The sequence below is a fragment of the Carcharodon carcharias genome, chromosome 14 (genome assembly GCF_017639515.1).
Source record: "Carcharodon carcharias isolate sCarCar2 chromosome 14, sCarCar2.pri, whole genome shotgun sequence".
NCBI classification, from domain to species: domain Eukaryota; kingdom Metazoa; phylum Chordata; class Chondrichthyes; order Lamniformes; family Lamnidae; genus Carcharodon; species Carcharodon carcharias.
Window position 1 is genome coordinate 141,902,615 of NC_054480.1, and position 72,089 is coordinate 141,974,703.

Genomic DNA, 72,089 nt, shown 5'->3' on the forward strand with positions numbered 1-72,089 from the left:
TGCCTTAATTAGTTTTTAACAGGCCTTAATAGGCCTTTGACAGGTCGGCGGGTGCACAGCCCGCCCATCTGAAAATGCAAATGACGCGCGGTGAGGGCGGGACACACGCCCCCACATCATACGCCCCGGCGAGTGCCCCCCCCCACCCCCATCCCACCGCTTGCCAATGGAAAAGTGCTGCCTAAGGGGTTGCCCGTCTAGGACTGAGAGGGATCTCTTCACTCCTCTACTCCAGAGAGCCGAGGATGCTCATTTGTTCATTACGTTCAAAGTCAGAGATAGATAGGGTTTTAAATAATAAGGCAGTAAAAGTTATGGATATAATGGGGATGATGGAACTGGGGTAAAAGATCAGCCCACGATCTTATTGAATGCGGGTATGGGGCCAAATGGCCTAATCCTGCTCCTATTTCTTAGTTTCTTATATTCATATCATCATTAAGAGATCAGTTTTTTTAATTCCTTATATAAATTTAAGCCACTCATTAGAGGTCTTCTCTTAAGACCCCTTAACTGCCATGTGGCTGTTGGAAAGCACACCCCCTTTTCAAACCCAAAACAACGCACAAGAAGTTCATTAACATCACCTCTCTCCCGCTGGGTGTAAGACTCCTACCTGAAATGAGTTTAGGCATGCTCAGCTCAAGCTGTCCACAAATAGGTGATACACAATGTAAAACTGCCTGCAAACAGCATTCAGTACAAATTCACCAGGGCAATGATTATAGTTCCCCACAACGTTCTGCTAATCCAGTTTGAAATGCAGGGCAGTTTACGAAAACACACGCTCCACTGTAGTTTCAACGTAACAACACACCATAACCTCAGCTGTGGAGCTTTTGAGTTGTCAGCCTTTTTGGGACTATCAGCCGTTTTCTTAAGTTGATACGGACGAATATAACGGCAACCGAAAGGAGTCTCACGATTAGCATTTGTTTAAAGCAACTAATCAAAAATTAACTTCAACAATCTTATTTTTCTGTCCTCGCGTTTGTGTCTCAAACTATTCATGTTGTAGATTTGAGACATTTTGCGGGGGGGGGGGCGATGGAGAGCGGGTGCAGTAAGAGGATATGGCGAAGAAGCTACATCTTCACCAGTGGTTGTGGGGGGGGGGGGTTAAATTTTGACTTTTGGGCGACCTGGCAGATCTGAAATGGCAGAGCTCAGCAGTCAACTGGCGATCCTGATCGTGTAGAAGGAGGCCGCAATTTTCAAGCCTTGGCTTCTTTTAATCAAAGGAGCGAGCTGTGGCGCCTCGATGTGGCCTGTTGGACACAGCATGGACAGCCTGGGCCACTGGCATCAACGTAAGTCAGGAAAGGGGGCCAGAGGAAGAGCACGAACATGGAATATGTGGGTATGGCCTGAGCCCAGGTTATTTATATGGCGCCCAAAGGAGCAATCCTGCTTCTTTCTGGCCTCACAAAAAAACCGTTGAAAACTTATGTGGTTGGTGGGGCGGGTAGCTCAGTTGGTTAGGCTGCTAGCATGTGGTTCAGAATAACACCAAGGTTCCATCCCTGTCCCAGCTGAGGTGGACTTGGGCCCTGCCTCCTCACCTTGCTCCATAGTAAAATCATGGCAGAAGCCTTGGTCACCCTCAAATAATTTTAATGCATTTAACACCAATTAACAACCATTTCAGAAAGTCAATGGACCCCATTAGCACAAAAGTTTAAACATCTTGTGATTTTAGATACACTTGTTAGTTCAGCCTCCTTGCGCTGTCAGCCAAAATGTCTCTTAAAAGTCAGTTCTCGTAACAATGTCATCAATGCACCATTTGAAAATTTAGGGAAATGGGTTTAAATAGACTGAAAGAAATGATGTCAAATTTATTCACTGTTTTCACTTCTTGATTTTTAAAAACCTATAGCAAAGGAAGCCCGAACAAAATTGAAGCAAATGGAAATCAGGAGAAAACTCTCCACTGGTTGGAGTCATACCTAGCAGAAAACAAGGTGGTTGTGGTTATTTAAGGCCAATTATCTCAACTCCAAGCGTTCCTCAGGGCCCAACCACCTTCAGCTGCTTCATCAATGACCTTTGCTCTAACATAAGGTCAGAAGTGGGGATGTTGATTTGCATGACATGCAGTGCTGACATTTAAAATGAAGTTTATTGCGTGTGTCATAGGCATTTGCATGTGGCAGACTATTCAACCTTAGTGTATTGCAACCACGTGCATTCCTACACCTTTGTCCAACACCTTCTCCCACATTTTCAAGTAGGGAATGCTAACGATCCGGTCGAACACTGGCTGATTTTTTTTCGCTTCCTGAGCCCGGGGACACAGAAACCACCTGTGCTAATTCCAGTTCCTCCCACTCTACCTGAGATCAAATAACTCACCATGGGCCTACGCTCAAAGTTATGGCGATCTTGGTCAGTAGTGACCAGTACTGCATCGTACAATGCATTTTGACACTGAGCCACCGGGGAACTGCAACACAAAGTTTTAAAACCAGTGCAAGCACTAACTGAGCCCTTGTGCGAACCAAACAAATCCAATTGACCTGTATGACATCCCCTTTAGCGATTGAACTAAGGATTGTTAAGGACATTACTGGTTTCAGCAAAGCCTACAAGCCCCGACAAAATCGCAGCTGTAGCACTAATGACTTTTGTACCAGAATTTGCCACACCCGAGCCAAACTGTTCCTGTACAGCTACATTATTGGCATGTACTCAACAAAGTGGAAAATTCCTCAGTATGTCAAATCCACAAACTGCAGGACAAATCCAATCCAGCCTATTACTGTTCATCAACTTACTCTCAATCATCAGCAAAGCTGTCATCGACAGTGCTATCCACAGCACGCACTTACCAGCGACATTCAAATCAATTTGTCTGACATATTTGCACAGCTGTCTGTACAATGGTTCGCAAGTTCAACTGGAGAACCAATGGTTGTTATTTAAATATCGATATTCAGACATTGATATCACATACTAATAACAATTCGATAAACAATTTCGCATTTCTTCCTTGGTATTTGCTATGTCCTGAGGTCTCCAGCATCACAGATGCCAGTCTTTAGCCAATTCAATTCACTCCACATGATATATAGGAACAGCAAAGCCTATGGGCCCCAACAAAATGGTGGCTGTAGTAGCAACGACTTGTGCTGACACATAGGCCAGGATTTTCCGTTTGGCCATGGGGAGGGGGGGTGTGGGGGGGGTGTGAAGCGGAAGCGGGCAAGCAGGTGTGAACCAGATTTCCGCCCACGATCGGGTCCATGTCACCATTTTACGCAGGCGGGCCAATTAAGGCCTGCCAAGCATATTTCCCAACTCCCACGGAAAGCGGGAGTGGGCAGGCAGTGGCGGGCGTGCACAGACCACCAGGTCCAGTGGCGACCCGGAAGCCTCCTGTGGGCTGCTCACAATGGCCAGTTCCAGGCCACAGCAGAGGGGTTTGTGTGAGCAGGGCAGGCTGCAGGGTAGGCCAGAAGAGCAGGGCAGGCTGCAGGGCAGGCCAGAGGAGCAGGGCAGGCTGCAGGGTAGGCCAGAGGAGCAGGGCAGGCTGCAGGGTAGGCCAGAGGAGCAGGGCAGGCTGCAGGGTAGGCCAGAGGAGCAGGGCAGGCTGCAGGGTAGGCCAGAGGAGCAGGGCAGGCTGAAGGGCAGGCCAGAAGAGCAGGGCAGCTGCAGGCTAGGCCAGAGGAGCAGGGCAGGCTGCAGGGTAGGCCAGAGGAGCAGGGCAGGCTGCAGGGCAGGCCAGAGGAGCAGGGCAGGCTGCAGGGTAGGCCAGAGGAGCAGGGCAGGCTGCAGGGTAGGCCAGAGGAGCAGGGCAGGCTAGGCCAGAGGAGCAGGGCAGGCTGCAGGGTAGGCCATAGGAGCAGGGCAGGCTGCAGGGTAGGCCAGAGGAGCAGGGCAGCTGCAGGGTAGGCCAGAAGAGCAGTGTAGGCCAGAGGAGCAGGGCAGGCTGCAGGGTAGGCCAGAGGAGCAGGGCAGGCTGCAGGGTAGGCCAGAGGAGCAGGGCAGGCTGCAGGGCAGGCCAGAAGAGCAGGGCAGCTGCAGGCTAGGCCAGAGGAGCAGGGCAGGCTGCAGGGTAGGCCAGAAGAGCAGGGCAGCTGCAGGGTAGGCCAGAGGAGCAGGGCAGGCTGCAGGGTAGGCCAAAAGAGCAGGGCAGCTGCAGGGTAGGCCAGAGGAGCAGGGCATGCTGCAGAGTAGGCCAGAAGAGCAGGGCAGGCTGCAGGTAGGCCAGAGGAGCAGGGCAGGCTGCAGGGCAGGCCAGAGGAGCAGGGCAGGCTGCAGGTTAGGCCAGAAGAGCAGGGCAGGCTGCAGGGTAGGCCAGAGGAGCAGGGCAGGCTGCAGGGTAGGGCAGAAGAGCAGGGCAGGCTGCAGGGTAGGCCAGAGGAGCAGGGCAGGCTGCAGGGTAGGGCAGAAGAGCAGGGCAGGCTGCAGGGTAGGCCAGAGGAGCAGGGATGGCTGCAGAGTAGGGCAGAAGAGCAGGGTAGGCTGCAGGGTAGGCCAGAGGAGCAGGGCAGGCTGCAGGGTAGGCCAGAAGAGCAGGGCAGGCTGCAGGGCAGGCCCCAGAGCACCCTCGTTTTTCTGATGACTGCCTTGCTGCCTTCCTCGAGGAAGTGGCAGCATGTTGGGAGGTGTTGGTCCCCCAGGATGGGAAGAGGAGGAGGTCCCCCCCACATGACCAAATGTGCCTGGGAGGAGGTGGTGAGCTCCCGCGATGTGGTGTGGCGCACCTGGATCCGGTGTCGCAAGCGCTTCAGCGATTTGTTGCACTCTGGCAGGATGAGACAATGTTGGCACTGGGCATTTAAGCCAGCAGGTAGCCTTACAGCCTTACCCTCTACGGCCACCCCCAACGCATCCCTCCCCACCAACCCCCCTCCCCCCCCACAACCACCACTCCAAGTCTCAGTGTCATGACTGCATTGAATCATTGATGGCATTTTTCCTTTGCTGGGTGGGCCAGCAGATTGTGTCCATGCTGAGGTCAGCCTGAGTGGGTCATGAGGAGACGAGTTTTCCCCCACAGCAAGTGCTGATCTTAGTCCCACATGACTGGTTTGGGGGAAACCTGGAGGAGCTGCAGCTAGGCACATACTCAGATCTCCAGGACGTGTCCTAGTCAGAGTGATAAGATTGTGGAAGGGGAGCTTCAAGGTGGCGTGGCAACGAACCATCTGCTGCCCTCTATGCTGCACGTGCTTGCGCCTCTTTGCTGTGGGAGGAAATACCGCGTGGTTCCTAATGTGATGTTAGCAACATATGTCCAAGGGGGAGGGGCGTGGGGTGTGTTGGGAAGGGGGGGAGCAGGCTCATCATCTTGGTCTGAGTGATCAGCAGCAGCAGCGGAGGAGACACTGGAGACCTGATGTGCCCCACTCTGGTTGGGGTGGGCCGTGCGTGAACAGAGTCCATGTGCAATTTGCCCTAATCAACGCTCTTCTCTCTTTTTCAGGAGAAGAATGTACAGAATGTGGCCGAGTGTGTGAGGACTGGAGGTGGCCAGGCACAGATCTCCTTACTAAGCCGCTTCGAGCAGGAGGCCCTTGAGCTGGAGAGGCGCCATGCACCCAGGTATACTGGTGTCGGTGAGTCTGGGGTGGCGCGGCCAGGTATTTACGGCCAACAGTGAGGTCAGCATTGTCCTCCCAACAGCCAGAGCACTGGTGGTTGTTACATCAGTTATTGTTGGAACGTTGCTGGGCCATTGGTTCTGGAAGGTTGAGCACATAATGAGACGGGGGAACAGGGATGAAGTTTGTCAGGGTCTGCACACCAACTGATCCACTGTCCTTGATCTTCCTTTCAGCATCATCAGAGCAGGGCCGGGAGGAGGAGCAGCAGATGCCCCCTCTCACACCTGAGGGCCCTGAAGTCTCACCAGCGTCACACCATCTCTGCCAGGCAGGTACCAGCGCAGATACTAGCACCTCGGTGGGAATTCGAACATTGGCTAGTTCCTGGGGCACAGTGGTGAGGGCACTTCACACTCGCTGGAGGAGCTGGCAGGGACAGAGAGTGCCCATGGTGCCAGCAGTGGGAGGACTGCAGGGGACCAGGCACATGCTCAGTCGGTGCCTGATGATGTGTTTTTGGAGTCGTCCACGATGCAGCATCTGCAGGAAATGTGGCCGGGTGTGCGGAAGCATCTGGGAGAGATACATGATTGACTTGGTCTCCGTGGTGGAGGGGTCTACGTGGACGCTCGCCAAAGCAATGAGCCTCATGTCCGAGCGCCAAGCGTCCTCCATGGACAGAGTGGTGACTCTGGTGGAGAGGCTCCTCCAGGAGACCCATCAGGCCTTCCTGGGGATGTGCTCTGACCAGCAAGTACCTCACATCGACATTGATCTCAGCTGGTCAGTGCCAGTGTGGGAGATGGTCTGGGCATCAAGTGTCCCAGCTCGGTGCCCATCCATCCATGGGGAGCAGGGAGGTCTGAAGTGACCTTAAGTTTGTGCAGCAGCAGCCTGGTGTCTCTGGGGGCTCCTCTCAGGGCGCTCCAGATGAGGGCAGCAGCTTCCCCACCCCTCTCCCAGTGACCGCACCATCCGGTGAGGCTGCAATGACTGGGGAGGTGCCAGCTGTGGAACTGGCAGCTCCCTCCCAGGCGGGGCCAGCACAGGCTCCACGGGCCAGAGGACGACTGCCAAGGTCTTTGAGGCCAACAGGACAGCAGAGTCAGCAGCTGGCTCAGATACCACTCCCGAGGGGGCAGCACCAAGATGTAGCACCCGGAAACGTAAACATAAGGCACCTTAGGCACTCCACGGGTTTCTCACTGGTGCTTTTGTGTTGGCCCAAGATGAGGTCCTTATGATTTATTTTGGATTGTTTACACCAATGTTTAATATTTGTGATAACTTCTGATTCACACATTAAATGCCAGATGTGTGACTGTAGCTGAGGGTGCCTCGTTTCCTCTGCATGTGTATGATTAAGAAAAGTGTAATGGGTGATTTGTTGGACACTCAGCTTTATGTACAAGGCCCTTAGTTAGTGCTGATGACCTGTCAGATTTTGCACTGAGGTGTTGAGTGTCGAGGCGCCAGCCCAGGCTTGTCCTGGAGGTCCATCTGTGCTGTGCCAGCTGAAGGTTCATTGGATTAAAGCCTCCCGGATGTCCCTGCCTCCCTGGAGTATGCCCGGGTCATCATCTACCCCCTCAGTATTTCCCTGTGGGTGCTCATCCTCGGACTCACTGCTGGACTCATCGTGTGCAGCCGCAGACACTGCATCGACATCTTCATCGTCCACTGTGTCCCCCCTTTCCAGCGCAAGATTGTGGAGAGTGCAGCATGCAACCACTATCACCGAGACATGATCTGGGGGGTACTGGAGTGCGCCCCCTGAATGATCCAGGCATCAGAATCACATCTTGAGAAGACCAATGGTTCTCTTCACCACAGCCCTTGTGGAGCCGTGACTCCTATTGTACCGCTGCTCAGCTTCTGTTCTTGGATGGTGGAGAGGCGTCATGAGCCACCTTCTGAGGGGATAGCCCTTGTCACCCAGCAGCCATCCATCCAGCCGGGCTGGAGCACTGAAGAGCCCCGGCACCTGGGAGTGTCTGAGGATGTAGGTGTCGTGGGAGCTGCCTGGGTACCTTGCACAGACTTGTAGAATCTGCATCCTGTGATCACACACTATCTGCACGTTCATGAAGTGGAAGACCTTCCTGTTGACAAAGGCACCGGGCTCACCTGCTGGCGCCTTGATGGCCACATGTGTACAGTCTATAGCACCCTGGACACAGGAGAAGCCAGCGATGACCACGAAGCCTCTGGCTCGCTGTGTCTGGCTTGCCTGGCCCCTGGATGAATAGAGCATCTGTGACCTGCTTGACAGAAGTGTGGACAGCTGATTGGGAGACACCACAAAGATCACCCATCGAGCCCTGGAAGGAGCCAGAGGCATAGAAGTTGAGGGCAACAGTGACCTTCAGAGCCACTGGCATGGGGTGTCCACCCACACAGTTAGGGGAGATCTCAGGGTCAATCATCTGAAAGATATAAAAATAAAAATACCTGGAAAAACTCAGCAGGTCTGACAGTATCTGTGGAGAGGAATACAGTTAACGTTTCAAGTCCGTATGACTCTTCAACAGAACTAAGTAAAAATAGAAAAAAGGTAAAATATAAGCTGGTTTAAGGGAGGGGAGGTGGGACAGGTAGAGCTGGATAGAGGGCCAGTGATAGGTGGAGATAACCAAAAGATGTCACAGACAAAAGGACAAAGAGGTGTTGAAGGTGGTGATATTATCTAAGGAATGTGCTAATTAAGGGTAGAAAGCAGGACAAGCAAGGTACAGATAGCCCTAGTGGGGGTGGGGTGAAGGGAAGGGATCAAAATAGGCTAAAAGGTAGAGACAAAACAATGGATGGAAATACATTTAGAAATAATGGAAGTAGGTGGGAAAAGAAAAATCTATATAAATTGTTGGGAAAAAAAAGGGGGGATTGGAAAGGGGATGGGGATGGAGGAGAGAGTTCATGATCTAAAATTGTTGAACTCAATATTCAGTCCAGAAGGCTGTAAAGTGCCTAGTCGGAAGATGAGGTGCAGTTCCTCCAGTTTGCGTTGAGCTTCACTGGAACAATGCAGCAGGCCAAGGACGGACATGTGGGCATGAGAGCAGGGTGGAGTGTTGAAATGGCAAGCGACAGGGAGATTTGGGTCACTCTTGCGGACAGACCGAAGGTGTTCTGCAAAGCGGTCACCCAGTCTGCGTTTGGTCTCTCCAATGTAGAGAAACCACATTGGGAGCAATGAATACAGTAGACTAAGTTGAGGGAAGTGCAAGTGAAATGCTGCTTCACTTGAAAGGAGTGTTTGGGTCCTTGGACGGTGAGGAGAGGGGACGTAAAGGGGCAGGTGCAGTGGGAGGGGGTTGAGGAGTAGGGGGTAATGGAGGAGTGGACCAGGGTGTCCCGGAGGGAACAATCCCTACGGAATGCCACCGAGGGGGCGGGGGGGGGGGTGGGGGGGGTTTGCGGGAGGTGGCTGGTGAAGGGAAGATGTGTTTGGTGGTGGCATCATGCTGGAGTTGGCGGAAATGGCGGAGGATGATCCTTTGAATGCGGAGGCTGGTGGGGTAATGAGAGGACAAGCGAGACCCTATCATAGTTCTGGGAGGGAGAGGAAGGTGTGAGGGCAGATGATAGATATAGTTCACTGTCTCCCTTGAAAGTTGGAGCCTCCTTCGGCACTGCACCTCAGACATATTGAGGTAACTGCTTTACCGCCTGTGTACCCTGGCAGCAGGATAGTGGCATCTTCTGCAACCCCTTGGACTACCTCTTGGCCCAGCGCCTCTTGTGGCTGCGCCTGTCCTCCCAAAGGTGGCTCCCCTGGAGGCTGAATGGCCCCCTCCCCCTTCTAGCCCTCCCTTCCTCCTCAGAGGAGCTGCCTCCAGTGGACAGATCAGAACCCATTCCCAGGCTAAGGAAAGGCTTCCTGAAACCTACAGGCCCGGAAAAGATTCCTCACTGCAGAGTATTGACCTGAAGGTTAAGAGTCCAGGAGAAACAGCTGGGGTGTGTTCTGAAGTACTGCAGATCACACAGGCAAGTTTCAAAAACTTTCTCCAAAAAATACTTCACAGGGTAGATTGGCGACCCCACTGAGCCCTCTTATCCCGCCCGTGGATGAGGTTAATAGAAATGGTTCCTACCCACCTGCCCATTGCACTCGAGCACCAACCTGAGGATCGCACGGGTGCCAAAAAATCGGCATCACTTGAAGACTAAAGGGCCTTAAGTGGCCCGTTAATTAATGTCAGGTGTGCGTCGGACTTCATTGCGCCCCCACCCAGCGAAATATCGCGATGGGGCGCGGTGACGTTGGGACACTCACCCGATACCACCGCATGTCATTGTACCCACAGACATGTGGGGCCTGCACCCACCCACCCCCCCACCACGTCAAATGGAAAATTCTGCCCATAGCCAAGCTGTTCCTGGACAGATACAACATTGGCATCTACCCAACAAAGTAGAAAATTTCCTTGGTATGTCAAGGCTGCAAACTGCAGGAATAATTCAATCCAGCCAATTACCGCTCATCAACCAACTCTCAATCGTCAGCAAAGCTGCCATCGATACTGCTATCAAGCAGCACTTACTCACTAATGACATCCTCACCAAGGCTTTAGGTTGGTTTCACCAGGATCAATCTGTTCCAGACCTGATTACAGCCATGGCCCAAATTTAGACAAAAGCGCTGAATTTCAGAGATGAGGCGAAAGATACTACCCTTGACATAAAGTGTGGCATGAACTGAAGCCATTGGGAATCAGAGGAAAACTCTGCATTGGTTTGAGTCATACCTAGCACAAAGGAACATAGTTGTGGATTCAGCCTGGAGACATCACTGCAGGAGTGGTTTTTTTTTACTTATTCATTCATGGGATGAGGGTGTCGCTGGTTAGGCCAGCATTTATTGCCCATCCCTAATTGTCTTTGAGAAGGTGATGGTGAGCTGTTTTCTCGAACTCCTGTAGTCCATGTGGTGTAGGTACATCCATAGCACTGGTAGGAAGGGAGTTCCAGGATCTTTACCCAGCAACAGCAAAGGAATAACGTTATAGTTCCAAGTCAGGATGGTGAGTGGCTTGGAGGGGATCTTGCAGGTGGTGGTGTTCCCATGAATCTGCTGTCTTTGTCCTTCTAGGTGGCAGAGGTCACAGGTTTGGGAGATGCTGTCAAAGGAGCCATTGAAGTTACTACATCAGAAACATAAAATCTACCCTCAAGTGTGCAAATAAGAGGGTTATTCAAATGGCAGACTTCAATCAAACTGATACAAATTGGAAAACTCCAAATAGTTTAGAATCAGAGTTGGTAAATGTAATATGACTGCTTCATGGCTCAATGCATAGCGAATGAGACAGTATTCATCTTGTAGCAACTCATATAACAAATGGAAGCACCCCCGGGAAACAATGAACTCAGAATTATCAAGTTTACTGTGACCTGGAAATTATACCAGGTTTGTAACGTTAAAAAAACTAAACTGAAGGAATAGAGAGAATAAATGAGATCAATGAATTGGAGGTGGATGCTGATCATCTTTTCAGCTGAAAATAAATGGAATACCTTTAAACAAACATTGGTGAACATGCAGGAAAAAGACCCATAGAATAAACAAGTGTGAACCTAAATGGATCAGCAAACAAGTTAAAAGTGAAATACAGGGGAAAAATACTTTTACAAATTCTGTTTGAAAGAAGTGTCCATTGTGGACACTTAGAAATCTGAACCAAGATAAAAGCAAAAAACTGCTGATGCTGGAAATCCAAAACAAAAACAAAAATACCTGGAAAAACTCAGCAGGTCTGACAGCATCTGCGGAGAGGAACATAGTTAACGTTTCGAGTCTGTATGAATCTTCATCAGAAAAGCCCATGCTTCCCACCCCCAAGGAGCTGTGAACACACAATTGAATTGAAGTTAAATCAAGATAAAGGTAAGCAAAATTGCTGGACACTCGTCTCTGCAATTCCCTAATAATCAGAGATTTTCTTTGGTCCCCATTGAACACTGCTGACTATAGTTCCTGTTCTGAAATGGACTCCGAAAAAAGGGAGCCATATATGGTGGGGCAAGTATGCTGCTATCACTCACTGATTGTGCAGACAATGTCAGAATGAAACGACTCACACATGTGGAAGGCCAAATGTAATGATAAATAGAAAGTCAACTTTGAACTAAGATCTCAGATCCACTGATTCAATTAAAAAAATCTTTCTCATCACATTTTCACGGTGTGTCTGATGTTGCTATGGATTTCGCCCTCAGTACTATTCCGATGTTGAGTTAGTTGAATCACTGTCGTGTGTGGCACGAAGTAAGTTCACGTCATGCTTTTTTAACGAAAGAACATTATTTTAAACACAGTTAATTTCTATTCTCCTACTTATACAACTATGGAGCTCCCATTAAAGGAAAGCCATGATTCAACAGCCATGATTAATAAATCATGCCAAATACATCTGCATACATTGTGCGAGTGATCTTACTATAATGTACCTACACCACAGGGACTGCAGCAGTTCAAGAAGGCAGCTCACCACCACCTTCTCAAGGGCAGTTAGGGATGGGCAATAAATGCTGGTCCAGCCAGTAAAGCCCACATCCCATAAATGAATTCTTAAAAAATGAATGAAGTTCTGATGAAGTGTCATACGGACTCGAAACGTTAACTTTATTCCTCTCCGCAGATGCTGTCAGACCTGCTGAGTTTTTTCAGCTATTTTTGTTTTTGTTAAAAAAAAATTCAACTCGTTTGGTAGTACAGAACTTGAGTATTGCTGAAAAAAGATCATGTCTAAGCTTTTCGTCTTGCACTCATCAGGACACTCACAAGAATACATATATAAGGGGAAGACAACAATTTATACTGTATGTAACATGCATTACCCAGCTTCTGTTTGCAATGGCAGGATACAGACCGTACCCAACCAGCCCATGCTTGCAAAACTTATAACATAGTGTCCAACATTTGATGTGATTCCATGATTGAACAACGTTTGCTAAATAATCCTCAGTGTGTTAAGAATTACGTTGACAGCCAATTTAAGATTGTCAGTCAGACTCACAATGTGGTGCATTTACATGTACTGGAAGCTGCATATATTAATACACAGGACCCTGTTTTTTGCAGACAGAAAGAACATGTACAACATTGCGTCTGTTTCAGCTAAACAAAATAAGTGACAGCCATTCACTGACTTATTCCTCAGGGCAATGCCTTGACCAATCAGGGTCAAGCTGCCTGGTTTAAATTTCAAACAGTGTTTAGCAATTGACTGCCAGTCACCATCAGTGGTGCATTCTCCATGGTAACGCCACTTTCCAATCAATCAGCACTCTCTTCACATACAATATAAATTGCAGATAAAGCATGTCATTTTTTCAACTAATCACATCATAAAGCATGGCATTTATATAGCATCCTAACATTTTAATTTGATTAGCCTCTTCATATTACATTTTTTGGCATAAACGCAAAATGATCTCCTGAGCAGTTTTATTTCATGAAAATATAACAACTCTACTGATAAAAATCTTGGATATTCTGCCATCGTCCTGAGCTCTGCTGAAGAAGTTTCCACTGACAGTCCTTCAATATCTTCCCAGGTGCTCATTCCTTGCTTCTGATGTTAGAAAATGAATGTCAGCAGGCTACTTTTCTCACAAAAGGGCATCACCTTCCAGTAATGATCACTACATGGCCATCTGGAAGAGAAAAAAGAACGAACTTGAATTTATATGGCACCTTTCACATCCTCAGGACTTCACAGCCAATTAAGTATTTTGAATTGTAGTCCCTGTTGTAATGTAGGGAGGTGCGGTAGCAATTTTCACCCAAGATCTCACAAACAGCAATGAAATAATGACCAGATAATTTGCTTTTATGATGTTGGCTGAGGGATAAATACTGGAACAAATTAAAAAAAGAGCCTCGGAAGATTTTTTTCGTCCTTGCCAGCACAGGGTACTACAACCAACCATCGCGATCAGCCAACTCACCATGGACAAGGAATCAAATCTAGCACCTTCTGAAATAAGACCTTTTTACTGAGGGGGGTAACCCAGTGTTCTTCATTTCAGCAGCCACACAGTTACACAATGTTGTGACAGAGAGTCCCATGCTTACATTTTTGAAAGTACATCTCAAGATGCGTTAAAGCCTTGTTTTACTTATAATGCACTAGCTATTGAAATAATTGTCAATAGTGCCTGGAGGGGTAACTGAGCCAGACAGTGAGAAGGTGTCACATTAAGGTCAGAAGATACAGTTAGAACCCTAGGGTACCTCAGTGATATAATTAATTTTAATGTGTATGTTCAGCACACACACACACACACACACAGACTGGCCCAGTAACTTATCCTGCATAATTCCCACAAATATGTCTATAATGGTCTTCTCTCATTCCCACAATGTAACATAACCTGCAGACAAGGACAGTATGGTCAAAAATCAAATTATTCTATGATAACTCAAATTTCTTTCGATACTTTAATTTCGTAAATGGATGCCTATGGTGTCCAACCCTGGTTAAACTCAAAATCTGTCATCAAGTGAACTTTACAGATTATTGACAATAAAGGAAGAAACAGATTGCTTTTCAGTTCTTTATCTTCTGTAATCAAAGTAGAGTTAAACATGGTTGGTGGGGGGGGGGCGGTGGTGGGGGGGGCGGGTGGGGGCATTTTTACAGCCCCCCTGCAGTACAGTTTTTTAAGGTGGGCACATAAAATAAAGTGGGCGGCCAGCCCACTGCCTTCCTGCCCACCTCCAATAATTTCCCCCATATCATGAGGGAGTGGGTAACTCTTTCAAGTACAAACCAATTTCCATCTGTTTCAGATGAAGCTACATTGTTTCATAGTTTGCCATTGTGAGATTTGAACTCTTGATTTTGGGGTTATAAACCCAGTACCATAACCACTTGGCTATTTAGGTCAAGCTATGAGGGCGTGGGTAAGGTGTCAGACAGGCTGGTAAGGCATAAGGGCCTATTAAAGCTCTTAAGTGGACAATTAACTGCCACTTAAAGGCTTCATTCTGCTTCAACTCTGCCACAATTTTTCGGCCTGTTGGGGTAAGTGGAAGGATGACAGCCAGCATGGCAGCTTGGACAGTGTGGACTGCTCTCGGGCAGGAAAGGGGGGAGTTCCTCATTTATGAGGAGCCCTGTACCCAAGATAGTACACCACCCCCCCACCCCACTTTATGCCCCCTCCCCCACTGGCCTGTCTAACAACCTCGCTGGGGTCTCACAATCATGTCTACCTAAAATCCCCAGACTACCTTAAGTACAGTATCCAGTTTCACTTCTTCTTTGGGATTGAGTGTAGTCCCAGCAATGGCTACTCCTCTCGTCTGGTCAGATTGGCCGGCAGTCCTCTATGGTGATGTCCCTGAGGGGAGGAAGACCATCTCTTAACTAATTAAGGCCACATCCCTGGCATAATATCGCTGCAAGGCAGCAGGATTTCACATTGGTGAAGTATTGACTGACTTTTAGTTCAGGGGATGTAATCCATCCACCCCGTAAAATTCACCGCATGTTGTCCTACCCCTCGGGATGCCAGTCTCCCCAAGACTCTGTGTGAAGCAAGTGCCTTCAAAAATGAATGACTTCAGAACAGACTCTTGGAGTAGAATCTTGAACTAATCTGGGCAATTTATATTGTATACTAGGAGTTTGTTAATACAGTATGAACAACATATGTTGATAGACGTCTCTCAAAAAGCTGATGAGACTAGTAAATTTCAAAACTGAGATGTGTATATTTTTTGTATTGCATTAAGCATGTAGAACCAAGGTAGCTAAATGGAACTGAAGTACAGGTCATCCATGATCTAATTGAATGGCAGAACAGGCTCGAGGGGCTAAATGGTCTACTTCTGTTCCTTTTTCATGCTATATTGCCATGTTACTGGTTTCCACAGGCCTCCCCAAGCATCATGATAGAACTACGGGGGTCCCTATAGATAGTGAGATTGTGATAAATGATCCCTGTCAGCGGATGGTGTCGACATATCATTGAAGTTTGTGTTCTTTAGGTGTGAAAGTACTTCAAGGGATGTCAGCTTAGCCTATTGGTGGACGCTTCCATCTGAGGCTGCTGCTTGGATTCAAGATTGAAGCATTTTAATCTATTCTATCACTGCAAAGCAGTACCAATGGCATGCTGCCTCATAGGAGGTATGGTCTTTTGGGTGAGATGTTAGACAAGGCCAGTGCAGTGAATGTGAAATACCACATGGCGGAAAAAAATTCTCCGTGTTGTCACAAAAATGCCTTCTTATTTTTGAAAAGTGATTTTCCAAAAGCTTTCGACTGACTGGAAACTCGGTGCTTTTAAAAAATGAGACAGCAAACTGCTCTAAAAGTGCAAGGCCATCCACCAAGGTAAAGATGAGTAAAGAAACAAGAACTCCTTCGGAAAGGAAGTGTGAAGAAAGAGGCATTTGAAAGAAAACCTACAGGCATCAAAACTCAACATTGGAACTAAGGAAGAGATTTAAAAAGCAAAGTGCTGAAATTTAATCAACAGTAAAGACAATGGGAACTGCTAACCAGCCAGGTACACCCAACAAACACTCGAACCCCGCTGCAGTAGACAAAACAACACCACCTACTATCTGTCGAAAGGTCATGAGGACTCGAAACGTCAACTCTTTTCTTCTCCGCCGATGCTGCCAGACCTGCTGAGTTTTTCCAGGTAATTCTGTTTTTGTTTTGGATTTCCAGCATCCGCAGTTTTTTTGTTTTTACCATCTACTATCTATTATCTTGAAATGTATCAAAGATTTCTGAGATGAAGGATCAAACCGTGGTTACTTGCTCTACAACAATGATTGCAAGACATGTTGATTGAATTCTATTTTGGGAATATACAGAAGGGAGTTTTTTAAAAACTGGTTTCGCCAAGCCAGACACAGAGAGAAGTCATCAAAATCATCTGCAAAAACTGCTGAAGGGAACAGTAAGGAACATCTCTCTCTCTCTCTCTCAAGTTAAGAAAAGCTCTATCTCCACAGTAAAAAATCCAACCTAAGAGATAGTGACTGCCCATCAGAAAGAACCTCAGGAGAAACTCATCGATTTCTGGGAGACAAATCACAAGATTGAAAGGAAGGAAACTGTCTTCATCAAACTGCAGTTACCTGGACTTCAATTCAACTCTGGGGGACAGAATATTACTGCTCAGTAATGGCAGGGACAGGGCCATAAAATGCGGTGAGCCACTCAAAACTCGATTGACTTTGGCAGGAGTGTAAAATCCTGCCAGCATAAAATTCTGCCTCAGGATTTTAAAGAGAACCAGCTAACTCCAAATGGCTGCAATGTTCAACAATCTACACCTCAAGGACAAGCAAAGGGCTTAATCTTTTAAACTTTTACTTGGACTCTAATTTTCCTCACTACTGATATATATATATATATATATATGTGTGTGTGTGTGTGTGTTTGTGTGTTTGTGTGTGTGTCCTTTATGATTTTGCTTCGGGTTTAGTATATAATAAACTTACTCTTTCTTTGACTCAAGAAAACCTGGTTTGATTGGCTCCTTATTAAATTGTTAATATACTTGGATTGGAAAAGGCATCAATGGGGAAAAGAAATTTCAAAACCTTTGTTGCAACCAACTGAGGAAACTGAATAAAATGGAGACAGTTCGTCTCTCCTCACTTGGTCATATCATAGAGTCCTGGTCAACAATTATCATTCAAATGACACCATTAAAATGGTTAAACTGGTTGTTCATTTCACTTGCTTTGTCGGATCTTGCTTTGAACAAAATAGCTTCAGTATTTGCTGACGTAACAATAATGAAATGGAGTGACTCCTGACCCCAGTCCAGATGCCTTTTCTGCATATGTGCAGCTCCATTCTCCTAATGACTAATAATTAAATGGGGAAATGGATGTGAAGTCCTTTGGGTAAGTGAGGTACTTAAGACGCTGTATTATATCAGCTTGAGTCAATCGTAGCACCCTTTCCAACGAGTAATCGAGTTGATTGGGTTAATGCATCATTCCAAAGGTTTGAGCACATAATCTAGGCTGTCATTTCAATGTGGTGTTAAGAGAATGCTGCTGCACCATCAGATGTGAGGTGTTAAGCTGACCTGCCACTTGCCTATTCAGATAAAAGATTCCTTGTCACTATTCAACGAAGAGAAACAGGCCATTCCAGGGGTCCTAGCCAATGTTTAACCATCATCCCCCACAAAAAATAAAAAAATTAGTAATTCCTCTCTGAGACCTTGCTGTGCACAATTTGTTCCCATGTTTTCCAACAGTTCAAAATAATTCATAGCTGTGAAACACATTGGGATGTCCTGTAGTCATGAAAGGGCTTGTATAAAGTTCCATTTTTCTTATATACGTGTATGTTGTTTCCTATAGGAATTGGAGAGGATGCAATTGTAGATGGCTGATCTAATGAAGGTTTCAGAGTGGACCATCTATATTGGTAGCTATTTCAGCCCTCCAGGTACTTGGCATCTGGAACTCCAATCCAGGGAACTCAAGCTAAATGTGGATGCCTTACCTCCAGCCTAAGAACTATGGATTTTTTCCCAAATTATTCTTGGTACAACCTTTTAGGCTATGCCAGTCAAACAAATTCATATCCTGCTAATGTAATTTAATTTGAAGATGATAATTCTCAATTACTTTGTTTTGTCAGTTATATATTAATCCTCCTGCAAGAAAGTTAGTTTGAATGAGTCTGCACCTCTCTCAATTAGAATATTTGTCATCTCTTAAAAACTCAACTTCCGGTAATTTAGGGGTGTTTCATTTGTTATTTTCATTCAACTCACTAAAAACTTTGCAAGCCCTTATAAATGTGATTGTTTCCCCAAAATTCCACAGGCATTATGTAATTTTGAGATGATGATTTGTCAGAAGCCCACAAAAGTCTTGGCATTTCTGAAAGTGATTTGATGTTGCTGAGGGCCTGTATAGTGGGGGAGAATCCAACATGAGATGCAATGAAGATTATACCTGGAAAAGTTGCAAAATGAAATCCACGCAGTATGATGAATGCATTGGTGGAAGTTACAGGTGTGTTCTGATGACGTGCAGATCAAGTTGCAGTCAGAGTTGTCTAAGAATTGTAGCAAATCCATGCACTCGCCAAATGATGTACATACTTGAGGCTGCCTAAGCTTTTGCTCTTGACAATTTTCCCTTTGGTTATCTGGCATTAGGATAAATGGTGGGTATGTGTAGGTGCTCCATTTCAGGTAAACAGACACGGCATATGTGAATTTCTGAGTAGTTTGGTTCGGATACTCTTAAGAGTATTAATGAGTTCACCGACATCTTGGACACCTGGCTTAGGAAAAAAATGAACTGATAATGCAAAAAGGCTCAACTATCATATCATTGTAATATCATATCATTGTAATATCATATCATTGTAATATCATATCATTGTAACTATCATATCATTGTAACTATCATATCATTGTAATATATCATTGTAACTATCATATCATTGTAATATCATATCATTGTAACTATCATATCATTGTAATATCATATCATTGTAATATCATATCATTGTAACTATCATATCATTGTAATATCATATCATTGTAACTATCATATCATTGTAATATCATATCATTGTAATATCATATCATTGTAATATCATATCATTGTAACTATCATATCATTGTAATATCATATCATTGTAATATCATATCATTGTAACTATCATATCATTGTAATATCATATCTATCATATCATATCATTGTAATATTTTTTCTTTTTGCTAAATTGGCTCTAAATGTTGATTTCAAATGGGAACAATGGGATTATAAATAATCACCAAACTGATATTACTGTACAATACAGCACTGACTCATAGAGAAAGTAACACTTTCTGTCTTATTCAGATCAGAATTCTATTATGACTAAGATAGGTATTCGAAAGTAGGATTGGAGAAATGTATAGAATAAATTATGTCATTGCAATCTTTAAGCCTTAAAAATTTTGCTACAATTATGGTGCAGTCAGTTTGAGCTCAATCATGCTTTTTCTATGCAGACTTGGCTTTACCCATTGCTTTCATGTCTGCCTCCCACCCATAAATATTTAACCAAACAAATGTAGAGGGTATCAAGCAATAACATCAAGGATATATGCACCAACATGCTACATGTAGGGGCTGAGTGAGCTTGACTTGTCAACTCTGACAATGTTTACCAGAATTACCTGAGAGCTTTGCAGGAATGATGCCGTGCTGTATGACTTATGCTACAGTATATTACTGTCATGTAAAGCTAACGCTATTTTTTCATTAAATTCAATGCCAAGAAACCAGGCTGAAAAGATAAATAGCAATTGGCAACATTATGGGTGGAATCATCCCAGATTTGCCCTAAGGTGCGGTAGCAAGCGGAGAATAAGACATTTTACCTCCCAACCACAATGGCAGCTTCTCACGCCGTATCGTCCCAAAGCTGCTGCATTAATTATGCATTCCCGGGAAACATGCTGTTTCCATGGCAGGCAGGCTCTCATTCACCCGCCACACCATCACCTCGTCGCGTCATCATGTCGGGCGCCAGATTTAAAGTGCAACTGTGCACAAAACTCTCAGTGCTCCTAGCCCAGGACTCCAGGACAGAAGATAGGATAACCCCGAAAGGCGAAAGGACTGCAGCCCCCTGGTTTAGTGCTGTGTCCCTCGAGTCCCTTTTGGAGGCTGTGGAGGCCCCTACCCCCCTGATGTCCCCTACCACCCCCCCCCACCCCCCCCGCTCTGGCCGAGGGAGGGGCAGTAACATCACCAATCCGGCTTGGGAGGCAGTGGCAGAGGTGGTCAGCACCAATGTCCTGCAAAAGAGGACAGCTACCCAGTGCAGAAAGAGGGTGAATGATCTCCTCCGTTTTGCCAGGGTAAGTCACCCTTCTCATCACTCTCAACTCACACACTCACAAACCCATCACACACCCACAGGGATCTCACTCACTGCCAGTTCAAGGGACATCACTACTCACTCTCTCCCACGCACCTTCATTGTCTTCGTCCTGTCCATGGGACCATTCACCACTCACACATACCAAGATACTTATCATCTCGCCTGGCAGGCATCCTGCTTACACTCCCCCATCTCTATTCATGCAGGACAAGCTGGCACACAACAGCAAGGAGAGGTCGCATACCGGTGGAGGATCTATGGTGTCTCCTCAACGCATGTCTTTACCATCCTCCACAAATATAGCAGCTATGAGGGCCTCCCAAGTGTGCTTGCTTCGTCTGGCCAGTGTGAGAGTCTCATCGCCATCATCGTCACCTTTGAGGATCTCCCCACCTTCATCACCATCAACGTCCTCCCCATCAGAGGAGAATTCCAGCTCCTGCATCTCCTCCTCAGCCAGTTCCTCTCCCTGTTGCAGTGCCAGGTTGTAAAGGTCACAGCAGGCAATGATGTTGTGTGCCATACTCTGTGTACTATATTGCTGAGCTCCACCAGACCAGCCCAGGCACCAGAACCTCATTTTCAGCATCCCAATTATTTGCTCCACCATGTTGCGAGTTGCAGCATGAACCTGGATGCAGTCTGAGGCCGCTGCATGTGTGTCATCAGCCACGTCCTCTGTGGGTAGCCCTTGTCCCCGAGGAGCCAACCCTGCAGCCTCTGTGGACCCTGAACGGCGCCAGACTCAGTGACCGACTGAGAATGTAGGAGTCTTGGACATTCCCTGGAGACCATGCGCAGACCTGCAGCATGTGTTTGTGGTGGTCGCGCACCAGCTACACATTCAGCAAATGGAATCCCTTGCAGTTGACGTAGTTAACCGCGTGTGGCGATGGAGATCAGAGCGCCACATGAGTGCAGTCAATTTCACCCTGCACCTGTGAGAGACCCGAAATCTGGGCAAATCCAATCGCTGATACATCCTAGCCCTCTTGGCCCCGGGCCAAATGCAAAGTTGTGTGCCCTTGTGAAGATGGCATCCGTGACCTCATGCATGTATTTGTGGGTGGAGGCTTGTGAGATCCCATAGAGGTCACCTGTGGAGCCCTGAAAGCAGCCATTGGCATAGAAATTGAGCGCCGCTGTCCCTTTCACGGCCACTGGCAGTGGATGCCCTCCATGTCCCCGTGGCACCAAATCCTGCAGTATCTGGCAAATATGACCGACCAGTTCCCTAGACATGCACAGTCTTCAGCAACACTGCTTGTTGGTCATCTGCAGGAATGAAAGGCGGCATCTCTAGACCCTGGGTGTTTCTAGGCGCCGGCCAACGACAGCTCGCTGTGGCTCTTCAGCAGGAGCCCCAGCCGCCCCTTCTTCCTGAGGGTGCTGCTCATCCCTCTGCACAGCCAGGCGCCTCCATCACTCTCTCCTCCATCGCCTCCGCTCTCTGTATGCCACAGCTAGTTCTCCAAGCTCCATGTTCCAGGTGTACCCTTGCTTCAGGATGAAAGAGAGAAACATGTGGGTTAGCATGGGTGTGCTAAGAACGTCTCTTGGTTAAGACTGAAGGCCCCTTAATGCATCCCAAAGAATGCTGACCACCACTTGGATGGCCAGAGTTTCATGTGCTGCATGGCTGCCCGAAACCACACCCACCTCTGCCCCGCTCCACCTGGTGGCAGCTTTGCCCATTGGACTGCAGGCTGTGCTCTCAGCTCAGGCACAGGCATTCTCCTAACCCACACTGCAAGGCTGCCCTGTTAGCTTGAAGCATGGGGAGAGACTGGTCCACACCGGGATGATGACAATACAACGAGCTGTGAGCACCTCCACCAGTGACTGCTCCATGGCCAGCTTTAGCAAGGAGAGTGTACAACGTGCCTAGTCACCCAACTGTTCTGCAGTCCACTAAAAAGCTTATTAGTTTGCAGTCTGTGCCCAAGGGGTGAAAAGCTCTAGAGCACTTGGTGGCACTTTGATGACTCTGCGTTGTTTGAGTGGGCAGACAAGCTAGAGGCCCGACTCCACACATGTCAATGTGGCTGCACCTGAGGAATGGTCACTTTATACAAGGTTTCCCTAAATGCATGGCCGCTTCCCTCTCCCCATGTGCTTGTGCACTATCTTCAACCGCAGGGCAGCCCCTGCCCCCACCCCCAAGTCGTCTGAACTGGAGGGCAGTCCTTGCCCACAACCCCAAGTCACCTCAACCACAGGGCAGCAACTGCCCCACCCCACCCCCTCCAGTTGCCTCAACCACAGGGCAGACCTTGCTTCCCCACTTAACGTGTATCAACCTTGAAGCCCAACAGGCGACCCGGGTGAGTGCTGTGCAACATTACTGTGCGCTCACCTCCAAGTTCCCCTCAAAGTGCAGCCCACCAAGTGCACGCCTTATATATGCTGTTGTGAAACACACCAACATGGACAGACGATCCAGCAAGGTGGGGGGATGATTCCAGCAGGCTAACCTTATAATGATACGCAGATGTATTACAACAAGGTTCCCGACATCTGATAGGCTGAGCAGACGATCACAGACTGGGTGCACAACATCGTGAAACTGATTCCTGGACTTCACGCCATATTGTCCACTCATCCCACTGAACAAACCCGACCCCAGCGGGCACAGAAAAATTCCACCCTATAGGTTCCCGATGCTAACTGCAAGAAACACAAACTAAAATTGGTTATAACCAATAACTTTTTAAGGAAACTTAACATTTTGGCCCCAACAATATCTCAAAAGTTGGAGACAGGGGGTTGTGGGTGCGAAATCAGATGGGAAACCCAGAAAAAAATTTCAGCGCATCTGTCTGCGGCATTTTAGCGCAGCCACCTAACTCGAATATTGCTTCCGGGTTTGACGTTGATTGTACTGCAATGGTATGGTGTGGACTTGCATGGCCCATTGCAACTGGAGTATTTTAAGGGTCAATCCAAAGATGAAATTTGGAGGAGTTAGGAGCTTTTCCATAGAAACAACAATTGCAGATGTAATTGGGTGCTGTTTCTTAGATGCAGTTGACACTTTGTAGTTGAAGTGAAGCTCTTGTAAAACAAAGGATTATCTGCAGGCTATAAGGTCTCTTGTAGTTGAATTTCTAGGAGGTAGGTTCTCGGGTGAACTTTAACTGGAACAGGTTGGGGGAGACTTTCTCTCTCTGTTGGAATCTCCCACTTTCAAGGTATTGCTGTTAATGAACTTGGCCTTGATGGCTTGCAGCTAATTGATGGCTTTCTGATGGAACCCTCTTTCTGTCTGCAAACAGTCTCTTGCTGATTTAAAGGCAGACAACAAACATGGTTGTCTCATCAAGCAACACTTTACAAGTTCAACTACCCAATGGTGGGTAGTTGGGTGGATTATGCATCCTGTGTTGCGAGTTTCAGACCTTGAGAGTTTGAGGCAGTCAGTGCCTCTGTGTTTGAATGGCCCATTCAATTGATAATACCCTGTTAAATTAGTTTCAGGAAAAGGCATTGATTCAACATCAGTGTGGAAGGTTCCTTGTGTTCCCTCTTGAGACAGGGGAGTGATTTCAATCCACAACATAAATCAGGTGATCCTCAGGCAGCCATCTTTTGCAGCTCTTTATGGTCAGTTTTTTTTTATAATATAAAAATTAGTTTGAAATTCAAAATATAGTGGGACGTGACAAAGCTGTGATCTTAAGTCTCAGTACCTCCAAGGTACAGATATTTGCCTGGCACCACAAGTACTGTCAACAAAGCTTTCCCCAGTGGTCAGAAAGGAAGCAGCTGTGAGCACCCACTATGTGCGGCTGACTTTTAATAGCCCCATGAATTGCCATTCCCCTTTCAACTTGGTTTCAATGGCAAGTTTCAGGAAACCCTGTAAACCCACGCTCTTTAAAGGCCAGTTGGAATATCACTGCAATTCAGTGATTTACATATTCAGATCACTAACCAGCCTCTCTGAAGGGTTACAGCAAGCAGCTGAATGCACCCGAGTTAAAGCTGAAAGGTGGAGCATTGGGGCCAGCTTCAGACACACTGACATTTTTGCTGACTTTAAACCCTCGACCTGCACCTAAACCTATGCACTCCTCAATGCTAAAATTCTGCCCTTTGCATAGGTTTTATAGCCAAATGCAAAATTCTCATTTTACCCCGTTGCTGAAAGGTAATTAAGCGTTCAATTGAAATCAGCAATGCCTCACAGGAAAGTTGTTGCATTGCATCCACTGGGTTTTCAGATTGTTAACAAATGCAGGACTTTTCAAGGCAGTTATGTTTTAAAATGTCTCCTTAAACTTAACGTAAAACACAACGTTCTAGATAGGGAGAAATGGCTGTCATACTAAACCTCTGCCTGGAGACAGGTTCATATGATCTGGTTGTCATAGGGAAAGAAACACAAACCAAAACCTATTGAAAAGCAAGTTACACTTTTCATACCTAGACATAGAAAAAGGACAGCTGCTTTTTGGGGACAGACACAGGGAGACAGACAGAGACTAAAGCAGCAACTGTGATGAGCAGAAGATTGTTTTTGTGTTAGCAACCAAACAGGATGCCAGTGCGAGCTGGTTCTCTGTTCCAAGAGATAAGGACAGGACAGACCAGACTTTTGGAGATTCAAAGAACAAGGAGTCACCAAGGTGGACCTTGCTGGTGAATGTCAATTTTGGAATACTCAGACTGAGTGGAATGATTTTCGAAGGATACTGGAAGATTCAACTTGTCATGACAGGGAAAAGCGAGCCTGCTGAAAGCTGGGAGTAACTTGAAGCTTAATCATTAATGCTATATCAGCCGGAAGCATGGCATAAAGTAAAAACTTTTCATAAGGCATAGTTAGTTAATGCAAAATTACCTTTCCTTTATTAGATGTATTTGTTGCCTGTTAAGTAATGTTTAGTCTATGTTAATTTTAGTTTGTTTGTTAGAAGTCTTGCAAATTAAAATCTTGTCCTTCGACTATTTCTGTCAGCCGTAGTTATCGGTCTCTACAGGAATCGTAACAAAATGGAAGATTAATGATATTTGCCAACACACAGATAAGCATGCTAACCTGCGTTTTTTCCAATTCACAAAATAGCTAAAACGCTGACTGGTTGTTGCAGGGACACAAAATTATACCTTTTGCTTTGTTCTGATTTTTTTTTATTTATCCTTCTTATCCTGAAACCAGAGACACATGGGTACAGTTCCACAGGTTTCAGCAGCCCTCCACTTGTGTGTCATTCTACTCAATAAGTGTCGTTAATCCACTTGGCTGTAGGATGTAAGCCTTATCCAAACACTCCCATATGCAGCAGAAATCACTGGCTAGAGATCAGAAGCAGAAATTCTACCTAATTTTCTCCTTTCCCTTCCCGGTGGCACAAACACCAACTGTAACTTCATCAGCTGCCAACCCGGCTCCATCAGTTAACCGAGCAGGAATCAAACATTAATAACACAGGGCGACACTATGCCATGCAAATCACCACGCGTACCCAAGTAAAAGTCGATACCATGACTTTTGGACTAAAAAATCGTCATGTAAAGTCATAGAGTCACACAGTTTTTCAGCACAGTAACAGGCCCTTCGGCCCATCATGTCTGTACTGGCCATCGAGCACCTATCTATTCCAATCCCATTTTCCAGCACTTGGCCTGTAGCCCTGTATGCCATGGCGTTTCAAGTGCTCATCCAAATAATTCTTTTAAAAATAATATGCTTTTCTAATTCTTAGTTACTTGATGATACTCCCCAACAGCAGTTTCTCATGTAGAGTCGACCCCAGTTTTTTGGGGGTCAAAGCCCAAGAATTGACTGAGTTGATTCTGTGGTGGTCACAGTTGTGCCAGCTGTACATCAGCCACCATGGCAGAAATTGGGCGGCTATGCAAACCACACACGTGCGCAGCATGCATAAAATGAGAACCCTTGTTGCCACAAGAAACCTGATAAAGCAGGTTATTGACATCCTCAAGCAACGATTCTGCTGTCTTGGCTGTTTTGGAAGAGCTCTGTAGTACTTGGTTGAGCGGCTCTCAGGATTTGTGGCATCGTGTTGCATGCTGCACAACTTTGCCATCATGAGGAAACAATCCTCGTGCCGCCAATAAGATGAGGAGCTGAGGAGCAAGACCACGAGGAAGCGGAGAAAGATGGGAATGAGGAAGAGAAAGAGAAGGAAGGGGAAGGGAGGCTGCAACCTGTATGTGAAGAACAAATTCAAGCGTGATACCAGTAACCTCAAGCTACATTCCCCAATCATCAATGGATCCACACCCCTTATCTTCCTCTGTCGCTCAGCATCTCATCAGCCACTTGGCCACAAAGCAAAAATAAAAACACAAAACGCACATTCCAATCCAATATTATGAATTAAATCATGTCATATTACATGCAAACATAAACTCATTACCATTGTGCATTCCCTTAGTGACTATCTTCTGTGTACCTTTACCTGTCCCAGTGCTTGTGCACAGTGTTACACCCATGGCTGCAGCATGGCATGTAGAAGACTGCTGACTTTCAATGGAGTAGACTTGGAGAATGACCCCAAGCTATTCTGGGTCCAGAAGAACCAGGCTCAGACTGCACAATCTCGGAATTGGTGGAAGCAGTCTAGGGCTGGCTGCAAGGCAACAGGGCACTGGCAGAGTGGCAGGGTGACGTGCTTGTTATGACTGAATAACTGGCAGTGAGTTCAAGTTGTGAGGCTTGCAACTGTGCTAGGTGTGTAAGGTCATATGCTGTTTATGATTGTGGATTTTGACCAAGCAACAGTGAAAGAATGGCAATATATTTCCAAGTCAGGATTATGAGTGGCTTGGAGTGGAACTTCCAGGTAGTGGTGTTCCCATATATCTGCTGCCCTTGTCCTTCTAGATGGTAATGGTTGTGTGTTTGGAAGGGGCTATCTAAGGAGACTTGATGAATTCCTGCAGTGCATCTTGTAGATGGTACACAATGCTGCTACTGTCCATCAGTGGTGGAAGGCGTGAATGTTTGTCGATGTGGTGCCAATCAAGCAGGCTGCTTGGTCCTGGATGGTGTCAAGCTTCTTGAGTGTTGTGGGAGCTGCACTCATCCAGGCAAATGGGGAGTATTCCATCATGCTCCTGACTTGTGCCTTGTAGGTGGTGGACAGGCTTTGGGCAGTCAGGAAGTGAGTTACTCTCCACAGGATTCCTAGCCTCTGACCTACTCTTGTAGCCCCAGTATTTATATGGCTAGTCCAGTTCAGCTTCTGGTCAATGGTGGCCCCCAGGATGTTGATAGTAGGGGAGTCAGTGATGGTGATGCCATTGAATGTCAAGGCACGATTACCAACATTTGGTCCAGTCAAAATGCACATCCACTTTAAGAGGCTAGCTATCGTTAATGAATGATATTGGCCTTCTGCTGAGCTATGCAGTTAATAATCTGTGAAATTCATGTGGCTTAACACAGAAGTTGGCATGCTGCCTACATTACACTGAATTGATTAGGGTTAATCACGCACCTCCATCCCTGCCCCAACTTTCGGGAACAATCCAACTTAACCCCCTCAACTTCTATTGAGATATATATATATATATATATATATATACATATATTGCACAAGATATGTGATTTGTCAGAGGTACTGTTCAAAGGCATCTTATTATGTCATATTTTCATGTAGAATGCAGTTATTGAAGTGGTCAAGTTGAAAAGCATTACTGTATTACAATCGAAATGCTTTGTTTTGTGGAAGGGAGGAACAGAACAAGTGTAAGATGTGGTCTGACTAGGATTTTTATCTTGCAATAAGTGGATGGAGCAGATTCACATTGGCACTTTAAACTAGCAGTGCACAGAAGTGGTTCTTTTGATCTTTTAGCCAACTCTTACTGAACCAGGTGCATTGTGAGATTTATTTGATCCATATAGTGTGGACCTTTCTATTAATATTTTGATTCTTCAAAAGATGAGGCACACTTAACTGTAGAAAAAAATTACGTAGCTTTCAGTACAAATTTCACAACACATTTAAGGAAAATGCATGCATTTGGTTCACCCTCCCAGGTGAACATGACCCTGTTCATCAACTGGGGACATTGGCAGGGTTCCGGTGGCTATGGACATGGCTGCTAATGCCGATCTATGCCCGGAGAACAGGATACTGCAGAAGATTGAGTTTTGGACAAGTTGCTGGCTCGGGAATTCCTTTCGTTGCATTTTCTCTCTGCCTCTGACGCGCACTTGCTTTCAGAGGTGGCCACACTGTTTTTTAGTTTGGTTGCACTAGGTGTGCCAATTCTGGGCAGGCTTCACCCAGGACTCGAAATCAATATCAATCCTCCTAAGTGAAGACTTCAGAATGCCCTTATAGTGCTCCCTATGACTAGAATGACAGTGAACTCCAGACTTAAGCTCTCCATTGAAGATTCACTTTGGTAAGTGAGTGTCAGGTATTCTGACAGTACCACCAGTGCATTTGTGACTGTCTCAATATAGTGTAGATGCTTGGTATGCCAGCACAGGTGTGCATCTCAGTGTCTAGTGTTTTGTGCTGCCATCTAATCTTCAGAATCTTCTGAAGAAAGTTCAAATGAAAGTTGAGCTCCTTGGCATGATGCTGGTACAAGTGTAGAGCATAGTGGGCAGGACTATTGCTCTATAGACGTTCAGTTTGGTAGGCAGACTCATTCCTCTTCACTCCCAGACTGATGTTCAATGTCTGCCAAAGGCTACATTTGCATTGGCAATTCTTCCATGTGTCTCGTCAGCAATACAAACAGCTCGACAGAGTGTGCTACTGAGATAAGTGAACTTGTTCACTGCTGACAGTTTCAGGTCATGGACAGAAACCTTGGGCCAGAGATAGAGCCTTCTTGAAGTAGACTGGTGCGTGACTTTTTCTGAGTCTTTTACTCATCCATTTTTTTCTATTTTCTCAAGATATTTACATGGGGTGGCTTCTTTTTCAAATTTTTACTTTGAAGCTATAGACTTTCACTGATCATATCAGCATGATCTATAGTCAAACATAAAAAGAAAGAAAGGAAGAGTTGCATTTATTTGGTGCCTTTCCCCACCACTGGGTATCCCAAAGTACTTTACAGCTAATGAAGTACTTTTGATGTGAGTCTCCACAAACAGCAGTGTGATAATGAATTGATAATCTGTACTTTTGTGATGTTGATTGAGGAATAAATATTGACCAGATCACTAGGGATAACTCCCCTGCTCCTCATAAATAGCACCATCCACACAAGGCTGCAAATTGGAATCAGTTTAACGTCGCATCAAAAAGCTGGCATCTCTGACAGTGCAGCATTCCCTTGGTACAGCACTGGGGTGTCAGCATTGATTTTCATGCGAACATCTTGGAAAAGGATTTGAACGGGGAGCCTTGCAATGCAGAGGTGAGCGTGCTACCAGCTGAGCCGCAGCTGTCATGACCTTCACACTTCCAGCACAAGAACATATCCATCCAAAGAATTCTTGGCAACCCTTTGGACCCCATTGAGATGTTAGTATGCTTGTCTGGATGTTGCCTTAATCAACCTTCAGGACTCTGTGCACTTCTCCATTTTATTCCAGCTCATATTCCTCTAACTTACAACACATTATCGAGTAAAATAGATGAGATAAAAGAGAAGTTGATGAAGTACCACTGAGGCAGTTTCTTACATTATCTTTTGATGAAGAGTATTAACAGCAATTGTTTAGAACTTGCATGGATTTTTTAAAAATCTACAGCTAGTTTGAACACTTACATAAGTCCATGTTAAATATACTTGAAAAGGGGGAAATAGCGTAAAGACAAAAGGCTTGGATTCATTATTACGATGCAAAAGTTTAAATTCGATCCTCCAGAAAAAGGAGAAACGCAGACCAGGATTGTAAACCCTTCCTTTTTCACACTTATGACGAAATTATTTTGGGGTGAAGTAGGGAACAGGATCACTGCACCTGTCAAAATGTTTGATTATCTGACCCGCCCTGAGGATAAAAGCCTGGATGTGTGTGAGTGTGGGTGGGAGAGAGTGTGTGACAGTGAGAGCGTCAGTGTGTGTGAGTGAGTGTGTCTGTGTGAGTGAGTGAGTCTGTGTGTAACAGTGTGGGGAGAGTCTGTGCACATGCCTGTGTGTGTGTGTGTGTGTGTGTGTGTGTGTGTGTGTGTGAGTGAGTGAGTGAGTGAGTGAGTCTGTGTGTGACAGTGTGGGGAGAGTCTGTGTGTGTGCGCGTGTCTGTGTGTGAGTGAGTATGTGAGTGAGTGAGCGTGTCTGTGTGTGAGTGAGTGACTGAGTCTGTGTGTCCGTGTGCACGTATGTGAGTATGTGCAAGTGTGTGTGTGTGCATGTGTGCGCATGTGCACACGTGTGGACACACTCATGTCAGGGAGGAGCAGAATTAATTTAATAAGGGTATAAAATAAGGCAATATTTTCAAATACAATATACAAATAACATTTTTAAAATAGGCACTAAATTCTGCTACCAGTCCCTAGATATTGTATAAAAACATGAGCAGCGGAAAGATAACACCAGAAGTTTTATTATATGGAAAATTAAAGGATAAATGAGACAATAATTATGCCTAAGTAGTAAAGATCTGGCACGTCTAATACATTGAGCTGAAAGTAGTGTCAGTTTTTTTTCTCTTTGGTGAGACAAGAGCAACTTACTGACCAAGCTGAAAACAAATAAATGAATTGTATACGCGCACAGAACATTTTTGTAGAAGTCACAACCATATCTTTGTAATGTAAGCATATCTTCCTGGTGCAAACACCTGTTCATAGTGAAGGATTTCCAGCATACTTTCAGTTGGAGAATTGGGGGTTAGAAATTAGACCTTGTTCTGCCCATTTTACATGCATAAGCCAGGGGCTTTTTTGGGGTCCTATGCCACAGAATCACAGCATTTTTACATTGCAGAAGGAGGCCTTTTGGCCCATCATGTCTGCACCAGCTTTTTGAATGGGGAATTTACTTAGTGCCATTTTCCTGGCTTTGTCCCATAACCCTGCTCATTGTTCCTTTTCAAATAACAGTCTGATTCCTCTGTGAATGCCTCATTTGAACCAGCCTCCACCACTTGAGGCTACAAAAAGATATAGATAGGTTAAGTGAGTTGGCAAAGATCTGAAAAATTGAGTATATTGTGGGAAAATGTGAAATTGTCCATTTTGGCGGGAAGAATAAAAGAGAAGCATATTATCTAAATGGTGAGAGATTGCAGGACTCTGAAATGCAGAGGGATTTGGGTGTCTTAGTGCATGAATATCAAAAGGCTAGTGTGCAGGGACAGCAAGTAATTAGGAAAGCTAATAGAACATTATCATTTATTGCGAGGGGAATTCAATACAAAAGTAAAAAAGGTATACTTCAGTCATACAGAACACTAGTGAGGCCACATCTGGAGTACTATGTACAGCATTGGTCACCATATTTAAGGAAGGGTGTAATTGCGTTGGAAGCAGTTCAGAGAAGGTTTGCCAGACTAATGCCTGGAATGGTTGGGATGTCCTATAAGGAAAGTATGGACAGGCTAGGCTTGTATCTGCTGGAGTTTAAAAGAGTAAGAGATGACTTGATTGAAACATATAAGGTCCTGAGGGGTGGAGAAGATGTTTCTTCCTGTGGGAGAATCTAGAACTCAGGGTCAACGTTTAAAAATAAGAGGTCGCCCTTTTAAAACAGAGATGAGGTGAAATTATTTTCTCTCCAAGGGTCGTGGGTCTTTGGAACTCTTCCTGAAAAGGCGGTGGAAGCAGAGCCTTTGAATATTTTTAAGGCAGAGGTGGATAGATTCTTGGTAAGCAAGGGAGTGATAGGTTATCGGGATAGGTGGGATGCAGATTTGAGGTTACTATTAGATCAGCCATGATCTTATTAAATGGTGGAGCAGGCTCGAGGGGCTGAAAGACCTCCTCCTGCCCCCTGTTCGTATGTTTTCCAGACCTTAACCACTCGCTGCATGAAAAAGTTTCTCATATTGCAAATTGCTTTAAATCTGTCCCTTCTCATTCTTGATCTTTTCATGGGTGGGAACAATTTCAGTTTCTCCCTATCTAGTCTATTGAGACCCCTCATGATTTTGAATACCTGTTGTAGGGTAGCCGGGTTTTATTATTAGTGATAGGGTTGATCAGCAGACAATTCTTGGGTGGAAACTTTGGGCAGGATTATACCAGTGGCGAGCGGGGACAGGGCCCGCTCTCTGACACGTAAAATGATGCGCGGTGACGTTGGGTGGAACTCCCGACGTCACCCCGCCCCATTTAAATTTTCAGAAAGGCGGGGGCGCAGCAAAATCAGCTGTGCACCCACCGACCTGTCAATGGCCAACTGAGGCCATTGACAGATTAACTAAAGTAATTAGTGGATGAGGTTTCATGTAGGGTTTTAAAAATTTTAATAATTTTTTTTTGGAAATTATGAACGTGTTCCAACTCATGTGACATTGTCACGTGAGGGGACATGTTAGGGAAATTTTATTTTTCTATTTAGAGCTTTTTCACATTTAGAACCGATCTCCCTGAGGCTGCACTTAGCCTCAGGGAGATGAGCGTGCTCCTTCGTGCACATGCGTGAAAGAGCACACTCTCGATTTTACGAATGCACCCCCCCCCCACCCCGCCCCCAGTCTGCATAGCGCTTCCTTGTGGACGTCACGCTGGGCAGGCCTTAATTGGCCCACCTATGAGAAATGGCACCGATCAGAAGCGCGCCCACCCATCAACTTCCCCCACCCCCAACCAACGAGGGGAAAATTCAGTCCTTTAAGTTTATTTACAATATACTCAGCAGCAACTACACGTGTGCTTTCAACTCCAACTCTATCTCTACACTGACTGCAAAGGTAGCCCGTACCACTCTCCTATTGGTTACCACAGATAATGCGATCATGCCTAACAAGCATTATTCTTAAAGGTACATTACACACTAAATAAAACTATAATAACTGCATTCCTCCCTCTTTAACTCAACTATACATATTATATTTATAAGTACATATTTTTCAAGACAACATAATATTTCCACTGGGTAAGGAATTTACAAGTTCAGCCTTTCAAGTGGTTTCCTGGTACATGTGGAATGTTGCAGCTCCACAATTTCAGATTCTTTGTCAGGAATCTCCTTTTCTAGAGTTGCCTGATCGTCAGGTGCTTCAGTGGGCACTTGCAGTTCTGTATCCTCAACTCTTACAGGAACATCCGACATGTCAGTCCTGGGTTCAACATCTTCAGCAGGAAACATAGACCTGGTCATGGTCACTGGTAGAACCATATCTTGGTGATTTGTCTCTCTCCTCCTTAAATGGTCCACATGTTTATGGATGATCCAGCCTTCCAGCTCCACGTAGTAAGATAGAGATCCAGTCACTGCACTTATTTCACCTGGTGACCGCTTTGTTACTTCCCTGAAGATTTTCACGTATACCGGCTCTCCCACAGTAAGTTCCCTCTCGCGACTATGCCAGTCGTGTCTGGTTTTCAGGCTTCCCTGACTCTTGTCCACTTTTCACTCTAAATTCGGCATTATTAGGCTCAATCTCATCCTAAGATAGCGTTTCAACAACAGCTCCGCAGGTGTGACACCTGTTGTTGTGTGAAGGGTTAGTCCTGTAATGAAAAATAAAGCATGCCAGCTTAGTTACTTTATTAACCGTCAGTTTGTAGTTTCCACAAATTCAGATGCTTTGATCGGGGTTAAGGACAGGGACTATGGGTGGCGCCCATTCTGAGAACTGAACAGGTTGTATAACGCCCAGTTTCTCTAGTCTATTCAGTTCAACGCTGACTTTTTCTCGCAGTGCGAATGGCACCAGTCTCGCCTTCATGAGGCGAGGGGTTGCTTCCAGATGCACATGAATAATGGCCTGCAGGCCCTGGATTTTCCTCAGTTCATCCTTAAAGACGGTGGCGTACTTTCTAAGTAGCTCTGGTAGCCCACTTGCTCGCAGCTGGAAAATTTCAGATCGTTCTAACTTACAATCTGCTTTAACGAATTTCACCTCAGGAGGCTTGGCCCTTCACCTGCTATCACCATCAAGAGTAGCTTTGCTGATTGGCTTCCATAATAGACAGTTACTCTGCTTATGCCCTTTACTTGAAAGTCTTCACCCATTTATGTTTTTAGCTTGGCGGTTGTTTCCTCTAAACTTAATCGATGTTCACCATTATTCAAATATCTGAAGGTATATTCCCCAATTACTGTAGTGGAAGTTCCCTTGTCCACTTCCATTCTAACAGGTTTGCTATTTACTTTCACTGTGACAAATATTGGTTCTCTCTTTCCAACTTTCAGATTAAACAACGAGTACATGTCTGAATTTGTTGTTTCAGGTTCGTCTACATTGTAGATTTCATTGGGCTTCTCCTTTTGTTCACAAGCCTGTTTGAACCTTCCCTCGCACTGCCTCACCATGTGTCCATTTCTGTGACAATAGTAGCATTTGATTTTTTTTTAAATTGCCAATTGCCAAAAGGCTGATTGTTTCCACCTCTATTAAAATTATTCTTTGATTCCGCTGCTAAGTTATTTTCCTTTATTCTTCAGCTAGCGGGGGCTGTTTCCTGCTTCTTGGCAGAGTCTTGCTTTCTCGTGCTTCTTTTGGCTGGGGTTTCCCACCCAATGTGGAGTTCGGTGCCATTTTGTGCACCGTGTATTGCTTTTGAATCTCTTACACCGCTGGCCATGGAAAGCACAATCTCTAGCACCTTCCTGAAATCCAGGTTCACTTCAGACAATAATCTTTTCTGAATAGAGTCCTGTTTCACACCACACACTAAACGATCTCTGAGCATGTCGTTCAGAATCGTGCCGACCTCACAATGTTCTATTAGCTGCTTCAAATTTGCCAAGTAGCGTGCAACTGTCTCACCTGGGGCTCTATTTCATGAATTAAACCTGAACCTCTGCATCATGACGGAGGGAGTGGGTTGAAAGTGACCCCATCACGAGGTCCACCAATTTATCAAAATTCTTTGAATCTGGGGCACTGGGGGCCATCAAATTTCAAATCGAGCTGTAGGTTTTGCCCCCACAAATGCTCAAGAGGATTGCTTGCTTCTTCTCTTCCCCCGTAATCTTGTTCACTTGAAAAAAGAATGTGAGGCGTTCTATGTATTGAGACCAATCACCTGTGGCTAGTTCAAAAGGATCAATTCTCCCAAATTGTGGCATTTTGAGAGGGGATAACTTCTTCAATTCTAACGGAGCTTGCTACTTACAATCACTGGGCGAGGTAGAGTACCAATTTCTTTTTAACTTGATTTCTTCTGTTTTATCCTCATCACCAGTTTGCTATGGGGTGGCCGAGTTGTACTATTAGTGATAGAGTTGATCTGCAGACACTTCTTGGGTGGAAACTTTAAGTTTATTTACAATATACTCAGCAGCAACTATACGTGTGCTTTCAATTCCAACTCTATCTCTGCACTGACTGCAAAGGTAGCCCGCATTACACTCCTATTAGTTACTCCAGATCATGCCATCTTGCCTAAAAGCATTATTCTTAAAGGTATATTACACACTAAATAAAACCATAATTGCTACAATACCTCTATCAAATCTCCTCCTAGCCTTCTCTTCTCCAAGGAAAATAGTCCTAACTTCTCCAATCCAACCATTCTCATGCATTTTTTCTGCACTCTCCCTAAAGCCTTCACATCTTTCCTAAAGTGCAGCGGCCTGTGTTCCAAGGACACTGGAAAGAGCTCCAACTTGATAATGCGTTGGGCCACTATTCTTGGGGCCATTATTCTTGGAAGCTGCCAAAACAAGCATTAGGCTCTACCAATCTAATGCAGAAATTAGATTACAATGAGAGTAGCAGGCTCGAGGCCTACTGAGCTCAGGAGCCATCAAAATGTACCTTTCCTTTGATAAAATTCGTCAAAAAATCTTGCAGCAGAGCCACGATGAGCAGATGTGCTAGCCCGGCTCCACAGTGCTACCAATTGGTTCCTCCCCCATTGCTATTCTGCTCTCCCTCAAGAGAGGTTTCATTCCAAAGCAAGCATATTCATGCCCCCGTTTACTATTTTCAGAAGCTAATTATTCAATGATTCATAAATGTCTGTGAAAATAGGTTACATCTCATTCAGTTCTCTTCTTGCAAAGTGCATGCCAGGAAGGGACAGAACATCATTTTTGCACAAAAGAACAAAACAGAGGGAAATGAAAGAATTCTTTGAAGGCAGGATCTAACAGGCGTGGATCATGTAGCCAAACCACTCCAAGGCACTGAGTCATACAGGGCATATTTCCATCAGTTCTACACTTCCACAGTGGCTCATCCCATTAGTCATTCTCCATTAGGGTGACCATATTGTTTTGACACCCAACCCAAGACATAGGGCGGGAACACAGGAAAGTACCCAATTGGAAAATGTAGCTTGTGCTGCACAGGGAGGCAAAAAAAAAAATTAGCAGCCTACATTTTAACAGTTGCACACCTATATTGCAAATACAAAAGAAATATCATATAATTTAAAATGGATATGTCATCACGCTATTGAAGCACGTTCAGCCACCATCAATAAATAATACAGTAATACGGCTCAGATTTTCTTACCCACTTTATCTATGGCCCAACTTTGTGAAAAAAATCAGTAACAGATCTTGAAGAGGCACTTGCTGTTCGAGCAGATTTATGCTGTTAACTTTGTCTCTTCCTCTCCACAGATGTTGCCTGGTCTGCTATGTATTTCCAGTATTGTTTTGTCAGATTTCCAGCATCTGCAGTATGTTGCTTTTATAATACAGATGTTTCTTTTCCAGTTGCTTGTGGATATGGAAAATCCCTTTAGAGCTATCATGCGTTTTTTTTGGTAATGCTGTTTTCACTTTACAGCGGATCATCAATCTTGCATGTGATCTGTTATACGACATTCAAGTCAGCATCATAGCTATAGCAATACCAACAGTGCTGTACCCTCCATTTTATAGCTAATAGTAGTAAAAATAATAATAATAATAATAATAATAATAATAGAAATGTAGTGACACATTAATAATTATCATCAGGGAGATGGTGGCATAATGGTAATGTCACTGGGCTAGTAATCCAGACACCCTAGCTAATGGTCTGGGGAAATGGGTTCAAATCCCATCATGACAGCTGGTGGAATTTAAATTCAATTAATAAATCTGGAATTGAAAGTTAGTCTCAGTAATGGTGACCATGGAACTATCGTCGGTTACCATAAAAACCCATCTGGTTCACTAATGTTCTACGTGTGATTCCAGACCTACAGCAATGTGGCTGACTTTCAGCTGCCCTCTGAAATGGCCAGCAAGTCGCTCAGTTCAAGGGCAATCAGGGATGGGCAACAAATGCTGGCCTTGCCCACATCTCATGAAAGAATAAGGAAAAAAAGTTAGACATTTAACAGCCACTTCTGTCCAAGGCAAGTTACCCTACATATCTTGGACCTTACTTCACTTACACATTAAATATATTCCAAAATGGGAAATTACAAATTAGTCTATGTGGGGATGAGTTTTGTGAATGAAGGATTCTTCCGGTCTCATTCTTTATCCAGGGACATAGTACCTTATCTGGACCCTCTCCCTGGAAAATAGGAATGCATGGTCACCCCATTTTTTTTGCAGCTATTAATTTGATTCGTATTGGTGTTGAATGTGATGAGCAGGTCGTGGATGAATTTTAGGAGGGAGATTGACAGGACTATGCACCTAAATTGGAATTTTCAGCAAAATTGGAGAAAATGGGTCCCCCTCAAATTTTCATTGCTCTGACCTTACACTTATATCTCATTAAAATCAGTGCGGGTTTCAACCATGGACTACTTTGATATTTGTCTGCACATTGCCTGAATCTCTTAGACATTTAAAAGTATTCCCTGGAAAAACTCAGCAGGTCTGGCAGCATCGGCGGAGAAGAAAAGAGTTGACGTTTCGAGTCCTTATGACCCTTCGACAGAACTTGAGTGAATCCAAGAAAGGGGTGAAATATAAGCTGGTTTAAGGTGTGTGGGGGGGGTTGGGGTTTGGGTGGGGGGAGAGAAGTGGAGGGGGTTGGTGTGGTTGTTCTGTTGTTCTGTTGTCTGTGACTCTTTTGATGATCTGCTTCTATGTATCACTGCCTGTTTGTCCCTACAACCACACCAACCCCCTCCACCTGTCTCCCCCCACCCAAACCACATCCCCCCCCCCGCCCCCCCCACCCCCACCCCCACACACACACACCTTAAACCAGCTTATGTTTCACCCCTTTCTTGGATTCACTCAAGTTCTGTCGAAGGGTCATGAGGACTCGAAACGTCAACTCTTTTCTTCTCCGCCAATGCTGCCAGACCTGCTGAGTTTTTCCAGGTAATTCTGTTTTTGTTTTGGATTTCCAGCATCCACAGTTTTTTTGTTTTTTATTTAAAAGTATTCCTTCAGTTAGGCAGGAAATGATTAGTCGCAGGATCATAATCTTATTTACAAAGTATGGATGATTTTAGATCATGTTCATGAACCGAAGCCAAAAATGTAGCTTTTGCTTTGGTTTAGAAAGCCTTTAATCACCTTGAATTGGTGTCAAATGCAATCATTTGAAGCTTAGCTGATGGTTTACTGTAACTGAACTGGTGCTTTCTCCATTTTATTAAACTGTCACTTATGGTCAATATATTGACCCTTGATGTAGTAATAGTGTTTCGCATGTAATGGGATATGATGCAGCAAATCCAATTTTACCGGCACTGTACAACAGCAATAAGACCACAATAAACCTCATCCCTCCTAAGTAAAGGCTATTTGAATATTGAAATAATGTCATGTATGTGAACATAAGACATGGACTGGATGGATAAAGGCTGCCAGCACGAAGACGATACAGGAGAGGGAAAGAATACCAGCATGAATTGCAAGCAGTGGGTGGGGGGTTGGGGGGTTGGTGGGGGGGGGTTGCAGGGGAAAGGGATGGTTGGTGGAGGGGTTGAGGGGACAATGAAGTGTGGTAGCAGGTACTCAGGGCTGGTGAGTGTGGGCTAAGAATTGCCAAAGTAAACTGGGTTGGGGCACAAAAGTGCGGTGCGAACTTAGAGGAGGGATAGAAGACAGTCAGTGTGAATAGGGGAAGGAGAGTGACAACATGAAGTTTTGGAGAAAATTTGCCATCAGATTTTTATTTCGAGGCCTTGGCCTATCTCAGAAGTTTAAGCATCAGCTGGATATTTATCCCAGTGGTGCAGCCAGGCTTGGCCAAAAGACTTCTGGGGTGAGGGGGTTGGAGGAGGGGGGTGGGGGTTGAAAAATTAGTCATCTTGCAGGAAGGGGAGCAGGCTGGGAACTGGGGAATGCCGCCTATACTTAGTCTGAACCAGGAACACACAGACTAGCAGGCCATACCTGCTAGTCCAAAGACAGCTGACAAAGGAACAAAACGAAGACAATCCTGCAAAGCTACATAAGCTGATCTCAAAATGACTGAGAGGAGCTCATGACCCCACCTGCCACATCATACCTGCCCTCTCCTCCCTGGCTCTGGCTACAATTGCTCTGGAGAACAGTTGCACCAATTTTTTGCATTCTGACCATATGCAGAACTTCCCAGCATGCAAAGAGGTTTCTCAGTGTTGTTTTCCATTCTTTCTATAAGTATTTGGAACATCTCTTTGCTTTTTCCAAAAGACATCAAATCAAACAAGGGGCTGAGTATTTAAATTTCAGGGCAAGTTTTAAATTCAAAATATTAACAAAGCTTTTTCTATTTATGAACTGCACAGTCTTTCAGACAGATAGACAGCAAATGTCATTAACGACATCTGTAGTTTCTTTTGTCCTTGTTCAGAAAGCAAAAGAAACTTTGTTTAACGAAAGTGGATTTTTTAGTGGAAAGTTTGAAGAGGATTTCAGTTTATTTTTCCAAGAGATTGAAATCTTCCTTTCACAAACTTGTTCGGCCAGCACCTCCAAAAGCCTCAAAACATTTTCCTGCAGCTCCACAGTTTTGCTTCCCTAATTTGCCCACAAAAAGAAACACTTCCCCTTTAAGCTCCAGCAGGCTCTTCAGAATCTACAGCAGCACTCGTGTTCCCACCTACTAACTTCCCACTGACCATAGGAATTTTCTACCAGTCACAACCCACCCACGCCGCCCCCCCCCCCCCCCCCCCCCCCCCACCCCACCCCAACAGAATATTGAAGTTTCATCCCAAAGCAGAGATGGGCTTGGAGGAGGACATGCTGGCAATTTCTCGGTCCCGACTGGTGTCTCAGTCTGCCGGCACGTTCTTGCCTCTGACCTATTTTCAGGGAGACGGCTTCTGGGGGATTGATGGCCAATTAGGTAGATTAGAGCGCCAAATGAGGTCACTCTTCAAATGCCGTCTGTACTTTTGAGAGGGCAGACAGCACCTCCCCCAGCTCACCCCATTGTGGCTGGAGCCCTCTTGTGGCATGGTGGCAGCCTCCCAGCAGTAGATGGGGAGGGAGTTTCAGAGGCGCATCTTGCAAAGCAGTCCAGCATGGACTGCAAGGGCTTTACCCACAGTCATCCTGGGGAGGGACTCTGCCTTTGCAATGATAACCTGGTAGCTCTGGCCATGTACATGTATGTGTATAAGTCTTAGAGGCTGCCTGCATCCTGAGATGCTCTCGCGCACCCGACCTACTTCAGCAGTGCCCACCGCCCCTAGTGGGGCTGCCTGCCACCAAGAGATTTTGACGCTCCCATTGGCTCCTCCCTGGAGAGCCCGTCCCACCATCCTTAATTGGATGGGGCTCACAGAGGCGGCCCCTTAACTGGCCACCTCCTCCACAGTCCTGCCACAGCCACTTCCAAATTCCAAACCTGGAATTCAGCCCAATGTTAGGATGGGGATCGGGACCCTGAAACTAAAATTCAACCCATGAAAACTGAGATGATTCCTCCAGGCTGCCATTGGTTTCTTCCCACCTATTTTCCATAAGTATAACGCTTTATGGATGAGCAATCTCCCCTCTGAGTTTCACTCTCTATATATGCCTAATCAATTCCTGATACCCACACAGTACAAACAGAAAACTAAACCCTAGTATCTTCCCTGTATCCGAGTTTGCACCTGGAAATGAATAATTATTCAAATTAGTTTTGACTACAGAATTTGCTTTAAATTCATTGAGGATTAGGACCACTTTAAAACTGTTTAAACAGTTTTACGTCTAAAGATTAGAATCACCTCATTACAGTTCTACAATAGTTTGTAATAAAAACCATAATCTTACTCACTCAATCACTATAAATCGGCACAATGAGATTGGACATTAAGTGAGGCAAAACAATTGGCGGGAATTTTCTTGTGTCTTTTTCTATTCCACCACTGTAACTTTGTTGAATTCCCATTTACACACATAAATTAAGTTTCCATTGGCGTGACCACAGCAGAATGCTAGAGCTGCTGAGAAGATTCAATCCCCATTGTGCTAAGCCCAAGGAAACCTACTTTTCTTTAATATGGAAACTTTTGCTTGTTCCTTCTATATTTCTTTACCAATATGCATTTTCTTTGTTCTCGGTCACCTACTGTAGATAAGTGCAAACAACTCAATAGAAGAGTAACGCTATTCACCAGGATATTATACCATCAATGCAATGACTTAGTTATTTAACTGGTTTATTGTCCCCAATTTATCCGCACACCAAGAAAATGTTGTTTTTGCCTGCCCAATAATCCAATTCCAAAGACTATTCATTCCCTAACTTGGGGTCAACTCAGCAACCCGGCTTGAGTTTGGCTGGGACAGCAGTGGAGAATGATAGAAGATTAAGAGTTAGGCCTACATAGTCTTCCCTTTCTCCCTCCAGGACCCCGGTTGGTCTCTCCTTCCCTACATACCACACAGCATGACTGGGGAAAGGGTCTGGTTCACTGACAACTTTCTTCCATTTGCCTGTGCTACTGGCACTTCCCAGGTCCACCCGAGGCAAGGTGACAGGAGGCTCACTGAAGTGCCATTAACACCAGAGGAGCTGGGACCTCAACGTTTTACAATTTATATCAATGATTTAGATGAGGGGTTGAAGGCATTGCAGCTAAATTTGCAGATGTCCCAAAGTTAGGTAACAAAGTACGCTGTGAAGAGGACATAAGGTGATAGCAGATGGATATAAATAGCTTGAGTGAATGGGCAAAAATCTGGCAGATGGAGTATAATGTGGGAAAATGTGAGGTTGTTCACTTTGGCAGGAAGAATAAAAAAGCAGAATATTATTTAATTCCGAGGTGCAGAGGGATCTAGATTTTCTAGCGCATGAGTCACAAAAAGTTAGTATGCAGGTACAGCATGTAATAAAGGAGGCTAATGGGATGCTATCCTTCATCATGAGAAGAATTAAACATAAAAGTAAGGATGTTATGCTTCAGTTATACAGGGCATTGGTGAGACTGCATCTTAAATACTGTGTGCAGTTTTGGTCTCCTTATTAAGGAAGCATGTAAATGCGTAGGAGGTGATTCAGAAGATGTTTACTAGATTGATACCTGGAATGAGTGGGTTGTCTTATGAGGAAAGGTTAGACAGACTGGGTTTATTCGACTGGAGTTTGGAAGAGTGGGGGTTGACTTGATTGAAGTATATAAGATCCTGAGCGGTATTGAGAATGTGGGCCTGGGAAGGATGTTTCCACTTGTGGGCATGTCCAGAACTAGGAGACACTATTTTAAAATTAGGGGTTGCCCTTTTAGCACAGAGATGAGGAGAAGTTTTTTTTCTCTCAGAGGGTTGTGCAACTTTGGAACTCTCTGCCTCAGAAGGTGGTGGAGGCGGGGTCATTGAACATTTTTAAGGCAGAGGTGGATAGATTCTTGTTAGGCAAGGGAATCAAAGGTTTTCGGGGTAGATGGAAATGTGGAATTTGAAACACCAACAGGTCAGCAAATTGAATGGCAGACCAGGCTTGATGGGCTGAATGGCCCACTTCTGTATGTTCGAAAATCCTGTCCTCTGGGAGAATTTTGGCTCTCTACCTTCAAGTATGATAGGTGTCTATATGGTCCATTCAAGGTGGCAACAGTCAACATATTTGAAGACTTAATGCCAAATGCAAAAAAATACACAATATTTTTGCATAGAATATTAGATTGAGAGGAGCATTCCAAAAGTATACACAGTAACCTGAATGTATGTCGTTTTTTTTAAATGTACCAAAGATGAAAAATGCATAGAGTCACCCTCTTTGTCCTGCAATTAAGCTCTTCTCTTTTGTCATCATTTCATTTTTGAAATAAGTTGTAATTAAATGCTAAAAAGCCAATCAGTGCTCACAGGGTCAAGTGTAGAATATGTTGCTGTAAAAATAAAATTGTTGGTTAACATCATAACATATTGAAATTTATGGCAGTAAAAACATCTTCAGCAATGCCCTTCATTCTGCACACAGCATTTTTTTATGAATGGTCTGTTCCTGTATTATGTTCTTCTTACAGTCCTTTTACATGATATACCTTGCCTATTCTTTGATCATTTGTTCAAATAGTCAGATCAGTAAAATAACTTATCACCTGAATAGACAAATGATCTAAATCGCTGTTTTCCGGAACATTTTTCACCTTAGGGTTCCAGTATGGTTGGATTTCTGATAATATAGATTTCCCCATTATTTAGGTTTACTGCCACAATTATGTGCTGAGATTCAGGGACAATAGTTGCTCCCTTAAGCAACAGAAACAGATAACCTGGAAAAACTCAGCAGGTCTGGCAGCATCGGCGGAGAAGAACAAAGTTGACGTTTTGAGTCCTCATGACCCTTCAACAGAACCTAGTTGAACCTGTCGAACTAGGTTCTGTTGAAGGATCATGAGGAATCGAAACATCAACTCTTTTCTTCTCCGCTGATGCTGCCAGACCTGCTGAGCTTTTCCAGGTATTTCTGTTTGTGTTTTGGATTTACAGCATCCGCAGTTTTTTTTGTTTTTGCCCCCTTAAGCAGTCTGGTTGTCTGCTTTTCTACAGAAATTGACTTCCGCTGCTTTGTATCTGTTGATGAGGTGGTGGGACCAAGGTATGTAACAATGAGTCTCCCTTCTGATTTATACTATATCTCTGTGCCTCAAGCATGTGAACTTTTCTAATCTCTCTGAACGTGGGCCAAATTAATATGAGGTGGGGCATCATTTGTCTCTGTTCTTAGGCTGCTTTATTCTGCCATGGGTAAAACATACAGAACTGAATATGTAATAAATCACTTGGCAGAAACTTCAACTTCTTTTCATGCACTAGTGCAAAAATAAAGAACATACAGACACTAACTCATTTTGGTGGAGCCTTTACTAAATGTGAGAGCACAAATTCTTCTTGAACCGGATACAAGTTTGGCAGCTTGCTGCTACTTAACTACCTTCTGGTGTCTTTTATTGTCTTAAAAACCCTTCCTTCAAAGGCTAGCAGAGATCAAAGAAGTTTGTCAACACCAAGGTACTAGATTGCTCCTAAATAAGCAGACATTGGTAACAAATGGGCCATTGTTTAGGATCTGGGCAAAGCAACCGTCTGTCCTGCATTAAAATCATCTCTTGTCTGCCATCTGAGCAGGGGGCTGTTCAGGAAAGTTTTTCAATTTCTTTTGCCCAAAAATACAATCTTAAAACATTTTATGTCTGGGTCCTATGCACGGGAAGAAAATGGCAATGACACTTCAGACTGGTGAGCCCGTTATATTTTGTTCTTCCTTTCTTCTGTTCCCTGTACCCACAATGTGATCACACACACAAACTGACACCATGCATATTCTGTTGCTAGTGAATACACACAGAAAATAAGCACCCGATTATGGTTATCTATAAAATCATTGTCTATACTATCAAATAATATTCCTTACAATCAGAGAAAGTGCACAAGCTGTGTAATATGCCAAATATTACACTTCCTTAATGGAAAGATAGCAATCAAACATTAACATTAAAACTGAATTAGTTTTACTGTATGAGTACCTGTTTCATAAAATTGCCCATTACAAATTCAAGTAACCAACCAATCACCCCCACTCCAATTAATTTGGACTGCAATGTCCTATTTGGCACAGAACACAGCTTATGTAGTTCTTTTGATAGAAATTAAAGCTAAAGCCATTAATGGCAAGTGCACAGGCAAGGGATGGTCGGTCATTACATGACATTACTTGCTAATGTGCAAGACTTTCTCAGTCAGTGCTTTTGTAAAATGTATTGTAGAAAGAGGCAATTTAGTTAGGTGCCTGGATGAATTGCATTTGTGTGGTCTTTGCAGATGCATGCCACCTGTATGCCTTACTATGCTAAGAGCGTAGATTTGGCCTTCAAAGGCACATCATACACTTGAGCTGCAGCTCCAATGTTAAGTATCGTTAGACACAGGAGAGAATTTTCTCCCTGTCGGAGGTTTGGATGTGAGTGGTTGCGGGCGGGCGGGGCGGGGCGGGCCCGCCCACCCACCCCGCCCGCCCCGCCCCCGCTCACCGACCCAAAGATTCTGCCCATAGTGACCTCGCTGCTAGTCATAGCCTATGAGATAGCTGGATTTGGATGGAAATGAAAGTAGGAGGGCCACTAGTGTAATTTAATAGCGGCTGGCTTTAGGCAGTGGGTGTACTGAGATTTGGGCAGTTTCTCTTCTGTTTCAGAACTAATGACAATTCTGACTAAACAATTACTACACTGAAGAAAGCATCTATCTTTATATGTAAACCTTCTTCAACAGAGACAGAAAAAAAACTGGTTAACAAGCTTTAATTCTCTCTATTTACATTATTCACATATTGCCACAATCCAAAGGACCAAAGGAAGCAGTTATTTTTAAAAGTGTCCCTTTGGCCTAATTATAATCCAACAGAGCATTGGAATAAAACCTGGACCCTCGCATCAAAGGTTGTGTTAAGAATGACAGTGAAGCACACACATAGCTAAGCACTGAAATCCAGAAGTTGCAGTCTGAATTACAATGTTCCATCACTGCCTGCACTATAATAGTACCTCAATGTTAGTCTCGATATTGAAATCAATGTTGGGCATAAAGGTGTAGTACTTTCCCACTAACCATGCCATAAGTAGTTCAGGTTGTCACACTCTTGTTTAAGTGAATTTTTAATGGTGTGTGCCATGAAGATATTAATGTATATAGTGTTATTGGAAATTATTTTAAATTGGGCTTTTAATAAGGTCTGTGATGTGGGTGTGAGTGTATGTCCCTTAATTGGATTAAAGCCATCTACTCTGGGTGCTTTGATGTATAGCAGTTTTGAGATGTTAAACAGTGAGGTAGAGGGTACATTTGCATTTAGTTGAATAAACCATTCAAAGACTGGGGGTGAATTTTGCACCTAGCTAGAAGACACCAAGCAATATTTTATATTGCTAATAAAATTGATACTATGACAGGGGTTTTATTGTTAGAAGAGGTGGAGTTCAAAGGGCCTGGTGGTACAATGAGAATTTACATTCAAGGGGAAGGCTAGGCATATACAGAAAAGAGCTTTGTGTGTGGGTCAGAAGCATGCCACCTGTAAGCCTACAACAGGCTGCAAAGGAAACAAATTGAAAGGAACCTAATTTTAAATTCATAAGATAAAATGTGCTTTGCCTAGTGTCTTTTTAAGTCTACGGGTTATTGTTGCCTTGGTGAAGATTTACCTGGAGTGGTTAATTTGGGGATGTATTTAAAAATTATGGTAATAATTTGTAGGCAAGTGTATGTGTTTAATTCCTTATTAAATTAATAAATGTTTAATTCAATTTATATTAAAAAAAATCTCTGGAGACTTGGTAGTTTCATTTCTGAATTCAGAGCTGCATCTCAAACATACCAATTGAAAATATAGGTTATGATATTGTTTAAAGTTTCCCTTTGGTATTTTAAATAACTCAGCCATTGCCAACTGCTGTGTCATAACAGTGTGATAAGTCACAATTACTATAAAACAATCTCTCTGGCATATGGATTTGATTTTGCAACAGTAGAGTCTCATTCCATCATAATTTAATTAGTGTTAAAGATTTTTTTAAAAAATAGCTTTTCATTTTTTGTCTGCCTCTTTTATTTATCTCAATCCCACATTTTGTTCCCTCTCTTTATTTCACTTTCTGAACATGATTTAAATTTCTTAGTTAATGCTTCCTGGTTTGGACTCTGCATGGCTCTGAGCATTCATCAGTCCGATTGGTCGTAGAGCCATTCAGTTGCTTGCCCTGCTCATACATGCCACAGATCTTCCACAAAGAGCACCATACTGAATCAGACATGTGATGACAATAAGGCTCCAATCAAAAGCCCACAGAAACTGTGGGCAACTGTCAGTGTAGTGAACAGTGAGCACCATTATCTCACTACTGGCCACAAAGCCCAGGTCAAATAACTGGGCAATTATCTCCATCAAGTGCTCTCTATGTTTGAGGGCATTCTTGCCAATTGTTTTGAATGAGTGGTAATAAGATTTGGTACTGCAAATCTATAAGGCCACATATCTTACAACTTTGACAGTAGAAATTGTACCTTTTTATCAGTAAGCTATGTTTTTGAGCATTTCAATTTGCATATTTTGGCGTACGTTCATGATATTTTTCCATAAAGTGCAGCTCATTTGATAGATGTGCACATAATAATTTGAACAACTTGTGTGCTAGAGGCATAACTATTCACTTCACAGAAACAATGTCATGTACTGATTGGAAATTAATGCCTTGAATCTATGCCTCTGTGACAAGGATTAAACTCCCTCTGAGACAGGTTTAGGATTTCCTCCTTTCTTGATTCTTAGTTGCCTATGCAAATAATATCTGGGTAGTCAGATCACAATAAAGATGTTCCACAGTCCAACTAATGCTTCTGTCATACTGACTATTTGAGCTTTGTAGTGACAGTCATGGCATTTATGTTTAGGTTAACACTTTACATCACAAGGGGATACTGGCAGAACAATTTCTCATATGTTCTGAGGTGGTCAGTTACTCTATTGGTGTCACAATATGCACATTAGGATGCAAGTGGCCATTCAATAAACAAATTTTAGAGATTTGTTGTGATTTTAACATCTACACAGGAAGCTCTACAAACCATCCCACAAGTGAAAACTAAATTTTGTGTTCATATAATTTAGCACTAGGGGAGTTACTACCTCCCCTGGCAAGATGCCATTCATAATCAGGTGTGGCACTCTGTTTTGCTAACACCATCAGTAGCGCAGCTTGAAGTATGTCTGATAGATAAAGCCATTGGTCTCCTAGCCCATCAAGCATGTGTTGTCTTACTACACATCAGGCAGAAATGTATTCTGCTTCCTAAAGCAGAAAAACAAAGCGAGGCAACATAATTGTCTAAATTATCTGTTGATAATTTCAAAAAATCAGAAGTCGTCCTTGGGTAACAATTTATTCTTGTAATTAAACAAATAATCCAATTTTCACATCAAATTCTAGTTGCTTGTGATTTGTATGGCCAAAGCACATTCTTTGAATTGCTTCTAATATACAAATATATGAACTAAAATGTACAAATACAATTGTCAAAATTCGCAGAGGAATCAATCAAGCACCGCGATAATAAATAAATGTTATTGTATATCAGTTGTGTCAGTAAGAGGTTTAAACCATAACATGCTATAAGCAGTCACACGCCTTCTCTAATAAAGGGCATGTTAACATTGTTTTGCAATTTCTACTGGCAATATCAGTAATAAAAAAAAAGTTTTAAAGTTAATAAAAGTAGTCTTTGCGGTTCAGCACCCACAACTAGCCACTCTGGGAGATTCCGTTGTTATTTTCAAGGTTGGTCATTGCAGTATTGATGTCTGTTCCTGCAAGTTTATTTATATAACAGCTCAATGATGTACAATATACCAGCAAGAACATTAAATGTCTTGTCTTTTAAACATTTCACGTGCAAATTTTAAAACTTAACATTTGCCAACTGGTTTAAGAATGTCTAAATTGTATATAAAAAAGGGGCATGGATTTGATTCACATGGATGACTGAAGCAAATCAAATTGTTGGGAGTGGGGCATGTCGCATTTAGCGCCATGAATTCAATATTTTTCTTCGCCGTTCGAGACATATTTTGCACTGCAAATTCCTGGAAGCATGAATTGATAATGGCATGATGTGGTCAGCAATACATCTGATACCTCCTGAACATCGGACCCCACAGAATATCTCTTCAGCCAATTCAATCTAAGGATAGAGAAAAAGTCTGAGTGATTAACAGAAGAAAATAGATTAATTGGAATATTGGATGCAGAAAGAGAAACGGGGAGAGAAGGAAAGATTTGATTGAGAAAAAAGACAGGAAATAAATTAAGATAGCAATTAAAATTTGTGAAACCTTTAAGAACAATTTGCAATGAGACTGCACAATTTCAATTGTTCCCTTTTTGTGCGGGAGAGGTTGAATTTCAAGTCAAAACCCCATAAATCATTAACAGTATTGAAAGCAGCATTAAATATCGGTGGGAAGATTAATCTGTATTAACCACATAAATCCAGCAATTTCTTGATATTCTCGGGTGGACTGATGGCAAACCCCAGTTTTCTGTGCGTTTTTGTGTCAGCCTTGATCCAATTGGTAGCACTCTCGCCTGAGCATTATTTTTCCAGGAACTTGTGGCCCAATTAATATGTTTGGTCTGCGCCAAAATTAGGTGTAAGATCCAATGATGATGCATTGTCCTCCTATGAGCTCACCTAGTTTCTATTTTTAAACACCGTGGGGCATTAAGAATTGTCACAATAACACTTTTGGCGCTTGGCAGGGGAATTCCAGTCATTCCCACAGCGTCACCGTTGACAGCAAGAACTCGCCCACAGCGAAAATAAGATACTGTTGTCTGCCTTTATCTTTCCAAGAGATCAGGAAGTGGTTAACTCCCATAATAACGCTAAGTTCTCTGAACACAAGATTTACTTTTCACTTGTGGAATGGTGTGCCGACGTTAATTGGTCAAAATCACAATGAACCTCTGAAAAGCGTTCAAAATTACGAAATAGTCTCGTCGATGTTGACTCACTCGGCGTGGAAGCTTTGCTTGTGTGAGGTGACGATTGAGGTGCATCCTTTTCATGGCATGTGACAATCATTTGGGCTCATTTTTATAGATTTTTGAAACTCGTGTAACTTTTTCGTCAGTAAGATATTGTTTTGAAAGAGAAAAAAAAAATCCGAAGCTTTTTTCAGATTGGAAACCTTGCTGACAGAGAGCTTACAAAACCCCCCTGGGTATTTTAAACATTTAACATAGCAAACATTTCAAATGATTTTAAACTTTTGAGTCGCCGTAATCCCCTACTGTTGACAGATAGCGGTGGGGTGAGGGTATTGTTGAACGGTCGATAAATATTTGTAAAATGCGGCCATTATTTGAAAATGCTTCTTCAATTGTCAACTGGGCATACACGAAGAATGATCTGCACTGAGAGCAGAATTAGTAAGCGTTCTAAGGGCATCTTCCGAACAGCTGGAGGACAACTACAATTTAACCAGAAAGTTAAGAACGTGCACAGACCAACACATTCGGCACATAAAGGGGACAAGGCTGGAATGGCTTTAACGGGCCAAGCGGCATCTTTGGAGAGAAAGTTGACCGACGCCAGAAATAGTGCAGGTTCTACACCCGAATCATCAATTTGTGTTATCCATAAATGCTGCCTCAGCTTCTGAGTGCTTCCAGTAGTTTTTTTTTTATACTTTAGTTTCGGATTTCAGTATCCACATTTTTTTTTGATTTTTGATGATGCACAGCTTAATTCTTCCACCATATACTTTGCTGTAAGCACATGTACTGCTCTTTGAGATGAAAATCTTCCATTAACATTTAACACTTCTGAGATTGCCATTAGCAAAAAACATCAATAAAGCATTTATAATAAAATCACAACTTATATTTATATATCATCTTCAAGGTAATAAAATACCCCAAGGCACAACATGACACTGAGCCACAGAGATATTAGGTCAGATGATCTAAAGCTTGGCTAAAGAGGTAGGTATTAGGAATGTCTTAAAGGAGGGAAGTGAGGTAGAGAGGTGTTGGGAGGGAATTTCAGATCCTAAGGCCTAAGCAGCTGAAGATGTGGCCACCAGTAGTGGAGCAATTAAAATCCAGGATGCTCAAGAGGCCAGAATCAACTGAGCACAGATATATTGGAGGGTTGTGCACCTGGAGGTGATTAGAGATTAGGATGGGCAAAGCCATGAAGGGATTAAAAAGGATGAGAATTTTAAAATCAAGACATTGGGAGTCAATGGAGTTCAGTGAGCACAGGGATAGTAGGTAACTTGGACTCTGTGAATTAAGACAGGTGCAGTAGAGTTTAGGATTATCTCAATTTACAGAGGGTAGAATGTTGGAGACCACCTGGAATTGTGTTGGAATAATCAAGTCTAAAGGTAACAAAGACATGTTTCAGCAGATGAGCTGAGTTGGGGTGAGGTCAGGCCTCAGAAGTAGGTGGTCTTCATGATGGCGAGAATATGTGGTTGGAAACTCATCACAGGGTGAAATGTGAACCAAGGTTGTGAGTGGTCTAGTTTAATCTCAGACTGGTGCCAGAGAGAAGGATTGAGTTATTAGCTAAACAATGGAGTTTGGAGTGGGGACTGAAAACAGTGGCTTCTGTCTTCCCAATACTTGGCTGGAGGACATTTCTGCCCATCTAGTACAAAACAACAGGTATGTAGCCTGATAATTCAGTGACAGTGGAGGAGTCAAGAGAGATGGTTGTGAGATAGGACAGGGTGTCATTAACACACATGTGAAAACTAACTGCGCTTTTGGATGATGTCACTGAGGGGCACCATGTAGATGAGAATTAGGAGGAGTCGAAGGATAAATCCTTGGGGAGACAACAAAGGTAGTGCTGCAGGAGCAGGAAGAGAAGCAACGGCAAGTGATACCCTGGATACAATTAGACAGATAAGAATGGAACCACATGAGAACAGTTGCACCCAGCTGAACAACAGTGGGGATAGGTTGGAGGAGGGTGGTCAACCATGTTAAAGGCTGCAGACAGGTCAAGAAGGAGGCCGAAAAGTTTACCTTTGTCACAATGATAGCAGAGAATGAACTTTTAAGCTTTGTTGATTGGTTGCTGAATAAGAAGTATCCTCTGAGAGAAAAAGAAACATATTGCTGCTGACAAACTCAGTTACAAAATGGTGGAAGGATGATGCAAAATCTCAGGCTTTGACTATCCACCGATTTTTTTTTCAGAGGCAGAACCATATCAGCAATGGAAAAATGAAGTTGAGATCTGGACACTGGTTACTTCATTACCTCGTAAGAAGCAAGGTGTGGCTTTAGATTTGTCATTACCAGAAAAAGTAAGGTTAGGAGTAAAGTATTTTCAGAGTTAAACATCGTTGACTTGGATGCTGAAGAAAAATTGACCCTTCTATTACAGTTTTAAAAAAAGGATGATTTGTTGGAAGCATATGAAGCATGGTCAACCTTTGGTAGATTTAAGAAAACAGGTGATCAGTCCATGGAGAAGTATATTAGGGACTTTGATAAGTGGTATAAGAGACTGAAAAAGTTTAACCTTGAAATCCCAGAGTCTGTCTTGGCATTTTAAGTTACTCAATTGTGCATTTTTCATGTCGATAGACTTTTGGTATTGAGCGGGGCTTCAATTCCATGGGAAAGACTCTCTCCCAGACTAAATGGCTGCTGCCCTAAAAAGATGTTTGGGAAGACACTCATTTCTAGCTATTTTCCTATAAAATACAGGCAACTCCTGCAGTAGAGAAAAGGATGGAGGAGTCCATGGTAGCCGAACTTTGAGATGGTCAAAATGTTAAACGTGGATTCAGTACATCGACAGGGGCTGGAATTTTATGGCCCTGTTGCAGTGGCACTGTAAAATGTATGGTAGAACTGTAAAATCCTGCTGTTGTAAAACTCTACCCAGGGTTGCTGATAGGTGATCTGAAGATGGTCGTGTTTTTAGCCAATTTGAGACTCGATACAAATAGCAGGTCTGGAATGGCGACCATAGGTGCTTGAACCTGAAAAATGCGTGGGAATGGTTTATCAATTTTTTAAAAATTCATTCATGGGATGTGGGCATCACTGACCAGGCCAGCATTTATTGCCCATCCCTAATTGCCCTTGAGGAGGTGGTGGCGAGCTGACTTCTTGAACCACTGCAGTCCATGTGGTGTAAGATTCTAAGCATCATTATGCAATGAATTGCCTGCAGCGAAAGAATTGTGTTTTTAAAATAACGCATGGAACAGATAATTCCAAGGCTGAAAATGAAGAAGGTGACTGCCATGAAGGAATTGTGTTAGTTACTGGGAGTTTGAACCTGGTGAAGAGTATTTTGATAGCTGACTCATTCAACTACACAGTTTTAGATAGCGGTTGCATTTCCATACAGTGGAGCGGATTAGCTTAACTGCTACCTGGACTATCTCAATGAGGCCGATCGGCAGAAGGCTAAGGAGTATGGAAGCCCCACCTGCTTTAGGTTTGGGAATGAATACATGCTAACATTTTCCAAAAGAGTAGTCTGCCCTTGCAAGATAGTTAGGATCTGTTTCTTCATCAGTACTGATGTGGTCTCTAGTGAGATACCTCCATTGCTGAGCAGATCTTCGATGGAAAAAGCACAAATGAAGCTAGACATGGAGAATGACAGAGTGATTGTGCTCGGGAAACCTGTGGATCTACATTTTACTCAGTCATGCCATTACTGTCAGCCATTAAGGAAGCCAGATATTTCTTGTCAAAGAGTTCAAGTGGTCTTGTTAACTTCTGGGGATAAAAGTTTAGTGGACAAGATTATTTGGAAGTTGCATAGACAATTTGCACATCCAACGCCACAAAATTTGAAAGGTCTACTGCGGGATGTTGAAATGGTTAATAAGGAATACAACAATCTTATTGAGCAAGTCATGACTCAATGTGACATGTGTTAAATATTGAAGGACACCACCACGTCCTGTTGTGATACTGCCACTGCCTGGGAATTTAATGATGTAGTGGAAATGGGCTGAAAAGTATGGGAGAAGGATCGGGATTATCTTTGCGACACTTTGTAGATACAACAACCAGATTTAGCCTATCTACGATAATAAATGATAAAGACAAACAGACCATTGTCGATAAGGCCATGGAGAAATGGGCGGGTTAGGAAAACCAACAAAATTCCTGATAGATAATGGAGAGGAATTTGCAAATGATGAGTTTCGGGATGTGTGAAAATTTGAATATCATAGTCATGTGGCTGAGAGCCTGTTCAGCAATGGTTTACGCGAGGGGAACCACGCAGTGATAGACGACCAGTTGCAGAAGGTACTGGCTAGACAACTGGATTGTAAATGGTGTTGGCATGGGCCGTACATGCAAAAGATTTTTTACACATGGTTGGGGGGAGTAGAGCCCATACTAATTGGTGTAAGAAAGAAATCCAAAGTTGCCTTCAGTGCTATTGGATGGTCCTCCTGCTTTTGAAGGAACTACATTTGGCTCTGCTTTTTCTGCCCATACACGCAGGAAAGCTTTCAACAGTGTTGAGGTTTTGGAAAGAATTAGGAGAGCATTGAGACATCCCATAAGACTTTCTGAAGTAGAATTTAGTTCAGGTGATTGGGTTTATTATAAGACAGACGGTAAAGAGAATGGAAAGGCACAGGGAAAGTTATAGGATGTGAAGGGAAAACTGATTATTCAACATGGGAATTAAACTATAAAAGCCCATTCTTTATGGATCATTGGAATGAATTGTGAATTTGCGACAATGTGATAGAGGATGACGAAGCATCATGTGTGTCACATACTCATATTTTGTTTGGCAGAGCCAGAGGGACAATGGATTGAGAGATATCAGTAAAAAATCAGATTGTGTTAAATAGGAAGGGGTTATTTTGTCCAGAGGTCAGCTGCCCAAAGTGGGTTCCCAGATGTCATACCGTCCAGAAGGATAGGATAACTGGAGGGATGCAACAATAGTGGGAAGGGCAGAAAAATCTACTGGAAAATATATGAATTAGCTGAATGTCCAGGATGATGGACAAGCAGTGATGGCCATGGACTGGGAAACAGTACAAGAATGGAAAATAAGTAAGTATAGCCCAAGTTGCAGTAATGGGTCAGGTAAGGAAAAGTTCACATACCATGGATAGAGCCTCTGACATGGTAAGCAGGGGACCTGACAGTAGGAGCCCGGAAAGGCTTATACAGGCAAGTAGGGGTCGCAGCTTGACTAGGGCGACATAGTAGAGTGGAGAACGCTGAATCATTATGACAAAGTAGCAGAAGCAGGAGTCCCCATGACTGACAAGTTAGGGGATAAAGCCATATGGGAGGCTAAACAAAGGAAGCTTGGAGTGCATTCAGTAGTTTCAAATAGGAGTCGGCCAGCATTACCACATAGGTGGGTCTGGATGAAAATGGTCCTACCAGATGGCTCTTATAAGGCCAAGGCTAGGTTAGTGGCCCAGGGATTTGAAGAATGCTTAACAGATAAAGAAATCTGTGGACTTGCCCACAGCAGGAAAGGTAATTTAGAACATATTTTTGGTCCTTTTGGTGACGTTTTTGTAGAATGCAAGTCGATAGATATAAAAGCTCCATTTCTGCAGGGAAATCACCTCCAGAGAGAAATGTTTCTCAAACCTCCTAAGGGGGCACCAGGGGTGGAGGAAAACTTTGGAAATTGAATAAGTGCGACTATGGTTTAAACGTGACTTCTGGTGTGGTACTTTTCAGTTTGATTTGTGTTGGGTTGTCTCCAACTCAAAGCAGATCCTGCTTTGTTTTACTGGTACCATGGCTGGCAACTGGCATGTTGATGACATCCTGTGGGGTGGCACTAGGGAGTTTCAAAACAGAGTTATTGACAAGGTTAGGACAGACTTTAAGGTTGGTAGTCATGCTACTGGGGCCTTTAAATATATTGCATTAGAAATAAAACAGTATGGGTCTGAGGTTACTTTGCACCAGCAATTGTATTTAGAAAGGGTTAGCCCTATTACAGTCAGTCAGACTAGGTCTTCACAAGAAGATTCTGTGCTTCCAAGGATGAGACAGAGCAGCTGCAAAGTTTGGTTGGGCAATTAAACTGGCTGGGCACAAAGACGAGGCCAGATGCAAGTTTTGATGCTCTTGAACTGAATACTCTAATGAAACATCAAGGTCCAATATATCTTACGGGCGAACAAAGCATTAAAGTTAAAAATGGAGAAATGTTGTCATGAAGATATTAATGTTATCGGAAATTATTTTAAATTGGACTTGTAGTTGGGTCTGTGTCTGTGGGTGTGAGTGTGTGTCTTAATTGGTTTAAAGCCAGCTACTCTGGGTGCTTTGATGTATAGTAGTTTTGAGATGTTAAACAGTAAGGTAGAGGGTACATTTGTGTTTTGTTGAATAAACCATTCAAAGACTGGGTGTGAAATCTTGCACCTAGCTAGAAGACACCAAGCAATATGTTTATATTACTAATAAAATTGGTACTATGGAAGAGGTTTTATTGTTAGAAGAGGTGGAGTTCAAAGGGCCTGGTGATATAATGAGAATTTACATTCAAAGGGAAGGCTAGGTATGTACAGAAAAGAGTTGTGTGTGTAGGTCAGAGGCATACCGCCTGTAAGCCTACAGCTGTACGAAGGAACCTAATTGAATTGAAAGGAACCTATTTTTGAATTTGTAAGACAAAATGTGCTTTGCCTGGTGTCTTTTTAAGTCTATGGGTTATTGTTGCCTTGGGGAAGATTACCTGGGAGTGATTAATTTGGGGATATGTTTAATAGTTATTATGGTAGTAATTTGTAGATCTGTGTGTGTTTAACTTTGTTGTTAAAATTAATAAATGTTTGATTTAATTTATATTAAAAACCTCTTGAGGCTTGGTGGTTTTTATTCCTGAATTCGGAGCTACATTTCAAACATACCAATTCAAATTATAGGTTATGACAGTTGTCCAAAGCTTTGCCCTGGGATTTTAAATAACTCAGCCTTTACCAACTGCTCTGTCATAACAATTGGGGTCTCATGGCAGGATAATATTTGTAATTCCTTGATTGGTTTGGAATTGGTGAATCTTAAGGTTACGAGTACGAGAGGCACTTTGAATTCATGAGTTGTGAGGTTTTTTAGACGTGGTAAGACTGCAAGATGGCTTGGGCAATTGCTAAGACTTGTCTGGGAGTAGAAGATATAACTGATTGGGTTGCAAGAAATAACCAAGAGTAAGTTAACAGAGTTGGCAGATAAGTTAAAGTTGAGGTTACTTGCAGGGGCTAGGATATCAGATTTAATTAAAAGTATAGCACAGCGTCTCATTTGAGTTGGAAGTGATACCCAACACTAGTGAGTCACAGCTAGAGGTAGTGAGACTTCAGATTGAAATGAAGCTTGAATTTGAACAAGCAAAGGAACTGAAAAAAACTTGAATTAGAAGCAAAGGAAAGAGAAATGACATTTAAAAAGGGAGCAAGTAGAAAGGCAGGAAGAAGAAAGGAAGCTGGAACTGGAATTTCAGGCAAGAGAGAAAGCAAGAGAAAGAGAATACCTGCTTAAAAGGCTGGAAGTTAAAAAAGAAATCTCAGATCCTGAGGCGAGTTCTGATGATGAAAAAGCCTTTAATCTAAAACCCAGTGGGGAAATGTTTAGGTTTGTACAAGCTCTTCCAAAGTTTGAGGAAAAAGATATTGAAGCATTCTTTATTTCATTTGAGAAGATAGATAAACAGATGAAATGGCCACACGAGTACTGGATGTTATTATTACAGTCTAAGTTGCTGGGTAGAGTACATAAGGTATATGCCTTGCTGTCTGAAGAGGTATCAGTGAATTATGATGTGGTGAAAAAAGCTATTTTGAGTGCATATGAGTTGGTTCCTGAAGCATACAGGCAGAAATTTTGGAATATGAGAAAACAGCCTTGGCAAACTTATATTGAGTTTGAAAGAGTAAAACAAAGTAATTTTGACCAGTGGATATGGGCATTAAAAATAAAGACAACATATACAGCTTTTAGAGAAGTAATTCTTTTGGAAGAATTTAAAGACTCAATCCCTTCAGTAGTGAGAACTCATGTGGAGGAACAGAGGGTTCAAACTGTAAGACAAGCAGCAGAGATAGCTGAAGATTATGACTTAGTTCAAAGAGCTAAATCTTTTTATCATCACTCTTTTAAATTGGAAAAGAATAGAAAGTGAGAAGGTGAAAGGAAGGTAGGTAGTCAGGAGAGAGAATGAATGGCTGGGAATTCCAGGAAAGTTTTTTCTCAGAATAAAAAGGAAGGTGCTGAGGGTAGGAGTGACATTTAAAAATTGAGGCATTTTCATTGAAATAAAGTGGGGTTCATGGAGATGCTAAACCTACTCCGTTGTGGAAGGTAAATTTAAAGAGCAAATGGAGGACAGGTGAAGTTATTGTTGGAGTAGTGGAAAAATTGCCCATTTCAGGGCTTCAATTTATTCTGGGTAATTATATAGCTGGATCACAAATGTGGGTGATGCCTAGGATGGTTGAGCAGCCTGTAGCAGTGTTTTCAACAGAAGGAGCATCCTGGATTGTTTCCAGATTGTGAGATAATGAGATCACGGGCACACAGGTTGAAACAAGAAAAACAAGAAGGACAGGCAGTTGAAAGGCAAGAACAAGGTGTCAAAATCCAGTTTGCTGGCATTATGTTTGATAACATTGTTCAGGAGGAAAGAATACAGGACAGCTGAAGTATTTAACTTAAAGAAGTTAGTGGAGTTACAGAAAAATGATTTGCAATTAAAGGAGTTATAACAGAAAGCATATTCAGAACCAGAAGCAAAATGTATTCCAGTGTGTTATTACCCTAAGGGAGATATTTTAATGAGAAAATGGAGGCTGGATTATGTCTCAGCAAATGAAAGCTGGAGTGAGGTGCATCAGATTGTTATCGCATTAGGGTATAGAAATGAGGTTCTGAAGACTGCTCATGAAAATCCAATGGGGGGTGGTGGGGTGGTGGAGTGACATTTAGGAATTAGGAGAACACAGGAAAAGATAGAGTTTTTTTGGCCAGGATTGCATAGGGATGTAGTCAAATTCTGTAGAACCTGTCATACATGCCAAGTAACAGGGAAACCAGAAGCAATGATTAAGTCAGCATCTTTAATCCCAATACCAGCATTTGAAGAACTTTTACTACAGTCATGATTGATTCATGAAGTCTAAAAGTGGAAATCAGTACTTACTAACAATAATGGATGTGTCTACCAGGTTTCCTGAAGTGATACCTTTAAGAACTATTACAACTAAGAAGATTGCGGAGGAGTTAATTAAATTTTTACAGGATGTGGTTTACAGTCAGATAGAATCAGATCAAGGGTCAAATTTCACGTCACAGCTGTTTAAGGAAGTAATGAACAATTTGGGGATAAAACAGTTTAAGTCAACAGCTTATCATTCAGCGTCACAATGAGCTTTGGAAAGATGGCATCAAACTTTAAAAACTATGATAAGAGCAAACTGTCAGAATTATGCACAGGATTGGGATACAGGGATTCCATTCTTGTTTGCTATTAGAGACATTCCTAAGACATCAACTGGTTTTAGCCCTTTTGAAATACTTTATGGTCATGAGGTAAGGGGACCACTGAAATGATTCATGAGAAATTGGTGGGTCAAAATTCAGAAACTGTTCCTTTGGAAATGTATCAAATTTCAGGGAAAGATTGAATAGAGCATGCGAGTTGGCTTAGGAACATTTAAAGATATTATGGCAAGTGATGAAAGTAAAGGCAGATAAGAAAGTTAAAGCTTGCAGTTTTGTTTCTGGAGAGAAAGTATTAGTTTTGTTACCAGTACTAGGTGATTCATTAAGTTCAAGATTTAGTGGGACTTACAGGATTGAAAAGAAATTGAGTGAAGTAAATTATTTAATAAATACTCCAGACAGAAGAAGAAAGTTCTGGGAAGAGTGCCCTGCAATCAGCATTGCTGTGAAGCAGTCTGGGAAGAGTGTACTGCAGTCAGCATCTCGGTCAAGCAGCCTGGGAAGAGTGTCCTGAAGTCAGTTCTTGTTAAAAATAACAAGAGTGACATCACAACACAGCGTGAGAGATCAGAACCAGCATGAGTGCGGAGAAGCTTCAAAAAGTGACATCAACTCAAAGGTGAGAGCTGATTGGTGAGTAGTGGGTAAGTGTTTTTCTCCAGTTTTTTTCTCCAGCTTTTCTCCAGTTTAAAATACATTAAGCTAAGGAAAGGTAAGGGTTCTAGTTTTTATTTAAAGTACATAAATAATTTAACCATTTAACTTGAAGGGTATTTTTTTCTCAACTAGAAGCATGGCAGGGCAGCTCAGCTCAAGTTATGTACCGCCAGCAACATGTGGGAAGTCCTAGATGCTCCTTGCACTCTGATCACCCACGTATGCAGGAAGTTCCACCAGTTGCAGCTACTTGAGCTCCAAGTTTCTGAGCTTGAGCAGTAGTGGAGGTACTGAGGTACATCCACGAGGCTGAGAGTTTCATGGATAGCACGTTTTTAAACGTGGTTACCTCACAGCTCACTGAAGTGCAGACAGAGAGGGAATGGTTGACCAGCAGTCAGAAGAAAGGTGTCAGGCCGGTAGTCAGGAAACCCCAAGGGCACATCTCGCTCGTGAACTGTTTTTCTGTGTTGGAAAACGGTGAGAGTGACGGTTCCTCTGGGGAGTGCAGCCACGCTTATGACACTGTGAGTGGCTCAGCTGCACAGAGCAGGGAGGAAAAAGAGGGGAAGAGCAATAGTGGTAGGAGACTTGGATAATAAGGGGAACAGACAGGCGTTTCTGCAGCCGTGGACGTGACTCCAGAATGGTATGTTGCCTCCCTGGTTCCAGGGTCAAGGATGTCGCTGAACGGCTGCAGGGCATTCTAAAGGGGGAGGGCAAACAGACAGAGACCGTGGTACATATTGGTACCAATGACATAGGTAGAAAGAGGGATGAGGTCCTATAAGCAGAATTTAGGGAGCTAGGAAACAGATTAAAAATCAGGACATCAAAGGTAGTAATCTCTGGATTACTTCCAGTGCCACGCGTTAGTCAGTCCAGATGAATGCATGGCTGGAGAGATGGTGCAGGAGGGAGGGCTTTAGATTTCTGGGGCATTGGACCGTTTCTGGGGGCAGTGGGACCTGTACAAGGTGGATGGGTTGCACCTGAACCGGAATGGGACCAACATCCTTGCAGGGAGGTTTGCTAGTGCTGGTGGGGAGGGTTTAAACTAACTTGGCAGAGGGATGGGATCCTGAAAGGAGGTTCAGCAGGGAGAGATGCACAGCCAACATTAGAAGAGAGAGCAAGTAAGTCTGGAAGGCATTGAAATTATAGGCCAGTTCAGGGACAGGGGAGTTTGGCAAGGTAGGATGGTATTTATTTTGATGCAAGGTCTCTGACGAATAAGGCAGATGAATTGAGGGCACAAATTAACACATGGAAGCATGATGTAATTGCTGCCACAGAGACATGGTTGAGAGAGGGGCAGGATTGGCAGCTCAATATTCCAGGATATAGGGTCTTCAGGTGAGACATGGAAGGAGGTAAAAGAGGAGGGGGTATCGCAATATTGATCAAGGGATCAATTACAGCAGTAAGGAGGGATGACATCTTAGAAGGCTCCTCAAATGAAGTCATACGGGTAGAACTGAAAAACAAAAAAGGAGCAATCACATTGCTGGGCCCCAAAACAGTCAGAGAAATAGAAGAGCAGATATGTAGGCAAATATCAGAGAAGTATAAAAATAATAGAGTAGTAATAGTGGGAGATTTTAATTTCCTCAACATTAACTGGGTTAGTCATATTATGATAGGCTTAGAGGGAGCAGAATTCTTAAAATGCATCCAGGAGAGCTTTTTAAGCCAGTACATAGAAGGTCCTACAAGACTTTATTTTAGGGAATGAAGCCAGGCAAGTGGTAGAGGTATCAGTGAGGGAGCATTTTGCAGATAGTGATCAAAGCTCCATTAGATTCAAGTTTGTTATGGAAAAGGACAAGGATGGGCCAGAAATCAGAGTTCTAAATTGGGGTAAGGCCAATTTTAATAAGATCAGATATGATTTGGCCAGAGTGGACTGGGAGCAGCTACTTTTAGGTAAATCTGCATCAGAGCAGTGGGACTCATTCAAGAAGGAAATAGGGAGAGTACAGAGCCAACATATTCCAGTAAAGGGTGGGACCAACAAATCTAGGGAACCCTGGATGTTGAGGGATACACAGGATTGGATAATGAGAAACAGGGAGGCTTCTGGCAGATACCGAGGGCTCAAAACAGTGTAAGCCTTAGAGGAGTATAGAATGTGTAGGGGGGAACTTAAAAAGGAAATTAGGAGAGCAAAAATGGGGCATGTAAAAACATTGGCATGTAAAATAAAGGAAAATCCAAAGTTATTTTACAAGTACATTAAGAGTAAGAGGATAACTAGGGAAAGGTAGGGCCCATTAAGGACCATAGTGGTAACTTGTGTGTGGAACTGGAAGGCATAGGTAGGGTTCTAAATGAATACTTTGTCTCGGTGTTCACAAGTGAGAGGGATGACATGGGAATGAAAATCAGCAGAACTGTGATATAATTAAAGAAATTAGCATAGAAAGGGAGGAGGCTCTAAGTGGTCTGGCAGGCTTAAAAGTAGATAAATCTCCAGGCCCGGATGAAATGTATCCCATGCAAAGGAGAAGATAGCAAAGGCACTGGCAGTAATTTTCAATACTTCTCTGGCCACAGGAGAGGTACCAGAGGACTGGAGGACAGCCAATGTGGTGCCATTATTCAAGAAGGGAGAAAGGGATAAACCAAGGAACTACAGGCCAGTCAGTTTAACCTCAGTGGTGGGGAAACTATTGGAAGCAATTCTGAGGACAGAATTAATCTACACTTGGAGAGGCAGGGATTAATCAAGGACAGTCAGTGTAGTTTTGTTAAGGGGAGGTCATGTCTTACCAATTTGATTGAATTTTTTGAAGAGGTGAACAGATGTGTAGATGAGGGCATTTGACATAGTCTACTTGGATTTCAGCAAGGCTTTTGTTGAAATCCCACATGGGAGATTGATAACGAAGGTAAGAGCCCATGGGATCCAAGTCAATTTAGCAAATTGGATCCAGAATTGGCTGAGTGGCAGAAAGCAGAGGGTGATGGCCGAGGGATGTTTTTGTAACTGGATGCCTGTGTCCAGTGGGGTTCCACAGGGATCGGTGTTGGGTCCCTTGCTGTTTGTGGTGTATATAAACGGTTTAGACTTGAATGTAGGAGGATTGATCAGTAAGTTTGCGGATAACATGAAAATTGATGGGGTGGTAAATAGTGAGGAGGATAGCCTTAGACTACAGGAGGATATAGATGGGCTGGTCAGATGGGTTGATCAGTGGCAAATGGAATTTAATCCGGTAAGTGTGAGCTGATGCACCTGGGCAGAACAAACAAGGCATGGGTATATACTATGAATGGTAGGACCCTGGGAAGTACCGAGGATCAGATGGACCTTGATGTGCATGTTCACCGGTCGCTTAATGTAGCAGGACAGGTAGATAAGGTGGTTAAGGAGGCATATGGAATACTTGCCTTTATTAGCTGAGGCATAGAATATAAGAGCAGGGAGGATATGCTGGAACTGTATAAAACGCTGGTTAGGCCATAGTTAGAGTATTGCGTGCAGTTCTGGAATCCGCATTATAGAAAGGATGTGATTGCACTAGAGAGACGGCACAGGAGATTTACCAGGATGTTGCCTGGGCTGGAGAGTTTTACTTATGAAGAGAGATTGGATAGACTGGGGTTATTTTCCCTGGAGCAGAGGAGATTGAAGGGGGACATGATTGGGGTTTTTAAAATAATGAGAGGCATAGATAGGGTAGACAAGAAGGAACTTTTCCCCTTGGTGGAAGGATCAATAACCAGGGGGCATAGATTTAAGGTAAGGGGCAAGGGGGTTCAGAGGGATGTGAGGAAGAATTTTTTCACCCAGAGGGTGGTGGGAATCTGGAACTCACTGCCTGAAAGGGTGGTAGAAGCAGAAACCCTCATAACATTTAAGAAGTATTTGGAGTGCACTTGCGATGCCTTGGCATACAAGGCTATGGGCCTAGTGCTGGAAAATTGGATTAGAATTGTTAGGTACTTGTTTGACCAGTGCAGACTTGATGAGCCAAAGGGCCTTTTTCTGTGCTGTAGACCTCTATGACTCTATAAACATAAGATGTGTCACGTAAATATGCTTAAAAGTACTTTGACAGGGAAGAGGAACAAAAAGATTAGCATTAGTGATGGAGGATGATGAGAAAGAGGTAGAAGTGCAGGACTCTGAAATTGATTTTCCTCTAATCAAATTGGATCAAGAGGGGATGCTTGAAACTTTAAATGAAATTAAGTTACCTTTTCAGCAAGTATCAAAGTGAATTGGAAAAGCTATCACAGTCACACAAACCTATTTGTGGGAATAAATTAGGAAAGACACATTTAGCTATACATGATGTTTCTGTACAGGTTTCTTCTTCAATAAGGCAACACCCTTATATATTAAATCCAGCAAAGTTATCATGAGTACAAAAAGAAATTGATTTCATGCTTCAAAATGATATCATTGAATTTAGTTGCAGTAAGTGGACTTCACCTATTGTGCTAGTACCAAAACCGAATGGAACACAAAGGCTGTGTATGGACTATTGAAAGGTGAATGTGGTGACAAAAGCTGACTTATATCCTACACCACAGCTGGAAGATTGTATTGAGAAAGTGGGACAATCAAAATTTATCACAAAGATTGACTTACTAAATGGATATTGGCAGGTACCGCTGTCGGAGAGAGCAAAGGAGATATCAGCTTTTGTAACACCGAGTAGACTATATCAGTTTAAAGTCATGCTATTTGATATGAAGAATGCACCTGCAACATCTCAAAGACTGAAAAACAAAGTAATTGCAGGTCTAAGCAATTGTGCTCTTTATATTGATGATCTAATAGTTTTCAGTCCTACGTGGGAGGAGAATTTACAGCATCTGGAAGGATTATTTTCTCGATTACAAGAAGCTAATTTGGTGATGATGAACTTGGCTAAAAGTAAATTTGCAAAAGTTCAATTTACATATCTAGGCCATACCATTGGACATTAGTGAGGTGGCTCAGAGACATGGAAGTCAAGGCTATGGTGGATTTCCCAATGCCTACAACAAAAAGAGGAGTTTTGAGATTTCTGAGCATCAGTGTGTTTTACCAGAAATTTGTACCAAATTTTAGCAGTGTTATTACTCCACTGATTGAACTATTAAAAAAGAACAAAGTTTTAATGGATACTGGAGTGTCAGAAGTCATTTGATAGTTTGAAAACTGTATTAACTATGACACCAGTTTCGGCAGTACCCAATTATGCCAAACAATTCAAGTTGGCCATTGATGCAAGCGATATAGACATTGGGGCTGTACAGTTACAAGAAGATGACACCATAATTGAAAAACTGATTGGGTATTTTTCACAGTAGCTGAATGTACAACCAAGAAGATATTCAACGATCGAAAATGAAACCTTGGCTTGGTATTAGCATTGCAACATTTTGAAATTTATGTTGCCAACAATTCAACAGAAACAATTGTTTATACAGACCACAATCCTTTGAAGTTTTTGGACACAGTTTGAGACAAAAGTGCAAGACTTCTTAAGTGGAGTCTATTATTACAACCATTTAATCTACAGATTATACATGTTGCTGGTAGGGAAAATCCGTTCGCAAATGTGTTATCAAGAGTTTGAAGCTTAAAGGAAAATTGAACATTTTAAAAAACCTGGTCATTAAACTAGAGTAATTTCTATTGATGCCAAGATTTGTGTATATATATTATGTTAATGCGTGCATCTGATAGTGCGAGATAGGTTATTGAAAAACGAAGCCATCTTTTAGAATTATGACAGTTCATTTTTTGATAGGGAGGGGGATGTCATGAAGGTGTTAATGTATAATGTTATTGGAAGTTTTTAAAAATTGGACTTGTAGTAGGGTCTGTGATTGTGAGTGTATGTGCCTTAATTGGATTAAAGCCAGCTCGTCTGGGTGCTTTCATGTATAGTAGTTTTGAGAAGTTAAACAGTAAGGCAAAGGCTGTATTTAAATTTTGTTGAATAAACCATTCAAAGACTTGGGGTGAATCTTGCACCTAGCTAGGGGACACCAAGCAATATGTCTATATTATTAATAAAATTGGTACTATGGAAGAGGTTTTATTGTTAGAAGAGATGGAGTTCAAAGGGCCTGGTGATACAATGAGAATTTACATTCAAAGGGAAGGCTAGGTATGTACAGAAAAGAGTTGTGTGTATGGGTCAGAGGCATACCGCCTGTAAGCCTATAACTGTGCGAGGGAACCAAATTGAAAGGAACCTCACTTTGATTTTGTAGGATAAAATGTGCTTTGCCTGCTGTCCTTTTAAGTTAATAGGTTATTGTTGCCTTAGGGAAGAATAGCTGCGATTAATTTAGGGATTTATTTAAAGTTATTATGGTAGTAATTTGTAGAATATAATTTGTGTGCGTTTGAATTTGTTGTTAAAATTAATAAATGTTTAATTTAATTTATATAAAAAACCTCTTGAGGCTTGGTGGTTTTCATTCCTGAATTCAGAGTTGCATCTCAAGTTATATTTTCAATTGGTATGTTTATGACAGTTGTTTAAAGTTGCCCCCTGGGATTTTAAATAATTCAGCCTTCACCAACTGCTGTGTCATAACAAATGTGTTCTTAACTTTCCATCTTTGGGTGCCCCCTAGAACATAAAATTTATTGCCTCTCACGCAAACTTTGTTTACGGTAAGTGCAACAGGTTATATAGTATTTCTTGTGCATGAAAGTAGGAAGTGTTGTTCATTCGTTTGGGAAGACAAGAAAATAATGTTAGAATCATACCTCTCAGGACTGAATTTTTCTTTTACAAAAAAGGAAGGACTTGACATTAACTGTACATTTGGATGCTAACCTGGGAATTTTTTTTTAGGGAAGGTCATAAGTTTACCTTGGGGCTGTCAACAATCAGGCCTCTGACAAGAAATCAACTAACCTACCACTTTAGAAGTTTTTTTTTTGTTTTGAACTGCAAAACACTAATGTAAAGCTGCAAGACAAAAGGGGAACACATGGCAGAGGTTTGAACCTAGGGTTTTGCTTGCAGTCTTCTTGGTGCATGCATGAAGTGGGGCTTGATAAGTCATGCACTCCTCCCATCCTGGTTTAACATAAACTGGGGACTCTTGTGGGATTGGAAATGCAGACTGCGGGTGATTGGACGTGGAATAATAATTTGTATGGGCTAAAAGAATAAAGACCAGATTTCTTATACATTGGTAAACTAAAACAGCATTGGAAGTTGCAAAGACTTTTCTACATATGGACAATGTAACCATGCATGGTTTACAAAAAGTGACCAAGACTCAGCTAACAGAATTGGTGGATAGGTTGGAGTTAGAATTACCCGTAGGGGCGAGGAAAGCAGACATAGTTGAGGTAATAGTGTGGAATTTGACATTGGAAGGAATACCAGAGAGGTCAAGCTCTCCAGATAGTGAGTCAATTGAATTGGTAAAGATTGTTGCAAATGAAAAGTTTGAATTGGAGGTGAAGCAAAAGGAAAAAAAATTGGATTTAAAAAGGCTATAGGAAAAGGAAAGAGAAAGAGACCAAAAGGGAAAAGAGAGCATTTCAAAGGGAGAAAGCAGAAAGGCAGGAGAGAGAAAGGGAGCAAGCTAAGATAAGAGAACTTGAGCTGCACAGGGAGAAATTGGCAATGGAGGAGAGAAGGAATGAAAAAGGGAATACCGGCTTAAAAGGTTGGACTTTAAAAAAATGCCAAGGGAGGTTCTGATGATGAAAAATCTCCAACCCAAAGCCCAGCAGGGAGATGTTTAAATTTGTGCAAGCCCTCCCAAAATTTGAGGAAAGGGATGTAGAGTCATTCTTTATTTCGCTTGAAAAGGTGGCTAAGCGAATGAAGTGGCCAAAAGAAATATGGACATTGCTCTTACAGAATAGTTGATGGGTAGAGCTCATGAAGTTTATGCATTACTGCCAGAAGAGGTTTCTGTGGATTATGATACAGTAAAAAAGGTTATTCTGAGTGCAGAAGTTGGTTCCTGAGGCATACAGGCAGAAATTTCAGAATACAAAGAAACAGTCAGGGCAGACCTATGTTGTATTTGAGATAGTGAAATCGAGTAATTTTGACTGTTGGATATGTGCAATAAATGTAGAAACAACATATGAAGCTCTTAGGGAAATAATTCTCTTGGAAGAATTTAAAAATTAATTTCCTCCAGTAGTATGAACTCATGTTGAAGACCAGAGGGTCACAACAGCTAGACAGGCAGCAGAGATGGCTGATGATTACGAGTTGGTCCATAAATCCAAACCTTTTTTCCGTCACCCCCACAAACCCAAGGACGTTAAAGAGACAGAGCAGTTATAGGAAAAAGTTCCAGGAGTTTTTCTTTTGTGTGTGATGACCCAAGCAATGGCTAAGCAAAGTCCATCATCAAAGTGATACCAAAGACAGATAGTTAGCTGGCTGAAACTCTTTAAAGACTTAGATAATCCAAAAGAGATGTTTAACAAATCTTCCCTAGTTGAGGCTCAACAAGCTGATCCAGAGTTAAGTAAGATAGCACAATCAGCCCAACTGAAGCTGAGGCTAAAGAGGTTCCAGAATGTTATATTAAAAATTGAATTCTAATGAGGAAGTGGAGGCCTCCTCACAGACCTGCAAATGAGGAGTGGACACCAGTTCCATGGATAATGACAACTCGATTTTCAGAGGCCATCCCTTTAAGGACAATTATGGCTAAGGTAGTTGAGAAGTTAACCCAATTTTTTTACTCAACATGGATTACCAGTAGAGATCCAGTTGCATCAAGGTTCCAATTTTAAGTCTAAAATTTTTCATAACATGAGTAGTTTGGGTATAAAACGGTTAGGGTATAAAACAGTTAAAGTCCACAGCATGTCATCCACAAACACAGAGAGCTTTAGAGAGGTATCATCAAAATCTCAAAACAATGATTAAAGCATATCGTCATGAATATCCCCATGACTGGGACAAAGGACTGGATTTTCTTTTAGTTGCTGCCTGAAACCAAGTGAATCTATTGGTTTTTGCCCTTTTGAATTAATTTACAGACATGAGGTCAGAGGTCCTCTGAAATTAATCAAAGAAAAGCTTTTAGGAGAGAAGGTTAAATTCTCCGTGTTACAGCTCACAAGAGCCTGCAAAATGGCTCAGGAACATCTTAAAGTTTCTCAGACAAAGATGAAAGAATGGGCAGATAACCTAGCTATGACCAAACATTTCAATCAGGGGGTGGTGTTAGTGTTATTGCCATTACAGTGGGAAACTCTGAAAGCACGGTTCAGTACAAAGTAATTAAGAGAGTTGTTAAAGTAAATTATTTGATAATCACTGTAGATCATAGGAAAAAGAATCAGCTGTGTCATATCAATATGTTAAAATGGTACCATTGTAGGGAGGAAGATAGGAAAGAGTAGATATGTCAAGTTATAAGCATAGGGGAGGACAAAAGAGACATTGAGAGTGAAGTAGAGGGAGACAGACAGGTCAAAAATTGAACCTCCTACTATCCAGTTGGCTGACACTGAAATATTAGGATAGTTAGATAACATATTTTCATACTTAGAGGAAGGACAGCGAGAGGATCTAGTGAGGTCACTTATAGAATTTAAAGGGACCTGTAGGGATAAACCAGGGTCTACAACTTCAGCCACACATGTGGATGTGGGGGAATTTTCTCCTATAAAGCAACATCCTTATCAGTTAAGTCCAGAGAAACAAGCACAAGTGACAGCAGAAATTCAATATATGTTATAAAATTACCTAATTGAGCCTAGTCAAAGCAGTTGGCATTCTCCAATAGTGTTAGTGCCTAAACTTGATGGGTCAACCTGACCTGCATAGACCATAGAAAGGTTAATGCGGTAACAAAAACGGATTTCCACCCAATCCCATGTCTAGAAAATTGTATTGACAGGGTTGGCAGTGCCATGTCCCTTACTAAAATAGATTTGATGAAAGGATACTAGCAAGTACTTTTAACATCACCAGCAAAGGAGATATCAGTTTTTGTCACACCAAATGGGCTACACCAATGCTGAGGAATGCCACTTGGACTAAAAATGCTCCAGCCACTTTTCAAAGACTAATGAATCAGGTGATCACTAATGTTTCCAACAGTGTGCTTTACTTGGATGATGCATTGGTTCATACCAACATGTGGAAAGACCATTTAAAACAATTGGAAGTCTTATTTAAACAATTGCAGTTGGCAGATTGTAGTAATCTGATATGTACTATACTTTTAAGACAAATGTTGTAATATAAGATCACATGATCTTAATACCCTATAGCAGAGTAGTACAGGCTACCTCTGTGTGAGAGAGTCTTGAGTTAGACACTGAAAAGTGAAGACAGAGTTTTAAGTTGTGAGCACACAAGCGTAGCTGCTGAGTTTAGTTTGTAAATAAACAGCCTGTGTTTATTCTATAAATGATCTCTGATGTTCTCTGTCTCTGTACCAACTCGGTCACCCCAAAATAAGTCTACAACCCTGATCCTTTAGCCCCAACTAACCAAGGGCACTGGATCCAACAAACTGGTGACAAGAGTAAAAGAATGAAAAGCCATAGGAAAAAAACAAGGTAAAAAAGCAAGGAAGAATGAAGGAAATCAGAAGAACGGAAATCGGGCTGTAACTTGCACTGTAGTTGTAAGTCAAAGAAAATTTCCTTCTTGATCATCAAAGAAATCCCCTCAGTACATGCCACAGTTTGGAAGAGTTGAGCCTTTTGATCCAATCTCGGACAACAGGTCTCACTATGTCGAACGCCTCGCATTCTTCCATGAAAACGACATTGTTGGGAAGAAGAGGCACGCACTCCTTCTGTCCATGTGTGGGAGTAAGGCATACAGATTAATTCAAAGTCTGTTGGCGCCCAGTGCCCCAGACTCAAAGTTTTGATGACTTAGTGACTCTTGTAAATAATTTTGTGAGTTTGGTACATCAATGATGTGCTTAGAGATCGTTTGGTGTGCGGTATAAATGAAAATGAGAATCAGAAGAGATTAATACCTGAAACAAATTTAGATTTTCAGAAGGAATTGGCAATCGCTCTGGCAATAGAAGGTGCAGCACGAGACTCATTAGAAGAGTGCAAAATGGCACCGTCCTCCACGTTGGGCGGGGAGCCTCAACCAAAGAGCACAAAAGTGCAGAGCTTTACTCAAGTGGGAAACAGTCACTGCTAGCAGACAAATTAAAAGGGATAACTGAGCATCAAAAACATGGCATAATAGTAACAGAGATGGAAGCAGACAACCTTTTAATGAACCACAGTTTAAAAAGATCGAATCTTTCTTCTGCCATTGATATGGACACCGAGACATCCTAAAGATAGAATCAGGCAGACTTTCAGATAAAAGTAAAAACCCAATGAGAGTAATAGCGTTGAAAAGCCTGAAGTAATAGATTCTGATATCTATTCGTTATACAACTTAAGGATAGGAAGAACAGAGCTAATGTAATCATGAGAGTAAATGTGAAACCTATCAGAATGGAGGTGGATACTGGTGCAGCCACTACAGTGATTGGTGAGCATACCTTTAAATACCTGAATCCTGGAGAACGTAAGCTGAAACAAGAAGAAACTGATGACAAATTAAAGACTTATGTGGGAGAAGACATACAAGTCAAGGCATATGTAAAGTCACAGTACACTACAGAGCTCAAAAAGT